Source organism: Cupressus sempervirens, chromosome 4, assembly GCF_028749045.1.
Source record: "Cupressus sempervirens isolate cs-2001-9-10 chromosome 4, ASM2874904v1, whole genome shotgun sequence".
Lineage (NCBI taxonomy): Eukaryota > Viridiplantae > Streptophyta > Pinopsida > Cupressales > Cupressaceae > Cupressus > Cupressus sempervirens.
The window spans coordinates 347,690,096-347,762,184 of record NC_143121.1 but is presented as its reverse complement, the minus strand read 5'-3'; the positions used below and the strand labels follow the sequence as shown (position 1 = coordinate 347,762,184).

The 72,089-nt window shown below is 33.2% G+C and overlaps 1 protein-coding gene across 1 annotated transcript; it reads right to left on the bottom strand.

Annotated features, from left to right (window-relative positions):
- Positions 1–37,745: 37,745 nt before the first annotated feature.
- Positions 37,746–38,604, bottom strand: LOC149561459 (uncharacterized). Its single transcript, XM_089823792.1, has 2 exons — positions 38,473–38,604; positions 37,746–38,372 (listed from the first exon to the last, which is right to left on the bottom strand). The coding sequence occupies exons 1-2, from the start codon at positions 38,537–38,539 to the stop codon at positions 38,002–38,004; spliced, it is 438 nt and encodes a 145-aa protein (XP_089679918.1). The 5' UTR covers positions 38,540–38,604; the 3' UTR covers positions 37,746–38,001.
- Between the last annotated feature and the right edge of the window lie 33,485 nt (positions 38,605–72,089).

Below are 72,089 nucleotides of genomic sequence, written 5' to 3'. Positions count from 1 at the left end.
TTTAGTTATGGAAGATGCAAATGGATGACTATATTTATTAGAAGGATTTATGGAAGCCATTGGAAGGAAAAACTTAGAACAAGGGAACTATGACAAATGAGGATTGGGAGATTTTAGGAAGAAAGGCACTTGGAAGCATTTGATTATGCTTGGCACCATTAGTGAAATTTAACACTACAAAAGCAAAGACAATAGAAGAGTTGATGGTAACCCTAGCAAAATTGTATGAAAAGCCCTACACTTCAAATAAGGTATTTCTCATGGAGCATTAATTTAACACAAAAATGACAGAAGGTGGATCTATTGCAAATCATTTAAATAAGTTTAATACTATTACTAGTTAGTTATCTTCTATGGTTATTAATTTTGAGGAAAAAATTAGGGCTCTCTTGATTTTTTGTTCTTTGCCTGAAAGTTGAAATAACTTGGTAATGGATGTGAGTAATTTTGTTTCTAGATCTAATACCCTAAAATATGATGATATGATTGTTGTTATTTTTAGTGAGGAAACTCATAAGAAAACCTCAAGTGGATCTACATCAGGAAGTGCTTTGAACACACAAAGTAGAGGCAGAATAAATAAGAGAGGACATAATTTTAGAAATTATGGGAAATCAAGAGAAAAGTCAAAGGGGAAGAGGTCTCAATTAAGAGGACCAAATGATTGATGGTACTGTAGAAAAATAGGGCATAAGAAGAAAGATTGTTGGACACAAAAGAAAAATGAAGGAGATAAACTAGAAGGGAACAAGGATGAAAATGTGGTAAGTAACAAATCTAAAGAGGATGCTTTGCTTCTGTCTATAGAAAGTATTGATTCATGGGTTTTAGATTCTAGTGCTTAATTTCATGCTACACCTCATAAAATTTATTTCATTGATTATCTCCAAGGGGATTTTGGGCTTGTTTATTTAGGGGATAATGAACCCTGCTAGATTTTTGGATAGGAAAAGTTAAGATTAAGTAGTAGAATGGGAATTATTGGCTACTACATTATGTAAGACATGTTCCTATGCTGAGTAGGAATTTAATTTTAGTAGGGCAACTTGGTGATGAGGGTTGTGTAGTTACTTTTAATGATAAAAATTGGAAGGTTCCAAAAGGTTCCCTTGTAGTAGCAAAAGGTGTGAAAGTAGGCACCTTATATCTTTATACAGGTCACACTGTTCCTTCTACTTTGATTGCTTTAGAAAAAATTAATGTTCAGGAATAGTTGTTGTAGTTGAGTAGGGAGAACAATTAGCTACTGTAGATTTTGATATAGTGGTGTGGCACAACACACTTAGGCACATGAGTAAGAAAGGTATGAAAGTACTTCATTCAAAGAAAGTTTTTCCAAGTTTGAAATGTGTTAATATGGGTTTTTGTGAAAGTTGTGTGCATGGAAAAAAAAATAGAGTGAGTTTTGTGAAGACTAGGAAGGAAAATAAAAGTGAGAAATTAGAGCATGTGCATATAGATTTATAGAGCCTAGCTTAGGTATCTTTCTTTGGTGGCTCTCATTATTATGTTACATTTATTGATGATGCAACTAGAAAAGTATGAATTTATTTCCATAGACAAATCTGATGTATTTCAAACATTTAAGAAATATAAATGCTTGGTTGAAAATAAGACTGGTAAGAAATTAAAATGTCTCAAATCTAATAATGGTGGTGAGCATTGTAGTCATGAATTTGAAGATTATTGCTCCACCAATGGTATTAGTAGACATAAAATTGTTCCAAGGACTCCATAGGAAAATGGAGTGGCTGAACACATGAACAAGACAATAATGGAGTGTGCAAGGAGCATGAGGTTACATGTAGGGTTTCCCTTAAAGATGTGGGCAAATGTTGTCAATACTACTATTTATTTGATTAATAGAGGTCCATCTACTACTTTGGGCTATGGTATTCTAAAGTAAACATGGACTTGTAAAAAGGTGAGTTATTCTTTTTTCAAAACCTTCAATTGTGAAGCATTTGCTCATATAGATTCTAAAAATAGAACCAAGCTAAAAGCTAAGTCAAAGAAATGTATATTTGTTGGCTATGACATTGATGAATTTGGTTATAGGCTTTGGGGTTTTGCAAATTATAAAATTGTAAGAATCAGGGATGTCATATTTAATGAGAAAGTGTTGTACAAAGATCTATTGTAGCAACATGAGAAGAGAAAAGATGATTATATAGTGCTAGATGATACTCCAAAAGATGATGTTCCAACAATTCTTCATGATGTGAAACAACTACAACAACAAATACCACACACTAGTGAATGTTAGATGGTCAACAAGGCTAAGTAGACCTTCAAAAATATTTTCTCCCTCTTTGTATTATATTTTACTTACTGATGCTAGTGAACCAAAATGTTATGATGAAGCTTTGTAGGTGGATACTAAGATTTAGTGGGAGTCTACAATGTCAGATGAAATGGACTCCTTGCTGAAAAATAAGACTTGGGATTTATACAAGTTGCCTATAGGTAAATGGGATTTATAGAATAAATGGGTTTATAGGTTGAAAGAAGAGGATGGAGGTAAGAAAAGATTTAAAGCTAGGTTAGTTGTAAAAATATTTGCACAAAAAAAGGGCATTGATTTTTATGAGATATTCTCTCCTGTTGTTAAGATTACTTCTATCTGTACTATTTAAGTCTTGTAGCTATTGAAGATTTTCATTTGAAGCAGCTTTATGTTAAAATAACCTTCCTTCATGGTGATTTGGATGAAGAGATATATATAGCACAACCATACGTTCTTGATATCAAGGCTAAGGAGAACTTAGTGTGTAGATTGGAAATTTTTTTATATAGCTTGAAGCAAGCACCTCGACAATGGTATCTAAAATTTGACAATTTATGCATAGGCATGGATATAGTAGGTGTCATTTAGATCATTTTGTTTATTTTAAGAGGTTGGATGATGAAAATTACAATATTTTATGTTTAAATGTTGATGATATGCTTGTAGCTGGGTCTAACATGGATCACATTAAGGGGCTAAAACACCAGTTAGCACATGCATTTGCTATGAAGGATTTTGTTTAGCAAAACAAATCCTTGGTATAAACATTTGTAGAGATAGGAAGAACATGAAATTAACATTATCTCAGGTTGATTATATTGTGAAGGTGTTGCAATGTTTCTCTATGGAGAATGCTAAAGTTGTCAGCACCCCTTTACCTAGTCATTTGAAGTTGACTAAGGAGATGCATCCAAAGACATAAGAAGAGGAGGATGAGATGTCCAAGGTACCTCATGATTTAGCCATAAGAAGCTTGATGTATGCTATAGTATGTACATGCTAGATATTGCACATGTAGTGGGATTCATTAGCATGTATATGAGTCATCCAAGGCTTGAGCATTGGAATGCAGTCAAATAGATTCTCATATATTTGAGAGGAATATCCACCAAGTGTTTATGTTTTGAGGGATCTACTATTGATTTATAGGGATATGCTAACTCAACTTTGGTAGAGGATATTGGTACTAGGCAGAGTGCTATAGGTTATGTATTTACTATTAGTGGGGCAATAGTGAGCTAGGTTTCTAGATTACTGAAAGTGAATACTTTATCCACTACAGAGGTAGTTTGTTGCTTCTACCAGGGCAGCCAGGGAGATGATGTGGATTTAGTTATTCTTGGAAGAATTGGGATGCCCTTAGAAGGATACTTATTTGTTTATAGATAGTCAAAGTGTCATTCATCTTGTAAAGAATGCAACTCTACATTCAAAGACAAAACACATTCAGTTGTGGTACCATTTCATTTGTTTAGTTTTGGATGATGGATAGTTAAAGTTGGACAAGATACATATAGATGACAATCCAATAGATATGTTTACAAAGGTAGAGACAAGGCTAAGCAAAACTCCTCTTCAACTTCTGTTGGTCTTCTAGACTGAACAAAATAAAAGCAAAGTAGAGTCTCTAGGGTGGTTTGATCCAGTGGGAGCCTCATGGAGTAGCGACACATCTATAGGATTAGTCTCCAAGTGGGAGATTGTTGTTTAGTGTGGAGCTTGATTAGTCCCCAAGTGGGACATTATTACTTAGTGGTGATTGATCAAGAAAATACTATACATACTATTTTTTGGGGCTATTTTATTAACGTTTCATGGCTGACATGTTGTAACTAATTTTAACCCTAAAGCAGAAAAATACTTGTATAAAATGGCTTAGGGTTAGGGATTGTCTTATTGTGGGTGATGCAAAAATTGCTTCTTGTGGAAGTATTGAGCTATAAGGGATTATGGATTGTAATTAGGTTGTAATCAATGGATCATAGTAATATTGGACTTGTTGTTTGGTGGACATAGCCTAGGGTTTGGGTGGACCATGTTAAATCTTTGTGTCTTGTGTTGTCTTCTATACAATTTATTTGTTTTTGATATTGTTTATATTTGCATATAATTAATATTTCTGTCTGAGGTTAATCCTAACACCAACATTGTACATAAAGACAAATTTACAAGGTAAAATCCTAATTGTGTGTATGTATCTTTATGACTTTCTATATATTACCAACTTGCACCTCAAAAATTTTGGGCTTGATATGGAAAGAGAATTTGAAATTAGAAATCTTAGTCACTTAGTCTAGAAGTATACAAATTAGATCAAGGTATGTTTATCAATTAAATTAGTATGCAGAGGATGAGTTGATAAAATTAAGAATAAATAATTGCAAGGCACTTATTATTCCTATTTGTCTAGGTATCACATTGATTAAAAATGGTCACTATACAACAATAAATTCTACTTAATACAAGCATTTAGTAGGCAACCTAATGTACCTGATAGCAAAAAGGCCAAACATTATGTTTGTCATTAGCCTTATTTCTAGGTTCATGGAATCAATGAAAACAAAAGCTAGGAAAAGAATACTAAGATATATTACAAAAACAATATAACATGACATCATGTATATAGGGTATGAAGCTAACCAGATAGTTGGAATCATAGATAATGACTTTGCTAGAAGCCTTGATGAAGAAAGGGGAACATAGGTTATACAGTTTTTTGGCTATACGTATAGTCTCTTGGGTATGTGTAGAATCATGGTCTGCCAAAAAGTGGAGATGTGAAAAAAATAGAGTTTGAAAATGTCTAAAAGTGCTTCAAAATCCACTCTAACTTTTTTTCACCTATCCAAGTACCAAACTTGGAAAGTAAGGCCCAACCCTTATCAGATATTCAATTTGATATTGGATACCCGATAATGAGTACTTAAAAATATATAGTATGAAGTATATATAAAGTAATATGAAATAATAAATTAGTTATTACATTATATAATTATAAAATAATAAATATATATTATATTATTTATGAAGATTAATATTTTTATATTTCAAAAATCACTCACAAATATTAATATGAGTAAAGTATAATATAATACATTACTAATATAATAATATAATATAATATAATAATATTATATTATAAAAGTATAATATATTAGATAATATTATATTATATAATAGTATAATATATTATACTATAATATAATATTATTATTATATAATAATAATAATTATACTATTATATAATAATAATATTATTATATTATAATAGTATAATATATTATATAATATTATACTATTATAGTATAATATAATATAATACATTACCTAATATGTTGACCTGTGTGGTGTTTCAAAAAAGGCAACTTGCAGGTTGACATGTCCATTATCGGATATCTGATATTATATTAGATATCCGAAATAATATTGGATATCCAATATCTATAAGTGTTTATAAAAATAAAAAAAAAGACAACCTGCAGGTTGTTTTCACAAGCGTATTTAGCGTTTAGCAGCTCAGATATTGGGTTTAAAATCGGATACATGGTATAAGGTTAAAAAATTATTTTTTAAATCAATTTTAATATAAATTTAATAGATTTTATCAAGAATTTGTTAGTTTTAGTTGAATTTAGGGTTTTTTTGATAGAAATTGTTAAAATTAAGGTTTTTTAAAAATATATATTATGTTTTGCAAACTAATAGGAATGGCTGATCAAAATGATGACATTGAGGCAAGGAATAATATTCCTCATAACCCCTCACCAAACGATCCAGTACCCCCACAAAATTGTCCACCAAGTGATCCTTTACCCCCTCAAAATGCTCCTCAAATCGAGGATTTGATAATTGAAAATCTCACCCAATTGAGGACTTTGCAATGAACATATAATAATGTACTCACATTGGCTCCTATGTTATCCACGTTAAACACCATAGTGGATAACATTAAAACCCCTACCAACCAAAAAAAATGCCACTCTTTGTTGGCATGATGAAATGCATGAGATGTTTGATGATGGCTTGGAGTATGATGAGGTTGCAGCCCTCAATGTAACCAAAGAGGATTTGGCTAGCCTTTTTGTAAACCCAAAAATTGGTATACCAATTGACAAAAAGAAAATGCAAACTATCAATTAAATGGTGCACAAATGATGCCATACATGCAAAATTTTGGGATTGTTAGTGGATGGTTTTTGATATCCCTCCACATAGCAATTTAGAGGTGCCATTTTATTTCCTTAGAAAATTATATGTAGAATTTGTGTTGAAACTCAAAGTGAACTATTGGAGCATGAAGCCCAGCATGGGTGTAGGACTAGGAGCTCCTTAGTATAGACCTTCTTCCTAGTGGAAGAAAGTTGGCACTTTTTTCCCCCCTATTGATATCTCCCCCCCCTCCTTGAGTGTAGCATCTTGATATTATGGAAGAGGCTATCTCTTAGACCTTCAGAGCCGTTCATAGGCTAAGTAGCCTATTGATATCTCAGGCTAGGTCATTCTTGCCTCCTCATGTTGATAATGCTAGTGCCAGTTCATCATTGGCTAGCTCATCACACATTTGTGTGCGTCACACTTGCATTACGTTCAAGAATATTTGCCTAGGTCAAATAGGTGATCTTCCTGAGTATCATTTTTTATTAGACGAGGATACACCAGACACACGTGTAGAGGCTACAGACCCTAATGTGAGAGAGGATTGGAATGTAGAGGCATGGACTCCTTGTATGTCAGTACATGTATACATTTTTTTGTTATGACATGCGATTTAAAGTTAATTTTTATAATAGAGTAATTTTAATTTTTAAGCCATACTGACTTATACATGTACATGATCTTCATTCATGTTTAGTTGATGATCGAGGAGGAGCTTAGACAGATTGATGATACCACACTCTCGACCATTTCATTTGGCCTTGAGACATCTATGGTACATTATGTTGTGTTCTCATTATTTTTTCTATTTGATATTGTAACATATATGGTTGCTAATCTTTCTTTTATCTTGTAGGTACCACCTGTCTCGGGGGGGACAAAGTGCAGGGGATAAGCTAGCACCCATTGACAAAGGAAAGGTAATTAGGTGCTTTCTATTTGATTAAATATTGATTCTTTCTTGTAAAATGTTTGTGGTAATAAAATTTAATTACATTCTTTATTGTCTATAGGGCATGGCTATTGGCAATGAGCCTGTATAGATTCTACATCGTAGATGCTCAAGCATTTCCATTTGCATCGAGAGCCTCACTGTATGTATAGGTATCATTTATTTTTTATTTTCCTTATCTTCATAAATAAATTCAAAACTGATTTCCATGATATTAACAACTACTATTTTGTATCTCATAGGAAACTCCTAGTGCACATGAGGTTTGATGGGAGAGTTATGTAGATTTGATGATGTAGCCACTATATCTTGAGGAGGAGCCTACACTAGTAAGTCGTAGTTTGAATTAATGATTAAATATGTTATAAATTTAGCATGCTATGAATTATAATGTTATAGTTTAAGTTATAGATTCATTTGACAAACATATTTGAACATACATAGCCCACAATCAGCAAGGTATGAGCATTTCCTAAGGCATATGAGAGGACTCCTCACTGGTACAGGAGGTCAATGAGAGAGGTATCTATTATGGAAGTTTAATAGTATAAATCTTCATTAAAAAAAATATCATTATGCATTTGAGAAATTCAATGTTAGATACAAAGAATCATATAAATTTAATAGTCTAACTTTGAGTTTTCCTTTTTTGTTTATGTAGGAGGCATCTGATCCACCTAGTGTAGTGAAGAGGTTGTATTTTGATCATCCACTAGCACCCTAAGATAGTATAGTTGTCATAGGATGCATCATGAGACATTTTGAGATGGCATATGCCACATTGTTTACAGAAACATTGATATTATACACATTTTGATGGCATGATCAGCCATATTTTGTATATGGATCTATATGTTTTGATATATATTTGTGTACTTTGTCTATGGATACATGATATTTGATATATATTTGCAAAATTTTTCTATGGATACATGTATTTTGATATATATTTTTGTCATTTATGTGCACAATGATATACATATTAATTTGGTATCTAGTATTGTTTAATTTATCATGGATCATGTGTATCATTCATCTTTATGGAATATCACTAATTTTGATCATGTTTGTTATATTTGATTCAAATGCAATAATTTATGAATAACATTTTAACAACTTTTATTATCAAATTTGGATGCAATGTTTAATTTGAAGTGCTAACATGACATAAAGACACTTGTTAACCTCATACACAAGGTTCACATAACCCATACTGATCCACTTAACAAAACTAGCTTATTAATGCATGTTTTAATTTCACACCTTATATACATGTTTCCAAACTTGTACAATCATGCTCAAATCCCTAACTGACTCTTTGAACTCATTTTCACTTTGCAAGAAAAAGTTGTAAAAGTTGCAAAATTGCAATTTTGAACAAATTTTGATGTAACTTTAAATTCTTAATTAGATAAGTTCACCAAACTTGGTAAGGGGTTATTGATAGCCCTCACGAGCTATGAGTTACAACCCTCAAAAGATCAACCTCGAAATGCACTTAGAGCACCTTGGAGACTCCTTGATACAAGGTGGTTGCAAATGATGGAGGGTCTCTATGACCAGAACAAGGGTATCACTAGGGTTCAACCACTCATATAAAGCTAATGACACTAGCAATTCAATGCCAAGATCAGCAGTTTCAAAGTTACATTGTGGTGCACCTATGAACTGAGGCACACTATGTGTTTTGGCATCGAGTGAGATCACTGTGCTAAATCCAAAAAGAATATGATCTCTCAAAAATGAAATAGATTATTTTAGGCTTTGACATCACCATCCTGTAGAATTTGACATTTCATTGATAGCCCTCACGAGCTTCAAGTTACGACCCTCGAAAGATTGACCTCAAAATGCACTTAGAGCACCTTGGAGAATACTTAGTATGGGGTGGCTACGGACAATGGAGGGCCTTCATGGCTAGAAAAAGAGTGTCATTAGGGTTCACCCACCCATCTAGAGCTAATGGCACTGATAATTCAATGCCAAGATCAGCGGTTTCAAAGTTATGCTATGGTGCACCTATGAACTAAGGCACACTATGAGTTTTGGCATCGAGCGAGATTGTTGTACTGAATCCAAGTAGAATGTGATCTCTCAAAAATGAGATAGGTTATTTTAGGCCTCAGCATCACCATCTTGTAGAATTTTATGTTTCATTGATAGCCCTCATGAGATCCAAGTTACAACCCTCGGAAGATCGACCTCAAAATGCACTTAGAGCATCTTGCAGACTACTTGGTACAGGCTGCTCGCAAATGATGGAGGGTCTCCATGAATGGAACAAGGATGTCACTAGGGTTCACCTTTCCATCTAGAGCTAATGGCACTAACAATTTGATGCCAAGATCAGTGGTTTCAAAGTTACGCTGAGGTGCACCTATGAACTAAGGCATACTACGAGTTTTGGCATCAAGCAAGATCGTTGTGCTAAATCCAAATAGAATGTGATCTCTTGAAAATGAGATAGGTTATTTTAGACCTTGGCATCATCATCTTGTAAAATTTGACATTTTGTTGATAGCCATGATGAGCTTTTAATTACGACCCTCAGAAGGTCGACCTTGAAATATTGCACTTAGAGCACATTGGAGATTACTCAGTATAGGTTGCCCACAGATGATGGAGGGTCTTCATGGTTGGAAAAAGTGTGTCACTAGGGTTCACCCACCCATTCAGAGCTAATGGCACTAACGATTCGATGCCAAGATCAATGGTTTCAAAGTTATTCTGTGGTGCACATATGAACTGAGGCACATTGTGAGTTTTGGCATCGAGCGAGATTGACCTCAAAATGCACTTAGAGCACCTTGGAGACTACTCAGTATGGGCTGCTCATGGATGATGGATGGTCTTTGTGGCCAAAAAAAGGGTGTCACTAGGGTTCACCTACCCATCTAGAGCTAACAGTGCTGATGATTCAATGCCAAGATTAGTGGTTTCAAAGTTACACTGTGGTGCACCTATGAACTGAGGCACACTGCAAGTTTTGGCATCGAGTGAGATCGCTATGCCAAATCTAAATGGAATGTGATATCTCAAAAATGAGATAGTTTATTTTAGACCTTGGCATTACTATTCAAAATTTCATTGATAGCCCTCATGAGCTCTGAGTTATGACCCTTGGAAGATCGACCTCGAAATGCACTTAGAGCACCTTGGAGACTACTCAGTACGGGGTGGCCGTGGATGATGGAGGGTCTCCATGGCCAGAAAAAGGGTCTCACTAGGGTTCACTCACCCATCCAAAGAAAATGGCACTGATAATTTGATGTAAAGATCAACAGTTTCAAAGTTATGTTGTGGTGCACTTATGAACCGAGGCAAACTGCGAGTTTTGGTATCAAGCAAGATCGATGTGCTAAATCCAAATAGAATGTGATCTCTCAAAAATTAGATAGTTTATTTTAGGCCTTGGAATCATTTTCCTATAGAATTCAACATTCTATTGATAGCCCTCACAAGATCTATGTTACGACCCTCAGAAGATCAAGCTCGAAATGCACTTAGAGCAACTTGGAGACTACTTGGTACGTGATGGCTACAGATGATGGAGGGCCTTCATGGCAAGAACAAGGGTGTCACTAGGGTTAACCCACCCATCCAAAGCTAATGGCTCTAACAATTTGATGCCAAGATCAACAGTTTCAAAGTTACATTGTGGTGCACCTATGAACTGAGGCACACTGCTAGTTTTGGCATTGAGCGAGATCCCTATACTAAATCCAAATAGAATTTGATCTCTCATAAATGAGATAGGTTATTTTAGGTCTTGACATCACCGTCCTATAAAATTTTATATTTCATTGATAGCCCTCACGAGCTCTAAGTTACAATCCTCGAAAGATCGACCTCGAACTGCACTTAGAGCACCTTGGAGACTACTCAGTACAGGCTAACCACGGATGGTGGAGGGTCTCTGTGGCTAGAACAAGGGTGTCACTAGGGTTCACCCACACATCTAGAGCTAATGGCACTGACAATTTGATCCGAAGATTAGTATTTTCGAAGTTACACTATGGTGCACCTATGAATTGAGGCACATTGAGAGTTTTGGCATCGAGCGAGATCATTGTGCCGAGTCCAAACACAATGTGATCTCTCAAAAGTGAGATAGGATTTTTTAGGTGTTGGCATCACCGTCCTATAGAATTTGACATTTTATTGATAGCTCTCATAAGATTTGAATTATGATCCTCAAAAGATCGACCCTGAAATGCACTTAGAGCACCTTGAACACTACTCGGTATGGGGTGGCCGCAGATGATGGAGGGTCTTCATCGCTAGAAAAAGGGTGTCACTAGGGTTCACCCACCATCTAGAGCTAATGGTGCTGATGATTTAATGCCAAGATAAAATATATGAATGAGATGGTAGCTAACCAAAGCTTAGAAGATTATTTTTATAGTATTGTAAAAGTTTTTTGTGAGAACCTTGCTACTGAAAATTTAGAGTATATGCATTTTTCCTAATGATTCTAAGCATGAATGCAAGATGGATCCATTTCTCAAGAGCATTTAGCATGTTGATAGTTGTTATGAACTTTGAGCTACCTTAACAAAAGGAGGGGACTCCTTGACCATGGAGGAAGAGTTGGCATGGTTGTAATAATGCATGGTAACCATGATGAACCAACAAAAAGGAGAAACACTATAAAATCTAGCAAATCAAGCTTAAAGTTTGTGCTTTCAAGAGGCTATGCAATTGGGTATTTTTCCCAGATGAAGTCAAGGGAGGAGTCACCATTCAAATTAGCACTTGAACATGAAGATGATTATGGAGAGGATCAAATGCAACATGTTGATTCAGTCCCAAACATTGATAATTTCAATCAACAATGTGAATTAAGTCACACCATTTTAATTCCTCAATAGATGTTGCATCAAACGATTTAATATTATTCATTTATCCATATTTTGGTATTTTCCTTTAAGCATTTTAATCATCGAACTTTTAAGAATAAAGTTAACTATTTTAGCCAACCAGTGAATGAATTTATTTAGCATTTGTCTTGTTACTGGTTAGGGTAGAGTAGGTTAGTTTTCAAGCTTGCTACAAGTGTTACCTTTAGATAATAGTTGTCAATTGTGGAGTGTACATTAAGCCTAAATTTGGCTCGTTAATATCTTTCCTTTCTTGTACATAGATTCAATAGAAATTTTGAATTCTAGCTCAACATTTTTGGGTAAGTATGATGATGTGTCACTACCATGTCTCTCTTCTAATAAACCAACATGGAAAAAGGTTGAAAGGTGAAACACTTATTTTAATTTGACATATCTTTAGAGATGTTAATTCACCCCCCTTAGGATCATACAACCAATAGGCTTTACTAGAGTCATAATAACCAATAAAGATTAATTTTTCGATGTTATTATCATAATTCATTGTCTGCTACTTTTGGGATATGTTAACCTAGGTTGACTAAGTCTAGAATAGGTTAACCTAGGTTCAACTGTTCCAAAATAGGATGACCCAGGTTGACCTATTCCCTAGGGACTTTGGGTCCTAGTATAATTTTTTTCTTAGAGTTGTAAATTTGGAATTTGGGTGACTTGTAGGCTTGCTTTGTTTTTTTCCATTGTAGAATTTGATAAATTTAAATTCATGAAACCCTGAAGAACACATGTATGCAAGAACTTGTCATAGATAGTTAAGGAGAAAAAAAGACAAGGGTTTAACTTTGACAATATACAAGATTACACTATTAGAATAAAATAATGAGTAAAATATACAATGGATATATATGGAAAACAATACTTTGAGTTTATACAAATAGATTAGATAAATGTAGCAAAGCACACAAGTGTTTCAATAAGTTTATGTGATTGTTGTCACACAATTAGAGCCTATATAATATATAGAACCCAAAATTTGATTGGAACTATAACAACAAACTTTAATAAAGTGTAACAAAACCACTCTAGCATTCCCAAGATATAGAAAAACATTATCCAAATCAACTATTTCTTCCGCCCATCACTCCTCTTGCACCACGAGTCTTTGTTTATAATAACCTAGAGATGGAAACCTCACACCTTAAAAAAAAATTGAAATGCATTGATAAGACTTGTAGTAAAAGGCTTATACAATATTAGCATCATAAAATCACTTCTTATTTCAATGCCTCATTACGAATGAGTATTCAAACTTATTGACACCTTACCCAAATTATTTTTTAATGTATCAAGTATTCTAATTGTTCATCTATATTTTCTAGATTTGTCTTATTTGATTAGTTTGATAAAAACGGTTTTAATAATCATAATGTCAGCTCTATGTCAAATAAGAAAAAATCCAAAGTTGTAATAAGATATCAGCAAGCAATTATCTTTCATTGTCTCCTTGCTTCAATACTCTTATAGTTATAAATGCTCTTAAAATTGTCCTTAAATCCTTATATCACATGTAAATATGATTTGCAAGAACTTGTTCAATATTTTCCTCTTATAACTCCTTACAAAGAACCTACCAAAATACAAATTAGAATGTCTAACTAATTTAACTTGTCTTTTTCATTATTACAAAAACTATATATAAAAAAACTTCACATTTTACATCATAATACATCATAAATATTAGGAATTCTCCGTAACACCCCCCCACTCTTCATGATGTACCTACATTCCAATATCATATAAAATATTAGTAACTTATTACATTAAACAAGATAATCATCGATTCACTAAATCATTATGAAGAAAATAATATAAGGAGTAAATATACCTAATCAAGTGTTCCAGTAGGGTCCTCTCTCTATTTTAGGGTCTCCAATAGGGCTTCATGATCAGCATTAGTAATAGTAAAAAGTTCTTTTACTTTTGGTCTTCCTTGATGCTTCAACAACTTTACATTTATTGTTATAATAAGATGCGAATATATGAGAATTATTTTGTGCTTCTGATAGTCTTTGAATGCAGGAATTCCATTACTTCTAAGCATGTATGTCTGCAGCCATGTTCTAGTGATAACCACTAAACCATTAGGATATGTGAATCTATCATCATCTGTGATCGGTTGTGCAAGCTTTTGTTTACCTCTTACACAATGTGCTAACCAATAATCAGATTTCTCATCATTCCTCTATAGTGCAATCAATGCAAAGAAATGTCTTGGCTCAAGAAGATCTGATAGATGGTTATGCTCAAGTGAACTTTCCATGTCATCATTTCTGATAGAGGGTATGATAGACAATGGAGTAATATAATTTCGAGCCCATGTGTTCACCCACTCACTCGACTCACAGTGATCCAAATCACACTAAAAAAAACTAGGAAAAAACCAAGCTAGTTGTCATGTCCAAATGGTCCATGTACTAGAATCAGAGCTTTGGAATGAACGCATTTTTGATGAGTCTCTCATTGTAGCACAATCTGATCTATCACCTATGGGCCCTTCCTCAACCAACCAAAAGAACTTGTGTACCACTAAATCAAGAGTCCCCCCCATGATAATGCTAAACTACACCAATCAGCAATGCTACAAGAATCAAGAAGCTCTGCTGCTGAAATATTCAATTTCTTCTTAACTAGAACTCTCTTCACACATGCCCATGCTCCACCATGTTCCCCTTTCCCATGGCTGGACTCAACAAAACTCCAAATATGAGGCACCTCCCTCTCTACATGCATCCTACATAAGAAATAAAACATGTGAGCATTCTTGAATTGACCTATATAGTTATCTGACCAAATGATATGGCTATCCATAGCAATTGCATGCTCTTGTAAGAAATCAAAATAATTCTCAAAACAATGTTGCACAAACTCATGAGAGTGAGATCTATATTCACTCATTTAAAAATGATACTCTCTAACAATCTTTCGATTATCTTCCGCACTATTAGGGGCATGTCTATATGCTATGTGAACAAAAATATCAATCTGAATGGAGTTGTAATATTGAGATTGTGTCTCATTTTGAGGTTGCAATGTGTAGTTTTCAGAAAAATAAACAACTGATATAATAGTGCATTTGGGAAAAGTCTCCTTACACATTCTAAATTGTTGATCCAACCACTAAGACCTATGACTATGTCTTGCATACTTGTATAAAATATTTGCCTTGAAATCTAAAATAAAACTAGCCATACTGATTTCTTTTCCAACCAATTCACATCTAGAGCCCTCACCCCGACTCTTCAATGTGTATTTCACCATTTCATATACCTTTTTTTTACTATTCTCTTTCCAAGATCTTGTTCGCACCCCTCATGGAAATATGTGTCAAACCACATTCTAAAGACTTCTCATTTAAGCAAGCATTTCTATAAAAGAAACAACCATCAAATCTATGACATAAAAATTGATCTAGCAAGTTTCTTGATGATTTTGGAAGCCCACTAGCACACAATTCTCCATCATTTCTTTACTATGCAAAGTAGAATTAATGGAGTGTAATAGTTCATGATGCATAGAAAACTCAACATGTATTTCAAATTTTAAGTGGCACACAATAAAATGGCTTCAAAGATTCAAAAGCCCTTTGTGATATATGAAGACTTGGATGACTCTCTCTAAATTGTTTGAACAACATAATTTGACTTACCTCCAAATAGTGTTTAAGATGTGGCATGTGGTCTATGATGCCAATTCTCAACTTTAACATGTCTTTAGCATTGGATGATACTCATGAGCTAGAGTGTCAACATTGTGTAATTTCTTCCTTCACATCATCAGATAGTTTCTTATCAAAATATGAAAGTCTCCCACCAAATGCCCATGTTTCATTTTGAAGAGGATCATCAATTCTCTCTCATCGACTAAGTGCTCTTCTCAAAGTAGTACGATTTAGGTTCAAATCAATACAAGTTTGTCTCATATATCTACCCTTTCTCAAATGATGAATTACCAAAGAGGTTGTAATAACCCTTCGAGCAACTCTATTATCCTTCTCCCTACTATTTATCCCAATGCTATTGAGAGAAATAAAAAGATTCTTCACAATAATGGCATTTTTTTCCAACTTTTTACTGACACAAATCTTCAATTTGGAAAGCATAGGTCTCATCTTTTGCATATTTAATAAGTACATAAAAAGTTGACATTGCTCCACTACTGTCTTGTTGCCAAAAAACATCTTATATAGTCTTGAAGCCCATAACCAAATGGTTCTTTTTTATTTTTTCCCTTCCAAATTGGTAATAATCATTTAATCAATTTCAATTATCCATTTTAGTATTCTAGAACCTTCATGTCGATTATAATTAGGAGATATGTAAGGTTCCTGTGCATTGTCATGTTCGGCATGGTCAATTATGCAATTTACATTATGATCTGGTAGCATTTCCTCCTCAAATTTTTCATTCTCTAAATTTTCAATTCTGACATTATCATTTTCAATTGGTACATTTTCATTCCCCAACTGCACATATTCATTATTTGACTCTATGATTTCACCTTTGACTAATTCATCGTCAACTTGATTGATATTTAACATACCTTGTCTTTTCCTTCAATGTTCTATTTTGTCCCTTTCCCTATATGTTGCAATGTCTTCATTGGATACCTTCCTTTTGCATTTAGCCTTTCGACGACTATTGCTCCCCATTCAGTTGACAATATCGAACACCTAGGGATATATTATCAAACTTTTTTCAATTGTTTAGGCCCCAAAATGTGATTTTTCCTAAAACCCATGAAAAAGGCCCACAAAAAGTGATGTTGTCGGGTCTGCAGTGACAAGGAATATTTTGGAGAAAAAATGACAGTAAATATCAAGTATCCGATTTTAGATAGGATACCTAATTTCCTATTGGATATCCGATATTGGCTGGCGTCAAAATATTGGAGGAAAAAATCAATTTATAAGTTATGACTAATAAGTTATGAAATATATAAATATATAATTTATATAATATATAAATATATAACATATATTTATATATATATATATATATATATATATGAAATTACATTATATTATATTATTATTATTTAATATAATAACGTAACTATTAATATATAATAATATATTATGTTATTATTATTATTATCTATAAATATAATACATATATATATATATATATATATATATATGATTATTATGTTATATTATTATTATTTTTACTATATTATTATATTTTTACTATATTATTTGTATTTGATTCTATAACAATATATAATAATTGTTTATATGGGTTGAAAGGGGCGATAGGATGACTTATGAACCCCTTCGACACATTTTATTAAAACATATGTCTCTAAGGATCCTAGGACCACTAGGGACATATTATAATTATTTATATGGGTCAAAAGGGGTCATAAGATTACCTATGACCCCTTCCGACACATTCCATGATGACATATGTCTCTAAAGGTCCTAGGACCCCTAAGACATATTAGAATCATTTATATGGGTCAAAATGGGCCATAGGATGACCTATGACCACTTTCGACACATTCCATGATGACATATGTCCCTAGGGGTCCTAGGACCCCTAGGGACATATTATAATCATTTATAGGAGTCAAAAGGGCCCATAGGATGACTTATGACACCTTTTGACACATTCCATCATAACATATGTTGCTACGGGTCCTAGGACCCCTAGGGACATATTACAATCATTTATATGGGTCGAAAGGGGGCACATTTTATAACAACATATGTCTCTAGGGGCTTTAGCACCCCTAGGGATATATTAGAATCATTTATATGGGTTGAAAGGGGTCATAGGAAGAACTATGACCTCTTTTGACACATTTAATTACAACATATATCGCTAGGGGCCCTAAGACCCCTAAGGACATATTCGAATAATTTATATGGGTAGAAAGGGGCCATAAGATGACCTATGACCTCTTTCAACACATTTTATTATAACATATGTCTCTAGGGGTCCTAGGACCCCTAGAGACATATTATAATTATTTATACGAGTTGAAAGGGGTAATAGGACAACCTATGACCTATTTTGACACATTTCATGACAACATAAGTATTTAGGGGTCCTAAGACACCTAGGGACATATTATATTCATTTATATGAGTCAAAAGGGGCAATATGATGAGTTATAACCCATTTCGACAAATTCCATGATGACATATGTCTCTAAGGGTCCTATGACCCCTAGGGACATATTAGAATTATTTATATAGGTCAAAAGGGGCCATATGATGACCTATGACCCCTTTTGACACATTCCATGATGACATATGTCTCTAGGGGTCCTAGGACCCCTAGGGATATATTATAATCATTTATATGGGTCAAAAGGGACCATAGGATGACCTATGACCCGTTTCAACACATTCCATGATAACATGTCTCTAGGAGTCCTAGAACCCCGAGGGACATATTACAATCATTTATATGGGTCGAAAGGGGTCATAGGACAACACATTCTATTACAACATATGTCTCTAGGGTCCTTAGGACCCCTAGGGACATATTTGAATTATTTATATGGATCAAAAGGGGCCATAGGATGACGTATGAATACTTTTGACACATTCCATGATGACGTCTATCTTTAAGGGTCCTAGGACCCTAGGGACATATTAGAATCATTTATATGAGTTGAAATGGGCCATAGGATGACCTATGGCCCCTTTCGACACATTTTATTACAATATATGTTTTTAGGGGCCCTAGGACACCAAAGAACATATTAGAATTATTTATATGGGTCAAAAGGGGCCATAGGATGACCTATGACCCCTTTCGACACATTCTATGGTGACATATGTCTCTAGGGGTCTGAGGACCCCTAGGGACATATTATAATAATTTATATGGGTCAAAAGGGGCCATACGATGACCTATGACCACTTTCAACAAATTTCATGATGACATATGTCACTAGGGGTCCTAGCAAATATATTAAAAGCATTTATATGGGTCAAAAGGGGCCATAAGATGACCTATGACCCCTTTCGTCACATTCCATGACTACATATGTCGGTAGGGGTCCTAGGACCCCTACGGACATATTAGAATTGTTTATATCCCTTTTGACACATTCTATAATGACATATGTCTCCATGGGTCTTAGGACACCTAGGGACATATTAGAATCATTTATATGAGTTAAAAGGGGCCATAGGATGACCTATGACCCCTTTCAACACATCTCATGATGACATATGTCGCTAGGTGTCCTAGGACTCTTAAGGACATATTACAATTGTTTATATGGGTCAAAAGGTGTCATAGGATGAGCTATGACCCCTTTCGATACATTTTATTACAACATATGTCTCTAGGGGCCTTACGACCCCTAAGGACATATTAGAATCATTTATATGGGTTGAAAGGAGCAATAGGATAACCTATGACCCCTTCCAACACATTTTATTACAACATATGTCTCTAGAGGCCTTACAACCCCTAAAGACATATTATAATTGTTTATTTATATTGAAAGGGATCATAGGATGACCTATGACCCCTTTCAACACATTAAATGTTGACATATGTCTCTAGGGGTCTTAAGACCCCTGGGGACATATTAGAATTATTTATATGGGTCGAAATGGGCCATAGAATGACTAATGACCCCTTTTGACACATTTTATTATAACATATGTCTTGAGGGGCCCTAGAACCCAAAGGGACATATTAGAATCATTTATATAGGTCAAAAAGGGCCATAGGGTGACCTATGACCCATTTTGACACATTCTATTATGACATATGTCAGTAGGGGTCTTAGGACCCCTAGGGACATATTATAAATATTTATATGGGTCAAAAGGGGCCATAGAATGACCTAAGACACATTTCGACACATTCCATGATGACAAAAGTCACTAAGGGTCCTAGGACCCCTAGGAACATATTAGAATTGTTTATATGGGTCGAAAGGGTCCATAGGATGACCTATGACCCCTTTCGACACATTCTATGATAACATGTGTCTTTAAGGGTCCTAGGATCCCTAAGAAAATATTAGAATTTTTTATATGGGTCAAAAGGGTTTCAACACATTCCATGATGACATATGTTGCTAGGGGTCCTAAGACCCCTAGGGACATATTATGATCATTTATATGGGTCAAAAGGGGTCATAGGATGACCTATGGCCATTTTCAACACATTTTATTACAACATATGTCACGAGGGGCCCTAGGACCCCTAGGGACATATTAGAATCATTTATATGGGTCCAAAGGGGCCACAGGATGACCTCTGACCCCTTTCGACACATTTCATAATGACATATGTCTTTAGGGGTCCTAGGACCACTAGGGACATATTAGAATCACTTATATGGGTTAAAAGGAGCCAGAGGATGACCTATAACCGCTTTTGACACATTTTATTACGACATATTTCTTGAGGGGCCTTAAGACCCCTAGGGACATATTTGAATCATTTATATGGGTCGAAAGGGTCTATAGGATGACCTATGACCCCTTTCAACACATTCTTTGATGACATATGTCTATAGAGGTCCTAGGACCCCTAGCGAGATATTAGAATCATTTATATGGGTCAAAAGGGGCCATAGGGTGACCTATGACCCCTTTCAACATATTTCATGATGACATATGTCACTAGGGGTTGTAGGACCACTAGGGACATATTAGAGTCATTTGTATTGGTCGAAAGGGGTCATATGATGACCTATGACCCCTTTCAACACATTCCATAATGACATATGTCTTTAGGGGTCCTAGGACCCCTAGGGACATATTAGAATCATTTATTTGAGTTGAAAGGGCCATAGGATGACCTATGACACCTTTCAACACATTCTATGATGACATATGTCTCTAGGGGTCTTAGGACCCCTAGGGACATATTACAACCATTTATATGGGTCGAAAGGGGTTATAGGATGACCTATGTGTCATGTCCAAACTACGAGTGCCAAAACACACACAAATATTTTATTTTTTTAAAATTAATAATTATTATAATGCTCAAGTTGATAAGTTTGCGATCGCATTACAAGAAAAGATTCACTTTATTACATCATAAGTTTATAAACTCTTGTGGAGGAATACATTGTTTAAACTGAAGATCTCGATATAACAATAATATCGACGTTTCCTTCCTTTCATATTAATCTTAAAACAATAAATTTAAAGCTTACTCTATAACATTATAATTAAGATAGATTTAACATTTATTACATAGCATCTTTTATCTCATATAAAGTTAACATTATAAGAAAGAAATTTTAATCAAGTTCAACTAGATCAAGTTCAATTACAAATCTCATAGACAATTATCGATTTACAATTTAATCGATATTGAAAAGTCGCTAAGAAAAACAATTAACTAGAATTAAAACATATTATATATATATATATATATATATATATATATATATATATATATATATATATATATATATATATATATATATATATATATATATATATATATATATATATATATATATATATATATATATATATATATATATATATATATATATATATATATATATATATATATATATATATATATATATATATATATATATAATTTATTAACTTTAAATATTTTGACTGCTTTAACATAATAAAAATTAACTATCAAACTCTTACCAATTTTAAAATTTAAACAACTAACCACTAACTCAATTCTAACTAATCATGAAATTAAAATTTTCTAAAATAAGTAACCAACTAAGTTAATTAAAACTAAACTAGCAAACCAATACCTACCAACTAAAAACTTTTATTAAATTAAAACTAATGTTACAAAAATTTAACATAAATATATAATCTAACTAAAATTAACTCCTAATACTATAAATCAAAAACTAACTTAAACTAATCACAAATAATAACAATAAATAAATAAATAAAAACAAACTAAACTATTTAATAACTAACCTAAACTATATTACTTTTACTATAAATTTGACAATAAACTAACTTAATTTGATAACTAAATAATTAATACTAATACTAACAAACATATCCTAACTAAACACAATAAAACTAACAACTAAAACTTATTAATAAAAAAAAAACAAAAGAAAACTAAATTAAACTAACATATACTAAACTTAACAACAACTAACCTACTCACTAAATAACGTAACCCATATAGCACCTACACTAACACTCCTCACACCCTACCCTACTCCCCCCAACATGTCACATCGACCCATCAAAGCCCATGTGCTTTCCAAGCGCTGACCTCTACAAAGGATATGGGCAACCAAAAGGAAAGAGGGTAGATAGTGCTAAATTGAAACAAGACCACTTGCAACTACCTACGTCACATCAGCTCCCAACCTGCAAGCAAAAGCTATGAAAGGACAGGTCGACCCAAGGAAGATGCGTCTGACACAACAAAAAGGAGAGGGTGACGCCCAAGACAAAAGGTCATACATCAAAATGCATTCAAGCACAAAACAAGAAAATTCAGTGCACTCTCCAAGGGAGAGAATTGACCCTTGCACAAAGTCAAGAGGTGATGTACAGGTGACATCATCCTAGACTGACATTTTTTACCATGCAAAAGGCTAAACATAACCTTCTTAAGAGCTGGTGTCAAGTGGATGCAAGAAATAAATGCATAAAGTTAATATGGTAAGAAAATACATTAGTAGCTTGGATATTAAGATTTTTATAAAGTATTGGTTTTTGTTTCATTGAGAGTCTATTATTTTATTAGTCTGTAATAGCATCAACTAAATTTTTTGTTTTCCATACAATTTACAGAATGATAATGTGCTACTATAGGCCTTTTTACATGCATTTTGAAACTCTCTTGATTGGTTTGAGTCTTTACTATGGAGTCTTAAAGGGTTGGTGTTCTATTGGTTAATGATATTAACTAATCATCTTATTTTACAACATACTCAGCAAAACAACTATTGCAAGATCATCAAAATCTACTTAAACCTCTTATGATTTCCTGGTTAATAATTTTCATGAACCTTAGATGCTATGTATTTCAATGATACCCACATTACAAGGAACAATCATCTACATATTCATTTAACTATCTATTATAACTGATGGAGCACAAATTAAATAACATAGTGACTAAACTAATCTTAATGAAATTGAGAAAATAAGGAGATTAGGATGATGATGTTCTATTCATTTGAAGGGAGTCTCTAACACACGAAGTTCTTGCAAATTTACTTCCAGCACAATCAATCATGAACTAAATCATATCAAATTCAAAGGAGATACCATACATTTTCAAATTGAAAGCTTGCATAATTGAACATCCTCATTTCATCTTTTCTTTGATATACATTCATATGATGAAATAAAATATGAAAACTTCAAGAGAAGCAAAAATTACTCAATCACTTATTTTATTATCAACCTGATTCAAGGGCTCAGCCGGGAAAGAACCAGGAAGAAAACCCGGCATCATGGCCACTACAACAAAATTGAAATACAATAATCATAGGATTCCAATCTCCAAATTTTCAACAATCCAAAATAAGTTTCCTTCATGGCCCTTATCAAGGGGTATTTATCTTTTTCTGCATCACATTTCTGAGAATCGTGGAGGGAACACAATCTGATCAGGTAACAACCAAGCATAACCAAGAGACAATCAAACATACATATTCATACATGGTTTACACAATAGGATTCACCATGAATCAAAACTAGGGAAAGGTGGATTCTTCCAACCAGGAGAAGTCAAGCACAACACCAAACAGATGCCCAATCGGGGCTATAAACCAAGAACTTCCATTCTTCCATTTCAACATGCCATAATCATACAAGGTTTGTGCTGATAGGTAGGGGCCCATAACACCCTACCCTTTCTCCCTCTTCTCATCCTAAGAAGAGACTCTACACTGGTTGGAGTCCGACTAAACAGACCTTTCCCAAAATTGGTCACTTCTGCCCTATTCCAAGGGTGAGTAATACCAAAACTCCCATGCAAGAAAATCTCAAAATTTTCAAACATAAACATGAAAAGAAATCATCCAAAAATAACATGGTTTTCAAAGCTTCCCAACATACCCACAAACATACAGATATTCAAACAACATCAAGGTAGCATAAGCATGAAACAAGAATGAAATCTAAACAAGTTACATGAGAATTCCAACCTTCACAAAGAGGTAATGGCAATGAATAATTTTGAGTAGAGTTTCCTTCTCCTTGCTTCAATCTTCAAGAACTCCTCTCTAAATGGAGAGATTGGGTAACAACCTCTACTAGTCCAAGAAGGGCCTCTAAATAGGCCTCCAACTCAACCACCCAAGGGCTCAATAACTACCCCACCCACTTGCAATTCTAGAAACTCCTAACTCAACCTACACTATGGTTAAACCCTAAGTGGAGATGAGGTGAGGTAACTTAAGATAACCATGGTCAATTTTCGCACAAAGGCAAAAAGGGACTTTTTGAGTGACCTCAAAAGTCAAAAAAAGGGGCTTAGGGTTTGGAAAAGACCCCTAACCCATACCCATACCCTTTGGGTATAATAATTTCATGATATAAAGCATTAGGAATAGGTTAGAGCCAAACAAAAGCTAGGAAATAATTAGGACCAAATAATAACTCTAAAATGCAAATTAAGCACTAATCCGGATTAGGGATGACTAACCCCGATTAAGAACTCAATTAGCAAACTGACACTAACTTAAACCAACTTAGGTTGAAAGGCTACACAACTAACCCTAATTAGCACACTGAAGAACATAAACAATTCACAAGTGTCAAGCGACACTAAAAGAACATAGTTACGAACACTAACATTCACTGAACACTGAAAGATACATACATACATCTCACAATACAATACGTGAATTACGAACAACAAGGTTTCCAAAATTAGCACAAAGAGATCAGTTATGTTCCTCCGTAGGGTTCCTCAGCTAAATATCTCCACACTCGTTGCACACATCAATAGTCTCGTAAAATCACCTGTACATAAATGTATACGTATCAGAAATTCTCATAAATTAAAACATACATCAAGGGTTTCTTCATCCTGCTTAATTCTTAATCATTTAAAATCTCTTAAATTAGAGTCTCAATCCTACATTTACTGATTTCATCGACATACATATACATGAAACATTAAATGACAAACATCAAATATATCTGAATGTAACATCACATAACATGAAATAATATAATATGTTCTATGTATCAGATAATGTCTCGAAATCTCGAGTCATGAGTGTCAAAAAGATAAAATAACAACTAAAGCTATGAAGGGTCAGAGCAAGGCCTCACATCTGAATGTAACATCACATAACATGAAATAATATAATATGTTCTATGTATCAGATAATGTCTCGACATCTCGAGTCGTGAGTGTCAAAAAGATAAAATAACAACTAAGGCTATGAAGGGTCGGGGCGAGGCCTCACACTATGACCCCTTTCAACACATTTTATTACAACATATATCTATACGGACCCTAGAACCCCTAGGGACATATTAGAATCATTTATATTGGTTGAAAGGGGTCATAGGGTGACCTATGACCCCTTTCGACAAATTTTATTACAACATATATCTCGAGGGGCCCTAGGACCCTTAAGGACATATTAGAATTTTTTATATGAGTCAAAAGAGGGTCATAGGATGACCTATGACCCCTTTCGACACATTCCATGATGACATATGTCTCTAGGGGTCCTAGGACCCATAGGCACATATTATAATTATTTATATGGGTTGAAAGGGGCTATAGGATGACCTATGACCCCTTTCGACACATTCCATGAAGACATATGTCTCTAGGGGTCCTAGGACCCCTAGGGACATATTAGAATAATTTATATGGGTGAAAAGGGGCCATAGGATAACCTATGACCCCTTTCTACACATTTCATGATGACATATATCTCTAGGGGTCTTAGGACCCCTAGGGACATATTAGAATCATTTATATGTGTTGAAAGGGGCCATAGGATGACCTATGACCCCTTTCGACACATTCAATCATGACATATTTCTTTAGGGGTCCTAGGACCCCTAAGGACATATTACAATCATTTAAATGGGTCAAAAGGGGTCATCAGATGACCTATGACCCCTTTCGAAACATTTAATTACAACATCTGTCTCTAGGGGCCCTAGGACCCCTAGGGATATATTAGAATCATTTATTAGGGTCAAAAGGGGCCATAGGATGACCTATGACCCCTTTCAACACATTCCATAATGAGATATGTCTCTAGGGGTCCTAGGACCCCTAGAGACATATTAGAATCACTTATATGGGTCGAATGATGCCATAGGATGACCTATGACCCCTTTCGACACATTCCATGATGACATATGTCTCTAGGGGTCCTAAGACCCCTAGGGACATATTATAATATTTTATATGGGTTGAAAGCTGTCATAGAATGACCTATGACCCCTTTCGACACATTTTATTAGAACATATGTCTATAGGGGCTCTATGACCCCTAGCATTATATTATAATGGTTTATATGGGTCAAAATAGGTCATAAGATGACCCATGACCCATTTCAACACATTCCATGATGACATAAGTCTCTAGGGGTGCTAGGACCCCTAAGGACATATTATAATCATTTATATGGTTTGAAAGTGGCCATAGGATGACTTGTGACCCCTCTTTATGTATTTCATCACAACCTATGTCCCTATGGGTCGTAGGACTCCTAGGGATGCATTTGGTTGGTTCCAATATGTCGAGAGGGGTCATAGGTTAACCTATGACCCCTCTTGTCACATTTCATGACAATGTATATCCCTAGGACCCCTAGGAACCCATTGAGAATGTGTCAAAAGGGGGTCACTAGGGGTCCTAGGGACATATGTTGTCATGAAATGCTTCAAAATGGGTCATAGGTTAACCTTTGACCCCTTTTGACACATTTTATGACAATATTATATTTAATAATAATATAATATTTTATATTTTAATATAATGATAATTTATTATTAGATTATATAATAATAATAATCATATATGTTACTAGATTATAGATTTAATATTAATAATAACCATATATATTACTATATATAATAATAGTCATATAATATTACTAAAGATATTTAATAATAATAATATTTATCATATATATTACTATATTATATTTAATAATAATAATCATACATATTACTATAATATATTAATAGTTATAATCATATATAATAATAATAGTTAATAATAATATCAATGTCCACACTTTCCCCAAATAAATTTCCCTCTAAAACACTCTATAGTTTCCCTCTTAAATTTATTTCCTCTCAAATTACCCTCCCTCCAAATTTAACATTGGAAAATCTCTCATCTCAAATTTCCCTCCAAATTTCTATTGAAAAATCTTGGACCTAATTGGATACCCGATTTCAAATCGGGTATCTGATTTGAAATTGGATACTTGAGTTGAATTCAAATATTCGATTAGCCTTGGTATTTACCAAGCCTATTCGATGAACCCAAAAAACGTGTTTGAGAAGGGTCTCATTGACACTCAGACTTCGGGTAGGCATCTGACAATGCTATTTTCATTGAAATTGAATGAAGTGAAAAGGGTTTTTTTATAACACTCTCGAGATTCCATGGATATTATTGTTGTCAAATTCTAAGTTCGATAAGTATTTATTAGTTAATTTTGAATGAAGATGATTGTAAAGTGTTGATTGACATACTAATTGAAAAATAGCTCTAACTTTCAAACTGTATAACATTTTTTAAATCCAAAAGTTGCAAAACATTCTATGCTTCGCCTAGTATAAGAAAAAGAAAAAAAAAATTGTAAATTTTTCTACTAGCTAAGGTGGTCAGACACTAGAGTTTTTTTTTCCAAAAAGTTTTAGTAGAAAATTCATATTTAATTATTTATTTGGAATAAAAATACTCAAAAATATGCATCACATCCAGGCATGAGTCTACTTTTTATATCTATAATTATATTAAAAAAATATTATCATTTGATTTTGATTAAGGTGATCAGACATACACCTACTTTTAATTTTCGCTCTGAAATTTTTGTAGTACTGCATTAAAATCCAAACTTTTTACCAATCAATTATTTTTTTCTCAAGATAAGGCCTAGTAGTTTAGAAACTACATTTAATTTCTTATAGATTATTTTGTTACAATTTTTTGATATAAAGTGTAGAACCACTTTAAAATTATGTGTCAAGTTGACATAACTCTGATTTGTTAGTTTTTCATTGCCAATTAAGGCCATAGTTTGGTTGACCGTGATCCTACACATACCCTCATGGGCATGCAAGAATCATCCTATAGTCACCATTTCATTTGTAGAGGTAGTATGCATAGTAGCTACATCAATAGTATATCAAGCACTATGGATATAAGATTAAGTAATCTTGATCCAAGAATAGAGAAGAGCCCAATAACTATATTTTGTGACACCAACTTAGCAATAGCATTTTCTAAAAAATAGTAGGTTGTTACAAACCTTTAGGGTGTTTTGGAGACATTTTCATCAAAGATAAAGCATATAGGTACTTGTTATCACTTCATTAGAAATCTAGTCAGTAATGAAAAAATAAGTTTAAATTATTGCAAATTAAAGAATCAATTGACTGTCATATTTACAAAGTGTATTAACAAATGTAAATTTCAAAGTTTAAAATCAACAATTAAGAATTATTAGTGGTAAAGATATTGCAATCTATGGAGTCAAAATTAAGGGTACTATAGATGTAATTTGTGACAAATGTGAGGAAGCAAAGGTGCATGGAATTGCTTCTTACACTAATCTTTGAGAGAACGATTATGCAAATTTAACTAACTATTACAAAGATCTCAAGAAATGCATAATAACATAATCAAAATAACAATGAACTTATAACACAATGATTATTGTGTGGAAACCCTTCTAGGAGAAAACCCCACCCTCCAAAACTTGCACAATGTATTCTCAAATCTGGAAGATTACAATACAATTGCAATGCAAGTTCTTACAAGAGTGCATCGCCACAACTTGAACTTGGACTCAGACTTAGAGAGACTCCTTCTAGCACCAGTCTTACAAACAAAACTTGATGATTCAAACACCTCCCCAAGCCCTCCATTTATAGTGATTTGCCACTTGGAAACCATTTGTTGTTTTACTAAACCATGGTCCAAAACCATGGGCAAAACAACCATGCCACATGTTATTCACTTGTAATATGTAACTCCAAGAATATCATTATCGTCCATAATTTTGTTCTCTAATTTAGACCCCCATAAAAGTCATATAATGTGTTGTTTACACTCTAAAAATAGCCCTTCTACATTGGTCTAGAGGCTAGAAACATTTTTAACAACTCATACACCTTTTTCCAACTCATAAACACGTGGAAAACTACTACAAAAAAATTCTAGAATTTGCTAAAAAAATTCTAGAGTTTTCCAACTAAAATTTTCTAAAGTTTTCTAGAAAGAGCTTGCAAGGTTGAGACACAATTGTAAACATTCTCCTGCTTGTCAAACACCTTGCAAGAGTTAGGGGATCTAGAGCGTCATGGACTTAATTGTAAGGGGTTGAGAGGCCCATAGACTCTAAACACCATTTGAACTTCTCTATACTCACAAACTTAGTTAATGTATCAACAACATTCACCAACGTCTCCACCTTTTCCAGCTTCACCTTGTCATCCTTGACCATATCTCTCACAAAATGATATTTTACATCAATGTGCTTGGTCTTAGCATGAAATGTTAGATTCTCCACTAGGCAGATTGCACTCTGACTATCACTATAAATTATCACTATAAACTATTTAAATTCTATATCTAAACATAGTCTCTTTAGCCATATAGCTTCCTTGCAGGCATGAATAGCTACCATATACTCTACTTCTGTAGTAAACAAAGCAACAACAACTTGTCACTTTTTCATCCAACTAATTTTACCATCAAATAATGTAAACACATATGCACTGATGGATCTTCTACTATCATGATCACTAGCCTAGTCTGAATGCACATAGCCTTGAATATCCAAGGAATGCTCATATCTTATTCCATGAAAACATATAGAGTACTCTAAGGTACCTTGCAAGTATCTAAAAACTCTTTTTACTACATCCCAATTGGATTAGACATATAATGGGAAAGTACTCCCATTTCTTGGGAAATGTCTGGTCTTGTACATACCACAACATACATCAAACTTCAAACAACACTCTGATATGGTAGTTGACTCATCTCTTCCATCTCCAATGGGGATGTAGGACATTATGAGATAGAAAGCTTTGTTCCCATAGTAATAGGAACACTAAATGGTTGGAATCCTGCATATTGAATCTTCTCAAAATAGTACCAACATACTTACTTTGTCATAGACAAAGCTTTCTATTTGGTTTATCTCTTATAATCTCTATTCCTAGAATGTACCTTGCTGCACCAAGATCTTTTATTTCAAACTTTGCTAAGAGCTGAGATTTTAATTTTGCAATCAAACCTTTTTCTTTGCCAATAAACAACATGTCATCAACATATAAGACAATAACCAAGAAATAATCACCATCAGACTTGTAGTATATATAGTAATTAGATTTGGATCACACAAATCCCAAACTCAATACATATATATCAAACTTCTGGTACCACATCATAGGACTTTGTTTTAGACCATACAAGGATTTCTTCAATTTAAAAACCAAATGACTTTTTCCTTTCACCACAAAGTGCTCTAGCTGTGTCATATAAATTTCTTGCTCCAAATCTCCATGAAGGAAATTTGTCTTCACATCCATCTGCTCAACTTCTAGATCATAACCTACTACAATAGAAAGTAAAAATCAAATGGATGTCATTTTTTCTATAGGAGAATAAATTTCACCATAATCAATTCCTATAACCTGGGAGTAACCTTTTGCAACCAAACATGCTTTATACTTCTCAATGCTTCCATCTGAACATGTCTTCCTTTTGAACACCCATTTACAACCAACAAGTTTCTGTCCTTCAGGAAATGGTACAAGGTCCCATGTGACATTCCTCTTAAGAGCTTCCATCTCTTCTTCCATGGCTATCTTCCAGGACTCTAAACCATTCATACCAAGAGCCTCTTCTACAAATTTCAATTCATCAATATTAGCATTCAAAGAAAATATACACCTCCAATCATTAGGAGAATATCCATACCTTTCTAGTTCTTTCCTCTATCTACCTGACCTTCAAACAAGATCTGATTCAAGTTCAAGTTCAAGTTCATGATCAGGTTCTTCCTATTCCTTTGATGATTTAGAACTCGTAGAGCTCTCTTCAACAACTTGTCTTTCTAAGGGCCTCAATTTAACTTTCTCAAGTGCAACAATAAGTTGAATCACATCTTTCTTTTCTTTTATCTATTATGGTTGCATGATAATAGAAGAAGGCTCAGTTTCTCTAAAAATAACACTTCTAGAGTAAAATACCTTTTGTGCAATAGGATCCCAAAGCTTGTATCCTTTCACAACATAACTATATCCAATGAAGATCCATTTAACAACTTTTTTGTCCAATTTTTTCCACTTCTCCTTTGGCACATGAGCATATGACTCACAACCAAAAACTCTGAGATGTCTAAGTGAAGGCTTGTAGCCTGACCACGCTTCCATTGACATCTTATCAACAAGAGTTGATGTAGGAGACCTATTTATTAGGTAGTAGGTAGTGGCTATAGCTTCGTCCCAAAAAATTTGTTCCAGTCTAGCTCCACTCAACATACTCCTAGCCTTCTCCATCAAGGTCCTGTTCATTCTTTCTACAACTCCATTCTACTGTGGAGAATACAGAGTTGTCTTCTCTCTTTTAATACCACAATATTTACAAAATGTGTCAAAATCATTGGAGAAATATTCACCACCAGTATCAATTTTCAAATGCTTTATCTTTTGTCTAATCTACAACTCAACCACTACTTTAAATTCTTTGAAATGACTAAAAACTTCAGCTTTACTTCTAAGAAAATAAACCCATGTTCTTCTACTAAAATTATCAATGAAAGTAACATAATAAAATGATCTACCAATAGAAGGAACATCAATTGGTCCAAATACAACTGAATGGATTAGATCCAAAATTCATGAGGAATTATGAGAACTTGAGTAAAACTAAATGTGGTTTTGTTTACCATAGTTACAATGCTCACAAAAATCAAAATCAAGATTGCAGTCATTCAACCCATCAACAAGGTTTTTGTTCTTTGAAGTTTGTATACCTTTCTCACCTATGTGGCTGAGTCTTTAGTGCCATAACATAGTCTTCTCTAGAGGCAACTTTGATTTAGTAGATACAACACCCTTTGGTACCCAAAAACCATGACCATCTATTGAAAGATAAACCCTCTCTTTCTTTAACAAAGTAGTCCTCTTCATAGTCTTATCAAAAGTAATATTGCACTCAACCATGTATACATCAAGTTGGTACAATGTACCCAATCTACTTCCTCTTGCTATTACCATAGCACCTCTCACCATTTTCCCACTTGCTTCAAAAAACTATACATGGACACCTGCATCTATTAGTTTACTAACAGATATAAAAAATCCTCTCTAGTCCTGGGATATGCAAGACACCATCAAATCTTCTAATTCTACTATCAAATTATTTTTCTTGAATACTTCCATGACCAACAATATCAAGAACTAAGTTATCACCCAAATACACCTTACCACCATCAAAATTTTCATATTTACTAAACCAATTTCTATTAGGAGTCATGTGAAAAGATGCACCTGAGTCTATCAACCTGCATGAGTGGCCAAGGATATGATGAAAGCATCTCCATCTTCCTTCTCAGACTCAAAATCAAAATCTTTCTTGTTCTTCTTTTTCTTTTCCTCTTTGCAATTCTTTCAAAAGTGTCTACGTTTTCTATAATTCTAGTAGATTGCCTTGGACTTACTAAGAGATTTTGATCTCCCCTTATTCTTGGACTTAGAATTGCCATGCCACTTCTTATTCTTTCCTCTTTCATTTGGTCTTCCTCTAACACTCAAAGCCTCTTTGGCATTCAAAGAGACCTTCCTTCTCATCTCTTTAGAAAGTAGAGAACCAACAACATGGTCTATCTTCAAGACAACTGAAGTACTCCTTATCACCATGACAAGGCTGTCCCATGAGTCTAGTAATGAACATAAAAAAATTTGACACCTTTCTTCTTCATCCATCGACACCCCAACTAAGGTCAACTAAGTCACCGACATGTCAAAACTTTCAAGATGCTCAGAAATTTGTCGACCTTCTTCCATTCTCAGGGAATACAACTTCTTCCTCAAGACAATCTTGTTCACAAGTGATTTCACTTGATAGATCTCACTTAGCTTCTTCCAAAGCTTCTTCGTGGTAGGTTCTACATGGACATTAATCAGTATAGGGTGTATAAGACATAATCTAATAAGACTTTTAACTTTTTTGTCTCTCACATCATACTCTGTAGCTAAAATTGTATTTGTGGGCCTCAACTTCTTTTCATTGACTGCATCTGATAGATCTTGATCAATCAATAGATATTCCATCTTTAGCTTCCACATTTCAAAGTTTGTGCCTGAAAACTTCTCTACATCAATCCTCCCTGATGTGCTTTCCATCTTTGCAATCCTGCAACATAAAAATAAAAACTTCTACACAAGGTCACACTCAAACCTTGATTAGCTCAAAAAACCCTGTACCCAACAAATAGAACCAAAATTGGTTAGGCTTTGATACCACTTGTAAGGAAGCAAAGGCATGCGAAATAGCTTCCTACACTATTCTTTGAGAGGATAATTATGAAAATTCAACTAACTACTGTAGAGATCTCAAGAAATGCATAATGACATAATCAAAATAACAATGAACTCATAACAAAATGATTACCATGGGGAAACCCTTTTGAGAGAAAAACCCTACCCTCCAAAACCTACACAATGTATTCTGAAATCTAAAAGATTACAATACACTTGCAATGCAATTTCTTATAGGAGCCAATCACCATAACTCAATCTCAAACTTGGACTTAGAGAGACTCCTTCTAGCACCAATCTTGCAAACTAAACTTGATGATTCAAACACCTCCCCAAGCCCTCCTATTATAGTGATTTTCCACTTGGAAACCATTTGTGGTTTTACAAAACCATGGGCCAAAACCATGTGCAAAATAACTATGACCCCTATTACCCACTTCTAAACTCCAAGAATAGCATTTTCGTCCATAATCTTGTCCTCTAGTTTAGAGCGCCATAAAATTTATATAATGAGTTGTTTACACTCTAAAAATAGCCATTCTACATTGTTCTAGAGGCTAGACACATTTTTAACAAATCATACACCATTTTCCAACTCATAAACATGTGAAAAACTACCACAAACAAATTCTAGAATTTTCTAAAATTTCCTAGAGTTTTTTGGCTAACATTTTCTAAAGCTTTCTAGAAAGAGCTTGCAAGGTTGGGATACAATTCTCAACAAAAAATGTTGAATTAGTCTTAATTAGAATACGTTGATAAATGTCCCATTAAACATATGTTTGAGTTGTTTATCAATACTTGAAGTGTTTATTATGAACATTTACCTTTACGAATGTTTTAGTATTTTTCCCTTTCATATTTATTATTTTGTTTTAGTTCTATTATATCTCATTTATAAGTATCTCTTAGATATAGTAGAAGATAAATATAATATAGAAGTATCTCTTAGATATAATAGAAGATGAATATAATATAGAAGTTATATTTTTCTACCTTTGTTTTGCACTGTACCAAAATCTGATAGCAAAGTAGTCTTCGAAGGTCTAATCAATAGATTCAACAAGATTCAACAAGTGCCACATAGTGGTGTACTTGTCTTTATAATTATTATTAATAGAATAAATATGTATTATAATTATAGTTAGTAAAATAAATAAGTATCATATAATTATAGTTAATAGAATAAATATTTATTATATATAGATATAATAAACTACTAAGTTAATAATATTATACTATATCTATTATATTTGTCAAATTGTTTAATTTTATTATATAATAATATCTTAAATCATAAATAAATTAGATTACTTTATTCTTTTATATTAGTTCTAACAAACATGATTTAATATGTTATAAGTATGCAAATTTGTTTTAAACTTATAGAATTTTATGAGAATGCCTATTCAATTTTAGAGTATAATTTTATTATAAAATATTGAACAAAAAGGAATAAACTATCCATTCTGAATGTTACATAGTATTTGTAAAATTCCATGCTTATTAAATTTTGATATGTGTCCATTATGTTCAACCACATTGTTGAATAGGTCAAATGAACTTTGTATTTAAGAAAAATCAATATTTATAACTTGAGATGGTAGAGAAGATGGTAGAGTTTAGGGATATAGATTTAATAATTGTCAATGGAATTTACTCTAAAATATTTTCTTTATAAATTCAATTTCAATAATTTATTATTTTATGCATATGTAATACTATTTTATGACAATGTTTAATCTTTGAAAATATTTCTATAAAATATATAATATGGAGGTAGGTCTGATAAAAAGGGTCCTATAACACCTAATACATATAACATAATTGAAATAACTCATATAAACTTTAGAAATATTTAAATGAGTTAGAAATAATTGAATAGAATTGGATGATCTTTACAAAATTAATTAGCCAATTATGCAAAGTGAATGCAATAGTACTAGCCTATAACAAGTATAATAAACTATGGTGTTAGCTTTGATATATGAATACTAAAACCCATTTTGTTAGTGGACTCTCTTTGATTGATTCTTTGGAATTTTTCTTTTATTTTCCTCATTCATTTTAGTTTATTAAAATTTAATAGCTATAAAAAATAAAATAAATTAATTATTATTTTTATTAAATATAATTTAATTAAGATTTGATTAATATTTAAATAGTGTTAAATGAAACTTTTACATGAAAATTTTAAATATCATTTTTCTAAAGTAAAGTAATATTTTTAAAATAATATTCTAACTTACTTTTAATATTAATTTTCTTAATGTAAGAAATGAACACTAAAGTTTTTATAAACAAGAAGTAATTGTTCATGTCACATTTAAAAATTGATATCACTGAAGTGTCTTTAAATAATTTAATACTTGTAAACAAATTTATATATTATTTAATAAATTTATACTATCAACATGTGAAAAATATTAACAAATTATATGTTATATGAATATATGTAGGTTTATATATAATTTTAATAACTTTTATAGGGAAGAGGTTTTTTTTTTTTTAAATAGTAAGCAAAATTTTTGAATTATATGTTGTATGGATATATATAGATGTATACATAATTTAATATTTATTGCTAAAATATTTATGATTATGAGTTCCCATAACATTGTTTAGACAAATGAAAATAATTTTTTATACATTACAATAAGTAATATTCAAATTATGAGTTTAAATATACACATCTATTCAAATGAGCTCCTATAAGACTCAAATTATATGAACCAATCAAATAAGAAAAATAATTTTATCAATTTTACAAATCAAAATTCTCACATATAAACATTACAAGTTTGAAAACTTTAAATGTAAAATAAAAATACTTGTATATAATTGGTGGAAATTGAAGAGAAAATAATTAATTGTATTTGTATTAATATTATTGAATAAAAATTAACATTTTTATATATTTTTAAATAAATTTAATTTATTACAAGGATAGTCATTTTTAATAATTTAATAGTGAAAAGTAAATTAGGAGATTTATAATTAAGAAATTATAAGTATTATTATAAAATATATTAATTAAATAATTGTAAAAATGCATTTATAAATTTAGACTATGAAATTAATGTCATAAATTGAATAAATAGAATTCCTTTTTGTTGTATAAGTTTTTAATGAAAGTACTTAAATTAATATATTAATAATTTTTTAATAAGAAAATTTAATTAGAATAGTAGCTAATAAACAAAATTTTAGAAAAATGATAAAATAATTATCAAAAGTAAACAATTTGATTATGGTGGATTTATGATCAATTTTCTATAGATTTATTAATCAAACTTAATATAAATAGTGTTATCTTTAATCTTTCATGTTTATATAAATGTTTCTATTTATTTCACTTAAACATATGTAACATAAATATAGAAATTATTTAAAATATAATAATTTTGGCCAAACAAACAGTCATTACACTTAAAAATTATTCAACCTACAACAACAATAATTACACTTGAAACAGACTTCATGGTATTCATTTAAATTAAAAACCTCAAAACCCGATTCAATATCACCAAATTAGATGACTGTTTTCATGTGACAAAATCCAACTCTAATTAGAATACATTAATAAGCCTTATAATTTGCATCAGAAAAACGGAAATACAGTTCTACAAAAATGGGGAACATTATCTTCTAAATCATATAATCATATATCTCCAAAGCTATGCACGGTACAGCAATCTATAGTCAATATCTAAATATATAAATTGCTGACTGCTTCTATATCTATGAGAGAAAATCATGGGCTAAAAGTAACACTAGAATATCTATACAAACCGTAATGTCTAAATCAAGAAGAATTCACTATATATTCGAAACTTCCTCGTTCAGTTAGAGCACTCAACCGAATCTTTCCCACATTTTCTGCAATGTCTAAACCATGATCTCAGCAATCCTCTCCAAAATCATTTTGAACTCCCTATTTGCTTGCTATTTCCAATTCAACAATTCTTGCATATCATATAATTCTAAAAAATGACTATATTGTCTCTAAGGTGCAATTATTGCAATTATTGCCTAGCTCATCAATAGATGAATTTATTTACAATTACTAAAGTTGGCAGAAATTGTTTCATATCCATGGATTCTATGAGGACCATCTCCATCCATCTGAATATCTTGTACTACATGCTGTTTGGAAGGTATAGTAAGAGACTTGTAATCTTTCTCATTAATCACAGACACTGTAACTTTTAAGTCTTCTTTCCCCTCCCCAAACCTCAGAACTACTGAAACATCATTTGCATCACATTTATTGCAATTATTTATAACCCAAAACTGGATTGGCACTATCCAAATATCTGGCCCCTCTTGCTTCTTCTCATGTATCTCCTCCTTATAAACGATGTGACCCACCTGGATGTCCCCAAGTTTGCATCCACCTGTTTGCGTGGATTTTTTATCCAAATCTGTGTATCAATTCAATGTACATTGAATATCAGATGCTTATAAATGATTATAAGAAACAAAAGATTATAATCATTATAAATGACTAAAAGATATTCTTACCATCTTGTGCTGAGATTATATGGAGATTGATCACAGTGAGGAAAACCAAGAAAATTGAAGATTTCATTGTTTCTGATTTTGCAATGAGAAATCACTATTGTTGATCCATCCAATTATTAAAGTACGATGAAATATATAGAGAATGCGTTGGAAGATATAGGAATAAAATAAAGATATGTAAGGCTGGCAAGATCTCCATATACCGTAGTCTTCGTTAGTCTCCAACTAGATAAAGATGAAATTCCGTAATTTTATCGTCCCCGACCTTAATTTTAGGGTTTTGTTACTTGTATTTCAAGGGTGTAAGCTAAGCTCCATCAAACTATTATAGAAATAAAAATAATAATATAGGTTTTATCCTTGTTGAGTGCAAGGTTTTCATCATTTAAAAGGGATGATGCTGAGATTGTGCCTAGACAAATTTGGTCGAATAGATACCTATTAGTCCTTGGTTATTAACCAAAGAGACTAGGCTTAAAAGTGGAATCTCCATAAAATAAATAAATATTGTTGTACAAATATCAAAGAAACTTCTATTGTAATTAAATGTTTTAGTATCGTTTTAAATATATATTTATAATATATATATATTTTTCAAAAATATTAAATCTATTTATAATAAAATTCATGACAAAATATAAATGATGTTGTAAAATAAAAATGTAATATTTTTGTTAGATTATCTTTACAAGATTAAAGTTTATGTTTGTTAATATTCATTATAAAACAAATGAATTTTAAATCTTTTTTTATAATTCAAGAGTTTTTATGATGCATGAGCATCCAATGGTGTGAGGACAATCCCATATCACCCAAACATATGCTTAGTGTTAGTTTATATTTAATGTGTTTGTATTTCTAGATATCCATTTTAAGTTTTGTAATTATCAATTATTATGTGTTAAGCAAATTCGAACCCAACACCTCCCACATGAAAGGCTCACAAGTTATCGTTGCATTGCAGGCTCTTACCTATTGCTTACCTATGGTGTTATAGAGCACTTGGAGAGCTTTTAAAAAATGTAAGAAGTTCATCAATTAGAATCTTAGATAGAAAGCTATGTATCCCAAAAGTTGGACTGCCATTTCTTGATTCCTCTAATTTTGCCTTGACTTCTGACATGTCTTCTAGAACCTTATGCTTTGGTAGTGGATGCCAAATGACATATTCTCAAATTTATTCCTATTCCTAAACCTAATTAGGGTTACTTAAGGTCATTTCAAAAGTTTTTATGGAGTTTGGGAGAAGGACTTTAAGAAGGAGTTTTTTTCTCCAAAATATGATAACATTGTAAGTTGATAGGGCATGTATCTATTTTTTTTGTATTGAATGTAATAACATATTATTTTTTATATTCAATTTTTCCTTATCCCATTGTATTTTTTTTCTTAGGTTGTACCCTCATCAAGTGGTATGAGAGCAAGAGTTCCTAACTATGTAGACAGAGCATCGACTATGAGGCAATTTGCACTAGGAATGTGTGGTTGTGGATTTTGATATAGTTAAAAGATGCCCCCACAAAGAGAGCATGGTGGAAGGGTTGAAGGTATTCCCCTTGAGGTTAAAGCCCTCCAAAGACATGTTCATGCATTACAAGAGGAGATCCGTAGAGGGATGAATATTATCGTAATAGATGAAAGTGAGGAGGAGATGTTGTGCAGGAAGGAGAAGAAGAAGAAGTCCTGAACCAGGTGAAGGAGAAGATTTTTAAGGCCATTTCCAGGTTGGTCAAAAGACCTAAACTTGAGGTCGGCATGATTTCGAGAAATATAAACCAAGATGAGTTGATTGACTAGATCAATGAGATGGAGGAATACTTTAAGTATGAAGATATTAAGGAGCTTGATAGGGTTAAGTTTGCAAAGGCCAGACTTAAGTGCCATGCCAAAATCTAGTGGCAAGAGATTTAGTTAGAAAGGAATATAAGGGGAAGGAGAAACATCACAAGATGGGATCACATGGTGGAAAAAATAAAGAAGCAATTCACTCCTATTGGTCCTATGAGCTTGATTTGTTCAAGTCAGTGCAAGTATTGAATACAAGAGGAAAATCTATCTAGGAATAGAAAGATGATTTTTACCGAATCCTTATTAGGATGGAGCATGAGGAATAAAACAAGTAGAAGGCTTCCTATTACCTTAATGGGTTAAGACCTAGCATTCATGAGTAGCTAAGTCTTGTTAAATGACTGACATTGAGGAGGAATACCAATTTTCCTTACGAGTTGAGAAGAAGCTAAACAAAAAATTTGATGGAAGGAAAAGAGGGCATGGTCAAGGACAAAGGTGCATTGGTAGGTCTTTTGGAGGCTAAAATGAGGACCAGAAGAAAAATGAAGATGTGGGCACCAACTAAAACTAGAGCAATGAAGGTTTCAACCATTCCTGTGATCAAAACTTTGGAGACCAAAGATAAAGAGGTAGAGGATGTGGACAAGGTTCAAGAAGAGGAGGCTTTTGTGGTACATATTTTCACTAAAATGAACAAGGTCATCGTGCCTATGAGTTCCCTCAACACAAGGAAGGATCGATAGGAGAGATGATGGTAAGGCAAGGGTAGCTCATGTGGATGATGATGCCAAGTTATTATATTTAGAGGATGCAAAAAGAGAAGAGGTTTTGGTTAATGAAAGGGTCTTGCTAAGAAGTGAGACTAAACCTAGACAAAGGAAGAGTTTGTTTCATACCAAATGCAAGTTTGAGGATAAATGTTTTGATGTGATTATTGATGGTGGGAGAATTGAAAACTTGATATCAAAGGAGATGGTCTCAAAGCTAAAGCTCAAGAGGCAGAAACACCAGCATCCGTATCAAATTGCCTAGGTGTAGGATGATCATAAGGTCTTGGTTAGTAACTAATGTTTGGTAAAGTTCAAGATTGGGAGTTACCATGATGAGGTTCTCTATGACATCATCCTATTGAATGTATGTCATTTATTGTTGGGAAGAACATGGCAATATGAGAGGCATGCTATACATGATGGTTGTGCAAACATCTATTCTGTAAAAAAGGATGGAATTCATCACAAGTTGATAAAGGAGGATAAAAGATATGTAGTACTATTAAGGTATGTCTTGTTGATGGAAGATTTTTTTTGGATGGCATGAAACATTAGCATGTGTTATCCTTTAATTGCTAGAAAGGATAGAAAAGGTAGTAGTGAAGTTCTAGTTGAAGTTTTGGGTCTATTAAGTGAGTATGGAGATATCATATATGATAATGTCCCCAAATCGTTGATGCCAGTAAGGAAAATAATTCATGAAATAGATTTAGTCCCTAGAGCTAGCTTGCCAAACAAGGCTTCTAATAGGATGACTCCTATTGAGACTGGGGAATTGTATAGACAATTTCAAGAGCTATTTATGAAAAATATAATTCGAGATAGCCTAAGTCCATGTGTAGTACCTAAAATATTGTCACCAAAGAAGGATGAAGGGTGGAGGATGTGTATAGACTCTCAAGATATAAACAAGATAGCCATCAAGTACTACCAAGGATGGATGGTCTTATGGACTACTTGAGTGGAGCTTAGTGCTTTACCAAGATAGATCTCAAGAGTGGGTATAATCGGATATGGATAAGAGATGGAGATGAGTGTAACACTATATTCAAGACCAAAGAAGGTCTATATGAGTGGTTAACCATTCACTTTAGATTGACCAATGCACCGAGCATCTTCATGCAACTTATGAATGAGGTACTACAATTTTTTTTGAGAAAATTTGTTATTGTCTATTTGGGTGATATTTTGATTTTCAGTAAGTCTCTAGATGAACATTTGTTGCATATTCATAGTGTCCTAAGAGGTTGAGGGAAGAGAAATTGTTGATTAATTTGAATAAGTGTAGCTTTGTCAATAAGGATTTATTCTATTTAGGTTTTTTTTTTGTATTTTTATTATATCAGGTGAGGGTCTCAAAATGGATCTAGAAAAGGTGAAGTTCATCCTGGAATGGCCTACTCCAAGGTCTACCATTGTAGTGAGAACATTCCATAGTTTGACTTGTTTTAATAGGAAGTTCATTAGGAACTCTAGTAGTATATGTGCACCCCTAACAGAAACAATGAGAGGGGATGGAAAAAAGTTCAAGTGGACTACATGAGTTGCAAGAAGCTTTGAGTTTTTGAACAAGACGAAAGAGTAACTTGTGTTGGCACTTCCTAATTTTAACAAAGTTTCCAAGTGGATTGTGATGTAAGTGGTAGTACTATTGGGGCTTTGTTGAGCCAATAAGGCAAGCATGCTGCCTTTTTTAGTTAAAAATGAATGATGCAAAGAAGAAGTATTATGTTTATGATTTGGAATTCTATGCAATAGTTCAAGCCTTATAGAAATGGAGGCATTATTTATTGCTAAAAGAATTTGTCTTGTATACTGATCATTAAGCATTGTAGTACCTAAATGGCCAAGTTAAATTGAACCAGAGACATTTAAAATGGGTACTGTTCTTGTAGAGGTATACATTTGTATTGAAACATAGAAGTAGAAGATCTAATAGGGTTGCAGATGCATTAAGTAGTAGACAATTATTGTTGATATAAATGAAAGTTGAAGTGGTTGGGTTTGATAAAATAAAGAATTTATAGCCCAAGAATCCTGACTTTGTAGAGGCTTGGAAGGCTTATAAAGAACCCAGGACCAAGTAGTTGGATAACATGATTCAAGATGGTATGTTATTCAAAGGTAGTCAATTATGTATTCCAAGGTGTTCCATGAGGGAGAACTTGATCAATGAGAAAAATAATGGAGGGATGGCATGACACTTTAGTCGAGATAAGACCATTTATATTGTTAGTGAATATTATTTTTGGCCTCAATTGTCATAGGATGTGAAGAAGTTTTTGTAGAGTTCTCGATTATGTCAAACAACCAAAGGAGTCAATAAGAATACTCAACTTTATCATTCATTTCTTGTTCCATCAAAGTCCTAGAGGATGTAATTATATATTTTTTTCTTAGGGCCAAAGAAACAAAGGGGTAATGAGTCAGTATTTGTTGTGGTTGATAGGTTCTCCAAGATGGTACATTTCATTCCACGCCACAAGACTCATGATGTAGTGCATATTTTTTTTTTTTTTTTTTTTAGAGAGGTGGTGAGGCTACATGGTCTCCCAAAAAGTATTATTTATGATAGAGATACTAAATTTGTTGGGTATTTCTAGAGGACTTTGTGGAAGAAGTTGAAGAAAAAATTAAAGTTCACTTCTGCACATCATCCACAAACTAATGGAAAAATAGAAGTGGTGAATACAAGTTTGGGAAATTTGCTAAGGTGTTTAGTAGGAGTTAAGCCTGACGGATGGAATTTGGTTCGATTGCAAGTAGACTTACAATAATTTTTTGAATAGGAGTATTGGTAGATCACCATTCTAAATTGGGTATGGGATTAGTCCAAGGCTTGCACTAAAGTTGAGGAAGATGGAGAAAAGAGAGAGGACTAGTGTTGAGGTAGAAGACTTTGCCAAACTAGTCAATAACCTACATGAGGAGGTACATGCACATATTACCAAGATGAACCTACAATATAAGACTAGAAAAGATTAGTATAGGAGACATAAGGAGTTCCAAATTGGGGATCTAGTTATGGTTTACTTGAAGAAGGAACAATTCACAATAGGAACCTATAATAAGATGAAGATGAAGAAATTTGATCCCTACAACATTTTGAAGAAACATGATTTGAGAAATGCATATGAAGTGAGTTTCCAAATGGGATCCCTAGTTCCCTATTTTCAATATTGTAGACTTGACATAATATCGTGAAGATGAAGTAGAGGAGGATTTGATGTTGGATCCATGCCCCATCCCTACTTTTAAGAAGGAGGAGATAGTAAAAATTCTAGATAGTCGTGTAGGCCAGAGCACCAAAATCATACAATATTAGGAGTGGTTAGTGAAGTGGAAGGGATGACCATTGGAAGATTCAACCCGATTATCCAAGATGGAGGTTTCCTATTTAGGTTTTTCCTCTACTAGCTATAAAGTGACAAGGTCACTTTTCAATTTACCTTAGGTTTTTGATGTAGGAGCATCTAGTGGTGTAAGGACAATCCTGTATCATCCAAAACTATTCTTAGTATTAGTTTCTATTTAATGTGTTTGTATTTATGGATACCCATTTGGGTCAAGTAGAGATTCCTACTTGGATAGTTCCACTATTGGCTTTCTGGGTTACTGCTTTTTAGAACCTCGAGATATGTCCCAGTGTAGAAAATAGGTAATTTTGTAATTGAGACATAATCATGATGAGTTAGAGGGTATAATTTGGATGGATGATTGTACTTGTAATTTAAATTATTCTAGAAAAAGAATCAGGTCAAAAGGCTTTACAGTTTGAAAGCTATTATAGTTTTAAGTTTCTTAGTGACCCCCTAAGCGAAGGATTTGAGCAATACAAATCCACAAAACTTAAAGAACACATGCATGCAAGAACCTATCAGAGAGAAGAAAAAGTATAGAAGAGGTAAGTTTATTTTTTAAAATGCCATTTAATAATTACCAATCAATTATTAAATGGAAATACAAAGTGCTTAAAGTGAAATCTTAAGAAGGGAGTAAAGGTAATTTAATAAATTAAATTAAATTAACACTTTACTCTAAAACCTCCCTTAAGATGAGTAACAATGGAGCTACAAAAAATGTAGAAAAGTAATGACACTACAATGCAATGCTGAAAGAAAACTTGGGTCCCAACAACAATGCTCGATGAGGTACCCAATCACAACCAAATTTCTATGAAATAGAGAAATTGAGAAAACCTAGTGGGAAAAAGCCCTAGTCCAAAAAGAGATAGAAAAGGATGCACAAATGAAATATCCAAAGAGATGCTCTCAAGACCATAAGTACAATAAACCCCCAATGATAGAAGCTTGAGACTTCATAGCCCCCCTAGAATGGCAGAATTCATGTGTCAATGAACATACCAATGTGTCTCCAATATGAAAGAAATAAAGGCAATGAACAATGAGGGTGAAGCATCTAAATGTAAGGGTAAGCTAGAAGTCCTAGTTGGTGCTCAAAGAAGAATGCATCAAAATCCAAAAATGGAATCTCTAATGGAGGTGGAATAACAAGTGCATTGAATCTATCATTTGAGTGGAGATTTTCGTGCTCTGGTATATTCTCAATAACTATAGTAGGTGGCTCGATGATTGGAGCTACAATGGTAGGCAATGCTAAAGAGTAATCCAGTACAATATATGGAATCTAAATAGGAGGTGGGGGTGTAGAAGTCACAACACTAGTCTCAAGAACAGAGAATAAGTTCAAGTGACCACCTCAATAGTCTCTCGTGAAGAAGGAGAGTGAGTCTCTGATAGTGAATATGGTGGACCAAAATGAGAGAAAGAGTATAGTTAGGAAGAGTGATCAACAATCCTTGTAGAAAAAATATTGCATGTCTCATTATCCTTGATGTGCATTGTATCTTATGCAAACTCAACCTTCTTCCTTGTCCCACTATGTGTAATCTTATAAATAGAGAGAAGGTTAGAGGACAAAGATGGAACACAAAGTACATCATGAAATGCACCATCATCAATGCCAATAAACCTGTTCCCACATATAGTCTTAATAGTGTCTCTACCCATCAAAATGTGTAGAGTAGGAGAAGCCTCAAAAGAAGAGAGCAAATCCTAAGAAGTTTCCATATGGTGTGAAGCACCTGAATCTAGTAACCAACTAAAAGAGGGTGGAGTAGTAGTTGCACATAGTGCATGACTTCTTCTTATATCTTTATCATTTGACTGAAATGATGATGATGAAGATGATATGTGAGAAGTAGAAGGAATATTAGTGTTGCTCTTTTGAATAAGATCTATCAAATCATAAACCTATTTAGTATAGCCATCTAACTTCTTCTCATAGCATTGTGACTCATCATGATTAGGCTTATTACAATAATCACACTTCTATCTTTCTAGCTTTGGTTTAGCCCCCTTAGGAGGAGGTGACCTTGATGAACTATGAGTGCTAGAATCAATCTGAGACTCTATAGAATGAGGTTTATGTATCTTCTCCTTTGTCCCTAAAGATGGTTGAGCTACCAATGCATAAGGCTGTGAGCTTGTGAGAGAATCCAACTGAGAGAGCTTAGCCTGTTCTTGAGTCAAATGGTCACAAAAAACCTCAAAGGATGGCATGGTAAATCTATTACCCAAATCACCTTTGGTGGAATAGAAGGTAGAAGAAAAAATCTGAAATTTCCAATGGAGCTTAGATAGAATTAGGTAGATGCACTCAATGTCAGTCTTAGTTTTCTCACAACCCTATAATAAAGATCTCTATTGATTGAAATTCATAAGAAGTACTCTATGGAAGGAAAAGAATCTAGTACAAGAGAGGTAAGCTCTACCTCAATCTGAAGTGCCATGAACTCATTCATTATACCAAACAAGCCTTCAAACTTGGTCCACATAGCTAGAGGGGTCTTGCATCCATCAAGATGAAATTGTAGACTATCAGATACCTATAAAGAAATCTACCCCATTATCTCATCCATCTTGTTCCTATACTACATGACCTCAAAAGACCTCTGTAAAACTAGTTGCACTGCATCTAAATTAGACCACAACCCTTTTGACTAGAGAAGTCATGTTGTCAAGGTCTTCCATGTGTGACAGTTATGGAGGGCCAATTATACTAGACAAGAAGAGGTCTCAACTATTTTTTTTAGAAGGTGTTGGACTTTTTTTGGAAAAATTCTAGTTTACTATTGTAAATAACATAAACAATAATATAAAATACTCCTTACAATACAAAAAACTGAACCCTAGCTACTAGAAGGAATGTGTAAACAAGAAGAGAGAAAAAATGCTTCAGTTGAAAAACACATGTACCTTTGAGAAATACTGATGAAAATAATAGACAATTTGGATAGGGCTTGAGAAAATCTTTCTGACACTTCTTTTAAATCAAAAAATAGAGCTAAAATGAGCAAGTTGCACCCCTAGAAGATAAAAATGATCATGTGGCTTCGAACAAAAAATAGGTAGCCAGCACCTCAGGATCTATGCCAAAATACATTGATTTTTGTGTAAAAGTACCTCAATTTGCATGCTAGAAAATATCAATTTATGGGCCATAGGATCTTGATTTATGTGCCAAAAAATTTCAATGCATGTGCCAAATATCAATTTATGTGCCAAAAAAATCTCGATCCACATGCCAAAAAGTCTTAATTTTGAACTATAGGTTTTGATATGCAAGCCTAAAATTCTTGATTTTTGAGCCAGAAAACCTCAATTTCCATGCTGAAAAATAGAAAATTGTCAACTTGAGAAATGTGCCCAATCTGGAAGCAATATTTTTTTGCCTCAAGTTCCAATTGTGTCCAAATTGGACAAATTTTATATGAAAATAGGGGTTTTGACATCTTCTGAATCTAACTATGAGGTCTGTTTGGCATCAAAGTGCTTCAAATTTTAGAGATGTCACTATTTTCATAGAAAATACCCAAAAAATACTAGATTTTTTTTGTCAAACCATCATTCTTCTTTTTCTCCAAATACTAAACAAGCTACAATAGATCTGCCTTTGATACCATGAAGGATTTGAGCAACACAAATCTTTAAAAAACCCAAAGAACACCTTCATGCAAGAACCTATTATAAAGAAGAAAAAACAAAGAAGAGGCAAGAGTTTTTCCTGAAAATATGAGAAGTATATTATCTAACTGAAAAGATGAGAGATAATTACAAAAGATCAATCCTTATAGAAGGAAATCAAAAATATAAAAGGGAAAACCTAAGAGGTAAATGAAATTTAGTAATTACTACTTAATTATTAAATGGAAATTCAAAGTGCATAAAGTGAAATCTTAGAAAAGGAGTAAAGGTACTTTAATAAATAAAATAAAATTAGTGGTTTACTCTAACACTAAGAACACTTCAAAGTCAGATTTGAGGCACTAAATGACCTTGCCTATGCCTAAAAAATGAGGGAATAACAAAGCTTGTGTATAGGGTTATAGAGAACTTGGAGAGATTTTCAAAAATATAAATGATTTGTCAATTAGGGTCTCTGATCAAAAGTTATACTTTAATAAATAAAATAAAATTAGTGGTTTACTCTAACACTAAGAACACTTCAAACTCAAATTTGAGGCACTAAACGACCTTGCCTATGCCTAAAAAATGGGGAACTAGCAAAGCTTGTGTATAGGGTTATAGAGAAATTGGAGAGATTTTCAAAAATATAAATGATTTTTCAATTAGGGTCTCTGATCAGAAGTTATACTTTCTGAAAGTTGGACTACAATTTTTGGATTCTTCTTTTTTTCAATGACTTTTGAATTGTCTTCTACAACCTTATTCTTTTTTGGTGGATGATAAATGAGATATTCTAAAATGTGTTCCTATAACTAAAAAAAATTCAGATTACTTAAGGTCATTTATTGCATTGTAAAGGCAATTTTTGTGGAGTTTGGGAGAAGGTACTATGAGAAGGATTTTTCTCCAAAATCTAATAACATTATAAACCCATAGGCTATGTAGTTAAGTCTATTTTCCATGTATATAATGTAATAGCATATAATATTTTATAATAATAAAATTCCTTTTCCTTTTATGCTCATTTTGTCTTGAGTTATTCCCCCATCATTTTGTCCTCATAACTTATAACTCACCAAAAGGTTTAAAGTATTATAATAAATAGTGAGCAAAAAATATTGAAGTTCAAATACATCTCTTGTTTTGTAATATTTAGGAAGAGTTTCTATCGTCATGAATTATAAGTCACCATAAGAATTAAAGTATTATAATAAATAATGAATAAAAAGTTTTGAAGTTCAAATACATCTATTGTGTTAGAGTATTCATGAAGCCATCCTCAATCCCAAGAAACAAGTTTCAAATATTATAATTCAAGTTTCAAAGTATAATAGTAAAGACGAGAAAAATTGTTAACTGTAGCTAGGTTTCTACCTTCTTGTAGAATAGCTACTCCTCTCTTGAGGACAAGGAACATATGAAAGAATTTTCTTGATTTTTTTTTATCATGGAATGTACAAGGTCTTATAGACCTCTCCAAAAACTACTATGTCTGAGACACTCGTCATAGACTTGGAAATTTAGATTTTCTTTATATGCAAGAAGTTAAGATTTCTAGTTTCATGCTTTCTTCTACATGTAACATCATTTGGCCAAATGGCATTATGTTTTCCTCTCAACACAAAGCTAGCAGAGGTGGTGTAGTTACTCTCTTATCACCTCGTCTTCATTCTGCTATTATTTTGCACAGTTATGACCCCATGCATAGAATTATTTGGCTATTGCTTGTTATTAAGAATCATTATTTTGGAGTCATTAATGTTTATGCTTCCAATGATGTTGTAGAAAGATCTCAGATGTGGGGCTGGCTGGCTAACAACTTGCCTTCAACTACTTGGATTATGTGTGGTGACTTCAATATGGTTGAAGTGGCCTCTGACAAAGATGACATTTTTCCCTTTCACTAGATAGTTGGGGAAAGGGAAGCTTGATACTACATGTGCAATAAATTGGGCCTTTTTTTATCCCAATACTAACTGCCACCAACATAGTGGGGTTTGGCACACTTGGTCCTACTTTCAAGCTGGCTACATTTTAAAGCATCTTGATTGTGCCATGATTACTGCACAATATTATTTCTCCTTTATTGAGGATCATGATTTACATGTCATTCCCCTACTAGATGTGACTTATTTGACCACTATCCCATTTAGTTTTTCATTTCATGGCAAACACCTGTCTAGAAAGTTGTCAAGTCACAATTCTTCCTCAACATGTCTGTGTTGATGCATTGTTCCACCATTGCTCATGTATCCTATGTGTTTGGAATTTGGAGCCACATCTACATTCCTAGCTAGGGTGAATCCAATGGTGTAATGATGTCATTACCAGAACTACTCACTTTTCTATGCATCTATGGGCAATATTGGCAGTTTTCAGAAAGTGGTCTTATGACTCCACTTCTTCTGAGCTCAAAAAAGCTTATGAGACTCTCACCCTTAATACATTTGATGTGAATTTGCAAATCCATCTTGCCAAACTTCACCATGATAAATAGGTTGCTAACAATTATGCTTCTTGAGGAGCACAAATCAAAGCTCATCTTCATTGTTTGGAGGTTGGTGATAAGGCTTCGAAGGAGTTCTTCTAGGCTCTTCAAGTCCATCATACCAATCTTGGGATTAAAAAAATCAAACAAGGCACTTCTATTCTCTCCAGTCTCCCTAACATCCTATAAGTATTTTTTCGTCGCTATGAGAATGTTTTTTCTTCGTAGGGAAATTCGGTTGCTCAGGAGGAAGCTCTCAGAAAGTGTATCTCAGTTACTCCAAATTGCCTAGCTATTGAGCAACGTGCTTTCTATGAGCAACTTCTTACCCTTTGAGACCTTAAGGAGGTGATTCACTCCATGGCTAATGACAAATCCCCTAGGTGTGATGGTTTTCCTTGTGAATTTTAAAAACACCTCTGGGAGCATATTGGTCCTAATCTGCACAAAGTTTATCTTGAAGCCTATCATTCTAAAAGCTTAGGAGTCATTATAAATAAAGGAAATATTAAATTCATAATTAAAGTTGGATATCTTGAGGTTATTTGCAATTGGAGACCCATTTCCCTTTTGAATGTGTCTTATAAGATTATTGCCAAGGCAATTTCTCTCAAAATCTACCACCTTCTGCCTTTAATTGTGTGGCTTGAGCAAACTGGTTTTATCAAGTCTAGATATATTCTTGACAATATTATTGTTGTCTAGGAAGTAATGGAGTGGGCTGACAAGTCCAAGTAGCCAACTATTTTTTTGAAGATTGATTTTACTAAATCCTATGATCACATTGAATGGCCTTTTATTTTGGCTATGCTCCAAGCTCTTGGTTTTAGTACCAATTTCATGTAGTCTATGGAAATGCTCTTTGGTGATGCTAATGCCTACATTACCATCAATAATTCCTAATATGATGCCTTTGGGCTTTTTTGTTCCATCAGGCAAGGTTGTTCTCTAGATCCAATGCTTTATGTTCTTGTTGTTGAAGGGTTTGGCTAATTGTTAGCCCACTCTATGTCTTCAGAACTGGTTCATGGCATTTCTTTGCCAAAATCATCTTCCCAGTTGGTCAATGGTCATTTTGTTGATAATTTCTTTATCACTCTTTTGGAGGATGAAGAAAACATCAAAAATGCCTTAATTTTCCTTGACACTTTTTGTGAAGCCTTTGAATCTTCTAGTTAATGGCATAAAATGCTCTGCTACTACTAATCTTTCTTGCCAGTGTCACCTTGGCTTAGCCAGTTTGAATTGAAATGGGTCACTCATAGGAAGATCTTTTGCTTTTTTGGCATTCTATTTGCTTTTCAGGCTTCACCTATTGATCTATGGAATGCAGTGCTTGCCAAAATCACCAAGAAGCTAGATTTTTGGCTTACAAAATTGCTTTCTCTTGCAAGCAAATTCTAGATTTGCTCAAAAGTTGTTGCAGCTACTCATGTCTATTATTATTCTTGTTGGGCTCCTTCTAAATCTTCCTATCAGAAATCGAAAAGATTGCTTTGTGATTTTCTTTGGGCTTCTAGTTCCGATCATCATGGCTTTCACAAAGTTGCTTAGGATTTTTGTTGTCTCCCAAAAGAATATGGAGGCCTTGGCTTGCTTTCCATATAGAGGAAAGGCCTTTTTCTATGTGCCAAATGGATTATTTGTGCCATCACTGGTGATGAAGCCTAAAAGATTTTGGTTTGACATTCCATTTCTTTCAGATTTTCCATGAATAGGCCTACATGGAAAGGGATTGGCTTTCACACCCTTCTCATCATCTAGGAGCCATTGATCATACATGGCTCTTTTGTTATCAAGAGCATATGGAAATCTTGGGAAGCTATTAAGCCTTGGCTTTGCTGGTCTGGTGATGCATTCCACAATGGACTCTCTTTGAATCAGTAGAACATTTTGTGGTCTTATTGAGTTGTCATTTTGCATGATGCTTAATGGTAGGAATCCTTTTGAACTCCTCTCTTGAAAAGTCAATCTTGTGAATCAACTCCAAGGTTCTGGGTGATCTTGTGACCTGCTGGAATCTGCTCAGTTGAAGATAAATGTTTTTTTTTTATGGGGATGCCTTTGCTGGTTTGTTTGATTTTGGATGAGATGTAGAACCTATTCACAATTTCAAAATTAAACACACAAAAGAACTATGTTTTTGTATTTTTCTATTTTTCAATGAATGAAATCTAATGATGCAACTAATATGAATTCCTTAATTTAACAAGGGGTTAGTAAAGAAAATAACATAAAATTATAATCCTAATGGACATAAGCTATAGAAAACAACACATTTGCAAGTTAAGCTTTCAAAGAAATTGGTAGGTAACCAATGAAAAAAAGAGCAACGCTTCCTTGATTCCACTAATGCAATCGTCGATGGGAAAATTTAATAATCATATGATGTTTTTCTCTTCATCAAATTGCAAGGCCATGGAAAGTGCACTCATGTGATACAAAGAGCTATGTAGGCACAATTTGGTGATTTCTTCTCGAGCTAGATATGTCAACGAAATTCATCAAACCATAGCAAACACTAGAACTAAAAGATCACACAACCATAAACAAAGCAATAAACTTTTGGCTCAATTGCAATTCCATGAACATAAATTCACAAAAATATGACACATTTAGGCAAGAATCACTACACTCCAAATGCAAGCACCATAAGTATAATTTTATTGCAAAATAATAGTAGCCTAGAATACATATTACAATCTAGTATTTATAAGAAATTGTCTCCTTAATTTGTGTTGAGAGTGAGAGATATATTCATGCAATAATATGTTTTTAACTTAATAAAATAAACTAATTATATACAAACTAACAATCTAACCAATGCTTAGTAGGACTCCATCCATTTTATATCATTAATTGGATGCATGAGCCTTTACATGTCATAAAATAAAGAAATTATGAGAGAACAAGAAAAAGAGAACTATGAGTTGATGTAGAAGTGTCTGGAAGTGTCAAAAATAAAAGCTCAACCTTTACTAGCCAACTGTCAAAGCTAAACTATTGTCATAATGATTTCCCATGCATGGAAAGCTCTAATTTTAGAACTAATAGTTAACTATCAGCACACTTTAGAAAAAGTGCACCTCAAAAAGAAGTGCACCTTAGACTTCTTCAAAACTTTTCAAAAAGCACACCAGAGCACCTAGCGCAGAAACGTACCTCAGAAAGAAGTGTACCTACACACCAGTGCACCTCAAAAGAAGCACATTTTCTCAAAATAGCACACCAGTGCATCAACGCACCTGTTCACCTTGATGAAATTTGTGCAAGGTGCTCAATTTGCTAAAAAATCAAAGTTCTTGGTTTTTAAAATAGTTTATGGGTTTTGTTCAAATGGGGTTTTAGATCACTTTTGTGTACTTACTTTGACTGTTTTGATGATTTATACCCTCTTTATAGCCAAAAGCTTTCATAGACCTAAACTCCTTCTACTTCTAAAATCTCAAGGGCACTTGTGTTGAATCTTGTCATTAATAGTTGCATAAGATGAAGAACCCATTCTAGTTTAGATGTCTAACCTCTGTATCTTTGATCTTTTCTTCTCTCCAACTATCTGATCCTTTCGAGTTAGAGACCAAGTGATCCAAATTTTCCAAAATGATCAAATGTTTGGAAATTTTTCATACTTTTTTACAAGTTTTTCTAGGTCCTTTTAACTGGCTTTTTTGGAGGTCTTTTGCTTAGAATTTCAAGTGAAAACTTTCACTGGTCCCTAAAACTAGATAGTCGAAGGCTCTCTATTTTAGGGACTAAAATTAGATTTCTAGCTTCTCTTTCCAATGGTGTAAAAGGTTTTGAGTTTCGAGCTCTAGGTCAAAATTTATGACCTTGACAAGTTGAGGATGCCTTTTTTATCTACATAAAGAAGAAAACATTAGTCTAAAAAGTTGAAAATCAAACCCATTAATATCAACCCTAAAAATAACACAAACATAACCCAAAAACCATAAGATTGAGACACCTAAAACCTAATTTTGCAACCCTTATAAGCAAAAAAGGTACACCTGGCACACCTCAGAGGTGCACTAGGTGTGTCTAACTCTACCATTGAAAAGTGTGTGGTGCGCTAATGCGCACCCTCTAAATCTTATGTGGAAAGTGTTGAGAACTTATTAGGGTGTGTAGTAGAACACCTAATTAGGTGCACTACTACACACCTTAATAAGAGGTTTTGCTTTTTTTTTAAGGTTTTGCATAGAAAAATGCCTCCCATTTTACTATTTTTAGCACACTAGTACACCTGAGGAGGTGCGCTAGGTGCACATTTTTCTTTACAAAAGATGACTTAGCCTCTCAAATGATGATTTCTAGAATCTAGGTTTTCAAACTTAGACCTATATTTGACCAAAAATACTAGACAAAATCCTAAAAAAAACTTGGACCCTAGACTAGGAATCCAGAAAGCCAAAAAATAAAATAGGGGGTCCCCATTTGTAGGCAAAATGGGGTGTGTGTTGTGAACCCACAACAAGTCTCCCCTGTTTTCCATCCAAGGTACTCCCCTTGCCAAGACTCAAGGTGCTAGTGCTCTGCATTTTTTCAAATGAGGCATCAAGACTCCTAAAGATCTTTTCTCTAGGGTTTCCATGAGTTTTTGATCTTAGGAAGATATGCAAGTCCAGTACCATCTTGCCCATTCAAATCGGTAGACTTTTGACTTATTGGTCTCTTCAATTCCAATGCACTTAATCCATAAAGTGGGTATTAAATTAGTTAGACCTTGGTGGCATGATTGGAAGTGGTATCCTACCACTCCTTTCACTAGTTACAAACCAAGTCTAGGTTATAGATGGCTTTCTCCCCATTTGCCGATGGTGGACATGCTCAACCAAAGATGGCATTTGCAATCTTCTTTCTCAATGGAGAAAGCACTTTGACACTATTTGGAATGCTATTATAGAACCCAAGATTTCCCATTTTTCTTGGTGCCTAACTTTTCAAGGTCTTCCCCTAGGGCCTCAACTCAAGAATATTGGGGTTCTATATCCTAGATGCCCTTTCTGTGGACAACCAGAGTCTTTCTTGCATATTTTCTAGTTTTGTAGACGTGCTCAAAATCACTAGCACTAGATTCATGACTTCTTTAAGCCATTCAAGCCTCAATCCTTTTCTTGGCACATGGTTATTTTGGGTGATTCCCCTAGAATCCCTCAAAAATTTACCCAAATTTAGCATACCTTCAGGATGGATATTTTATTCACTATATGGAAAGATAGAAATGTTGTTCTTTCCACTCACAGTTTTCTAGATATTAATATTGCTATGTACACTAAGACGTGCATTTGTAATAATGTAACTATGCAGATTCAAGTTCAAGCAAATAAAGTGGCCTTGGAGGTGACTCACCTAGAAGAGCTACTTAACCACTGGGGCAATGCCCCTTGCACTATTGCCAGAGTTCCTCCAAATGCCTTGGTTGATACCTTGATGCCTAGAGGTCACCACTCGCACACCTCGTGCTCCCAAGCTTCCTGTCACCACTCTCCTAATAGTGGCGATGGTGGATGGAGGCATCGCTTGGCTTCTCTGCCCTATGGTGGCACTAGCTAGTCCCTGGCTCCTCCTCCTGATGCTCGACGGGCGCTCTTTGGGAAATGGCCTTGCCTGGATCTGGCAATTTCACCTCTATGGCCAAAGATAAAAGATGTAGACTAGGCCACTAATCTTGCTACTGCTGATGACGGCTAGATTGTTCCTAGCTCGCCTCCCAATCCAAAGATGATTGAGGTTTTCATGATCGTGATGAGCCACCTCCCTCAGTAGGCACTGCTTTAGCTGTCTAAAGTTACTTTCTATATTATTTTTTGATGAATAGTTTATGATTCCGACTTCGGCCGTATGAACTCTCACAGGGTGATCCTATATCCCCTGACCCTTTTTTGTGAATTGTAATCTTAGTATATTAATTATTAATAGAAAATAACTATTCATCAATAATATACGCATCTATTCAAATGAGCTCCTATAAGACTCAAATTATATGAACCAATCAAGTAAAGAAAAATAATTTTATCAATTTTAGAAATTAAAATTCTCACAAATAAATATTACAAATTTGAAAACTTTAAATGTAAAATAAAAATTACTTGTATCTAATTGGTAGAAATTGAAGAGGAAATAATTAATTGTATTTGTATTAATATTATTAAATAAAAATTGATATTTTTATATATTTTTAAATAAATTTAATTTATTACAAGGATAGTCGTTCTTAATAATTTAATAGTGAAAAGTAAAATAGAAGATTTATAATTAAGAAATCATAAGTAATATTATAAAATATATAAATAAAATAATTGTAAAAATAATACTCTGTTAGACTATGAAATTAATGTCATAAATTGAATAAATAGAACTCCTTTTTTGTTGTATAAGTTTTTAATGAAAATACTTAAATTAATATATTAATTTATTTTTTTAATAAGAAAAATAAATTATTATAGTAGTTAATAAACAAAATTTTAGAAAGATGATAAAATAATTATCAAAATAAACAATTTGATTATGGTGGATTTATGATTTTTTTATATAGATTTATCAATCAAATTTAATATTAATAATCTTATCTTTAATCTTTCATGTTTATATAAATGTTTTTTTTAATTTTTGTTAAACATATGTAACATAAATATTGAAATTATTTATAAATATAATAATTTTAGACAAACTAACAATCATTACACTTATAAAGAATTCAACCTACAACAATACAATATTTACACTTGAAAAAGAATTCATGGTATTCATTTAAATAAAAAACCTCAAAAAACGATTCAATAACACCAAATTAGATGACTGTTTTCATGAGACAAAATCTAATTCTAGTTAGAATACATTAATAAGCCTTAGAATTTGCATCAGAAAAACAGAAATACAGTTCTACGAAAATGCGGAACAAAATCTTCTAAATCATATAATCATATATCTCCAAAACTACACACGGTACACCAATATATGGTCAAGATCTAAATATATAAATCGCTGACTGCTTCTACAGCTATGAGAGAAAATCATGGGCTAAAAGTGACACCAAAATATCTATACAAACCGTAATGTCTAAATCAAGAAGAGAATGCGTTGGAAGATATAAGGAATAAAATAAAGATATGTAAGGCTGGCAAGATTTCCATATACCGTAGTCTTCGTTAGTCTCCAACTAGATAAAGATGAAACTCCGTAATTTGTTCGGCCCCGACCTTAATTTTAGGGTTTTGTTACTTGTATTTCGAGGGTGAAAGCTAAGCTCCACCAAACTATTATAGAAATAAAAATAATAATATAGATCTTTTTTATTGTTGAGTGTAAGGTCGACATCTAAAAGGAATCAGGTTGGGATTGTGCCTCGTCAAATTTGGTGGAACGGATATCCATTAGTCCTTGGTTCTTAACCAAAGAAACTAGGCTAAAAAGCCGAATCTCCATAAAATAAATAAATATTGTTGTACAAATATCAAAGAAATTCTATTGTAATTAAATGTTTTAGTATCATTCTAAATATATAATTTTCAAAAAATATTAATCTATTTATAATAAAATTCATGTCAAAATGTAAATGAAGTTGTTAAATAAATATGTAATATTTTTGTTAGATTATATTTACAAGATTAAAGTTTATGTTTGTTAATATTCATTATAAAACAAATGAATTTTAAATCTATTTTTTATAATTGAAGAGTTTTTGTGATGCATGAGCATCCAGTGGTCTAAGGAAAATCTTATATCACCCAAACATATGCTTAGTGTTAGTTTATGTTTAACGTGTTTGTATTTCTGGATATCCATTTGAGCCAAATATAGATTCAAACTCTCATAGTTAAGTGCTTTTGAGCGTGTTCGGATATCTACCAGTATAAAAAAAATGCTATTTTGTAACTGAAACATAATTATGACGAGTTAAAGGGTGTAAGTTGGAGAGATGATTGTACTTGTAATTTAAATTATTCAAGAAAAAGAATCAGGTCAAACAACTTTACGATTTGAAAGTTATTGCATCTTTAAGTTGCCTAGAGAACCCCTAAGAACACTTCAAAGTAAGATTTGAGGTACTGAATGGACTCATATAGGCTCAAATAATAAGGGACGAGGACTAGTTATCTATGGTGTTATAGAGCACTTGGAGAGCTTTTTAAAAATGTAAAAAGTTCATCAATTAGAGTCTCAGATAGAAAGTTATGTCTCCCAAAAGTTGGACTGCCATTTCTTGATTCTTCTAATTTTGCCCTGACTTCTTATGTGTCTTCTAGAACATTATGCTTCGGCAGTGGATGCCAAATGACATATTCTAAAATTTATTGCTATTCCTAAACCTAATTAGGGTTACTTAAGGTCATTTCTTGCATTATAAAGAAAGTTTTTATGGAGTTTGGGAGGAGTTTTTTCCAAAATATGATAACATTGTAAGCCCATAGGGCATGTTGTTGAGTTTATTTTTGTTGTATTCAATGTAATAACATATTTTTTTTATAATCAATTTTTCCTTTTCCCATTTTTGTTGTATTCAATGTAATAACATATTTTTTTTATAATCAATTTTTCCTTTTCCCATTGTGTTTTCTTTTCTTAGGTTGTACCCTCGTCAAGTGGTATCAGAGCAAGAGTTCTTAAGTGTGTAGACAGAGTGTCATCTATGAGGTAATTTGCACCATGAATGTGTGGTTGTGGATTTTGAGATAGTGAAAAGATGCCTCCACAAAGAGAGCATGGTGGAAGGGTTAGAGGTGTTCCCTCTAAGGTCAAAGCCCTCTAGAGACAAGTTCATGCATTACAAGAGGAGATCTATAAAGGGATGAAAGTGAGGAGGAGATGTTGTGTGGGAAGGAGAAGAAGAAGGAGAAGTCTTGAACCAGGGGAAGGAGAGGATTTTTAGGGCCATTGCCAAGTTGGGCAAAAGACATAAACTTGAGGTTGACATGTTTTTGAGAAATATAAACCAAGATGAGTTGATTGACTAGATCAATGAGATGGAGGAATACTTCAAGTATGAAGATATTTAGGAGCTTGATAGGGTTAACTTTGTAAAGGCTAGACTAAAGTGCCATGCCAAAATCTGGTGGCAAGAGATTCAATTACAAAGGAATAGAAGGGGAAGGAGAAACATCACAAACTGGGATCACATGGTGGAAAAACTAATGGATCACATGGTGGAAAAACTAAAGAAGCAATTCATTCCTATTGACTATGAACTTGATTTGTCCAAGTAGGTGCAAGGATTAAATACAGGAGGAAAATGTGACTAGGAATATAAAGATTATTTTTACTAAATCCTTATTAGGATGGGGCATGAGGTAGAAAACAAGTAGAAGGCTTCCCATTACCTTAATGGGTTAAGACCTTGCATTCATGAGGAGCTAAGTCTTGTTAGAATGACTGACATTGAAGAGGAATACTAGTCTGCCTTGCAAGTTGAAGAGAAGCTAAACAAAAATTTTGATAGAAGGAAAGGAGGGCATGGTCAAGGACAAAGGGGTAGTGGTAGGTCTTTTGGAGGCTAAAATGAGGACCAGAAGAAAAATAAAGATGTGGGCACCAACTAAAACTAGAGCAATGAAGCTTTCAACCATTCTTGTGATCAAAACTTAAGAGACAAAAGAGAAAGAGGTAGAGGATGTCGACAAGGTTCAAGAAGAGGAGGATTTTGTGGTACATGTTTTCACTGCAATGAACAAGGTCATTGAACCTATGAGTTCCCTCAACATTAAGGACAAATCGATAAGAGAGACGATGGTCAAGTAAGGGTAGCTCACATGGACAATGATGCCAAATCATTATATTCAAAGGATGTAGAAAGAGGAAAGGTTTTGGTTAATGAAAGGGTCTTGCTAAGTAGTGAGACTAAACCTAGACAAAGGAGGAGTTTGTTCCATATTAGATGCAAGTGTGAGGATAAATATTGTGATGTGATTATTGATGGTGGGAGAATTGACAACTTGATGTTAGAGAAGATGGTCTCAAATCTAAAACTCAAGAGGGAGAAACACCAACATCCATATCAAATTTCCTAGGTGTAGGATGATCATAAGGCCCTGGTTAGTAACCAATGTTTGGAAAAGTTCAAGATTGGGAGTTAGCATGACAAGGTTCTCTGTGACATCATCTCATTGGATGTATGCCATTTATTTTTGGTAAGACCATGGCAATATGAGAGTCATGCTATACATGATGGTTGTGCAAACATCTATTCTCTGACAAAGGATGGAGTTCATCACATGTTGATAAAGGAGGATAAAAAGGTGTGTAATACTATTAGGGTATGTCTTGTTAATGGAAGAAATTTTTTGGATGGCATGAAACATTATCATGTGTTATGCTTTAGTTGCTAGAAAGGATGAAAAAGGTAGTAGTGAAGTTCTAGTTGAAGTTTTGGGTCTCTTAAGTGAGTATGGAGATATCATATATGATAATGTCCCAAAAGGGTTGATGTCAATAAGGCAAATCGGTCATGAAATAGATTTAGTCCCTAGAGCTAGCTTGCCAAACAAGGCTTCTCATAGGATGACTCCTATTGAAACTAAGGAGTTGTATAGACAATTTTAGGAGCTGTTAAGGAAAAATATAATTTGAGAGAGCCTAAGTCCATGTGTAGTACCTACAATATTGGTACTAAAGAAGGATGTAGGGTGGAGGATGTGTATAGACTCTCAAGATATAAACAAGATAACCATCAAGTACTGCCAAGGATGGATGGTCTTATGGACTACTTGACTGGAGCTTAGTGCTTCACCAAGATAGACCTCAAGAGTGGGTATCACTAGATATGGATAAGAGAGGGAGATGAGTGTAAGACTATATTCAAGACCAAGGAAGCTCTATATGAGTGGTTAGTCATTTCCTTTAGATTGACCAATGCCACCAGCATCTTTATGGGACTTATGAATGAGGTACTCAAGATTTTTTTGAGAAAATTTATTATTGTCTTTTTGGGTGATATTTTAATTTTCAATTTGTCTATAGATGAACATTTTTTGCATATTTGTAGTGTCATGAGAGGTTGAGGGAAGAGAAATTGTTGATTAATTTGAAGAATTGTAGCATTTTCAAAAAGGATTTATTCTATTTAGTTTTTTTATTTTAGTTTTTTTTTAATGTTTCAAGTGAGGGTCTCAAAATGAATCTAGAGTAGGTGAAGGTCATCTTGGAATGGCCTACTCCAAGGTCTACTATTGCAATGAGGACATTCCATAGTTTGACTAGTTTTAATAGGAAGTTCATCTGGAACTCTAGTAGTATATGTGCACCCCTAATTGAAACAATGAGAGGGGATGGAAAAAAGGTCAAGTGGACTACATGAGCTACAAGGAGTTTCGAGTTTTTGAAGAAGATGATAGAGTAACTTGTATTGGCACTTCCTAATTTTAACAAAGTGTTCCAAGTGGATTGTGATCTTAGTGGTAGTACTATTGGGGCTTTGTAAAAATGGAGGCATTATTTATTACTAAAAGAATTTGTCATGTATACTGATCATTAAGCATTACAGTACCTAAATAGCCAAGTTAAATTGAATTAGAGACATTTAAAATGGGTAGAGTTCTTATAGAGCTATACATTTGTATTGAAAAATAAAGTAGAAGATCTAATAGGATTGCAAATGCATTAAGTAGGAGACAATTATTGTTGATATAAATGAAGGTTGAAGTGGTTGGATTTGATAAAATAAAGAATTTATACCCTGAGGATCCTAACTTTGTAGAAGCTTGGAAGGCTTGTAACAAACCAAGGACTAGGTGGTTGGATAACATGATTCAAGATGGTATGTTATTCAAAGGTAGTCAACTATGTATTCTAAGGTGTTCTATAAGGGAGAACCTTATCAATGACAAACATAGTGGAGGGATGGTAGGACACTTTGGTCAAGATAAGACCATTTCTATTGTTAGTGAATATTATTTTTGGCCTCAATTGTCACAAGATGTGAAGAAGTTTGTGTAGAGTTCTTGAGTATGTCAAATAGCCAAAGGAGTCAATAAGAATACTTGACTTTATCAATCATTTCCTATTCCATCAAAGTCCTAGAGCACATAATTATGTATTTTTTCTTGGGCCCAAAGAAACAAAGGGGTAATGAGTCAGTATTTATTATGGTTGATAGGTTCTCTAAGATGGTACATTTCATTCCATGCCACAAGACTCATGATGTAGTGCATATTGTATTTTTTTTTTCAAAGAGGTGGTGAGGCTACATGGTCTCCCAAGAAAGTATTGTTTCTAATAGAGATACTAAATTTGTTGGGTATTTCTAGAGGACTTTGTGGAAGAAGTTGAAGATAAAATTGAAGTTCACTTCTGCACATCATCCACAGAATGATGGACAAATAGAAGTGGTGAATATAAGTTTGGGAAATTTGCTAAGGTGTTTAGTAGGAGCTAAGCCCAAGGGATGGGATTTGATTCTATTGCAAGTAGACCTTAATTACAATAATTTTGTGAATAGGAGTATTGGTAGATCACAATTCTAAATTGGGTATCAGATTAGTCCAAGGCTTGCACTAGAGTTGAGGAAGATGGAGCAAGGAGAGAGGAGTACTACTGAGGCAAAAGGTTTTGCTAAATATGTCAATAACCTACATGAGGAGGTACATACACATATTACCAAGATGGACCTACAATATAAGGCTAGAGAAAATTAGTATAGGAGACATAAGGAGTTCCAAGTTGGGGATCTAGCTATGATGTACTTGAGGAAGGAACAATTCACAATAGTAACCTATAATAATATGAAGATGAAGAAATTTGATCCCTAAAATATTTTAAAGAAACATGATTCAAGAAATGCATATGAAGTGGAGTTTCCAAATGGGATCTATATTTCCCCTATTTTCAATATTGTAGAATTAACATAATATCGTGAAGATGATGTAGAGGAGAATTTGATATTGGATCCATGCCCCATCCCTACTTATAAGGAGGAGATAGAAAAAATTCTGGATAGTCATGTAGGCCAGAGTACCAAAAACATACAATATGAGGAGAGGCTAGTGAAGTGGAAGGGACAACCATTGGAAGATTCAACCTGGTTATCCAAGATGGAGGTTTTTTGTTTGGGTTTTTCCTCTACTAGCTATAAAGTGATAGGGTTAGTTTTCAATTTACCTTAGGTTTTTGATGCAGGAGCATCTACTGGTGTAAGAACAATCTCGTATCATTCAAAACTATGCTTAGTATTAGTTTCCATTTAATGTGTTTACATTTATAGATACCCATTTGGGTCAAATAGAGATTCCAAGTCTCATAGTTCCACTATTGGTTTTCTAGGTTAGTATTTTTTAGTACCTTGAGATATGTGCCAGTGTAGAAAATAGGTAATTTTTTAATTGAGACATAATCATGATGAGTTGGAGGGTATAATTTGGATGGATGATTGTACTTGTAATTTAAATTATTTCAAAAAAAAAATCAAGTCAAAAGGCTTTACGGTTTGAAAGTTATTATAGTTTAAAGTTTCTTAGAGATCCTTTAAGGGAAGGATTTGAGAAATACAAATCTACAAATCCTAAAGAACACATGCATGCAAGATCGTATCACAGAGAAGAAAAATTAAAGAAGAGGTAAGGGTTTTTTTTTCAAAATATGAGAACTATATTATTAGACTAAAAGGATGAGAGATCATTACAAAAGATCAATCCTTATAGAAGGAGATTGAAAACCTAAGAGTGAAACACTAAGAGGTAAATGGAATTTAATAATTACTAATCAATTATTAAATGGAAAAAAAAAGTGCATAAATTTAAATCTTAAGAAGAGAGTAAAGGTAATTTAATAAATAAAATTAAATTAACGCTTTGCTCTAAAAAACCCCTTAAGATGAGTAACAATGGAACTACAAAAAATGTAGAAAAGTAAGGAAACTACAATGCAATGCTGAAAGAAAACTTGGGTCCCAACAAAAACCCCCAATGAGGTACCCAATCACAACCAAATATCTAAGAAATAGAGAAATTGAGAAAACTTAGTGGGAAAAGGCCTAATCCAAAAAGAGATAGAAAAGGATGCACAAATGAAATATCTCAAGAGATGCTCTCAAGACCATAAGTACAATAAAACCTCCAATGATAGAAGCTTGAGACTTCATAGACCCCCCATGAATGGAAAAATTCCCATGTCAATGAACATACCAATTTGTCTCCAATATAAAAGAAAAAAAGGTAATGAATAATAAGGTTGAAACACCTAAATGTAAGGGGAAGCTAGAAATCCTAGTTGATGCTCAAAGAAGAATGCATCAGAATTCAAAAATGGAATCTCTAATGGAGGTGGGATAAAAAGTGCATTGAATCTATCATCTGAGAGGAGATTTGTGTCCTCTAATATATCCTCAATAACTATAGTAGGTGGCTCAATGATTGGAGCTACAATGGTAGGAATTGCTAAAGAGTAATCCTGTATAATATATGGAATCTAAATAGGAGGTGGGGGTGTAGAAGTCACAACACTAGTATCAAGAACAAAGAATAAGTTCAAGTGACCACCTCAATTCTCTCATGACAAAGGAGAGTGAGTCTTCAATAGTGTACAGTGGACCAAAATGAGAGAAAGATAATAGTCAAGAAGAGTGATCAACAATCCCTGTAGCAACAATATTGCATGTCTCACTATCACTAATGTGCACTAAATCTTGTGCAAACTCAACTATCTTCCATGTCCCACTATGTGTAATCTTATAAAGAGAGAGAAGGTTAAAGGACAAAGATGGGAAAAAAAGTACATCATGAAATGTACCATCATCAATGCCAATAAAATTGTTCCCACATACAGTCATAATAGTGTTGTTCCCTATCAATCAAAATGTGTGCAGTAGGAGAAGCCTCAAAAGAAGAGAACAAATCCTAAGAAGATTTCATATGGTGTGAAGCACCTAAATCTAGTAACCAACTAAAAGAGGGTGGAGTAGTAGTTGCACATAGTGCATGACCCTTTCCTATATCTTTTTCATTTGCCTGAAATGATGATGATGAAGATGATCTATGAGAAGTAGAAGGAATATTAGTGTTGCTCTTTTGAATGAGAGCTATCAAATCAGAAACCTATTTGGTATAGCCATCTAGCTTCTTCTCATAGCAATGTGACTCATCATGATTTGGCTTATTACAATAAGCAGATTTCTATCTTTCTAGCTTTGGTTTAGCTCCCTTAGGAGGAGGTGACCCTGATGAACTATGAGTGCTAGAATCAATCTAAGACTCTATAGAATGAGATTTATGTATATTTTCCTTCATCCTTGAAGATGGTTGAGCTAGCAATGTATAAATCTGTGAGCTTGTGAGAGAATCCAACTAAGAGAGCTTAGCCTACTCTTCAGTCAAATGATCATAAAAAACTTCAAAGGATGGCATGGTAAATCTATTACCCAAAGAATCTTTGGTGGAATAGAAGGTAGAAGAAAAAATCTGAAATTTTCCATGAAGCTTAAAAAGAATCAGGTAGATGCACTCAATGTCAATCTTGGTTTTCTCACAACCCTATAATAAAGATCTCTATTAATTGAAATTCAGAAGAAGTCCTCAATGGAAGGAAAAGGATTTGATACAAAAGAGGTAAGCTTTGCTTCAATTTGAAGTTCCATGAACTTATTCACTGTACCAAACAAGCCTTCAAACTTGGTCCACATAGCTAGAGGGGTATTGCACCCATAAAGATGAAACTATAGACAATTAGATACCTGTAAAGAAATCAACCCCATTGCCTCAGCCATTTTTTTCTTATACTACATGACCTCAAAAGACCTCTATAAAACTAGTTGCACTACATCTAAATTATACCACAACCCTTTTGACCAGAGAAGTCATGTCATCATGGTCTTCCATGTGTGATAGTTATGAGGGGTCAATTGTACTGGATAAGAAGAGGTCTTGGCTATTGTTTTAGAAGATGTTGGACTATTTTATTTTTTAAATTCTAGTTTATTGATAGAAATAACATAAACAATAATATAAAATACTCCATACAATATATAAAACCAAACCCCAACTACTAGAAGGAATGCGTAAACAAGAAGAGAGCAAAAATGCTTTAGTTGAGAAACACATGTACCTTTAAGAAAAACTAATGAAAATAATAGACAATCTAGATAGAGCTCAATAAGATCTTTTCAACACTTCTTTCAGATCAAAAAATAGAGATAAAATGAGCAAGTTACGCCCCCAAAAGATAAACAGGATCATTTGGCTTCAAAAAAAAAAAGGCACCAAGTGCCTCAGGGTCCATGCCAAAATGTATTGATTTTTGTGTAAAATTATGTCAATTTGCATGCTAGAAAATATCAATTTACGGGCCATAAAATCTTGATTTATGTGCCAAAAAATGTCAATGCATGTGCCAAATATCAATTTGCATGCCAAAAATTCTTGATTTATGTGCCAAAAAATCTCGATCTACGTGCCAAAAAATCTCAATTTTTGAACTATAGGTTTTTATATGTGAGCCTAAAATTCTTGATTTTTGAGCTAAAAATCCTCAATTTCTATGTTGAAAAATAGAAAATTGTCACCTTGGGAAATATTCCCAATCTAGAATTAATATTGTTATTTTGCCTCATGTTCCAATTGTGTCCAAATTGGAAAAATTTTATATGAAAATAGGGGTTTTGACATCTTATGAATCTAACCATGAGATCTTTTTGGCCTCATAGTGCTTCAAATTTTAGATATGCCACTATTTTCATAGAAAATACCCCAAAAATACCAGATGTTTTCTGTCAAACCCTTGTTCTTCTTTTTCTCCAAATATTGAACAAGCTACAACAGATCCACTTTTGATACCATGAATTTTGAGAAATATAAATCCTCAAAACCTAAAGAACACCTTCATACAAGAACCTGTTACAAAGAAGAAAAAGAAAAGAGTCAAGGGTTTTCTCTGAAAATTTGTGAATTATATTATCTGACTAAAAAGATGAGAGATAATTACAAAAGAACAATCTTTATAGAAGGAGATCAAAAACCTAAAAGGGAAAACCTAAGAGGTAAATGATACTTACTAATTACTACTTAATTATTAAATGGAAATTCAAAGTGCATAAAGTGCAATCTTAGGAAGGGAGTAAAGGTACTTTAATAAATAAAATAAAATTAGTGCTTTACTCTAACACTAAGAACACTTCAAATTCATATTTGAGGCACTAAATGACCTTGTTTATGCTTGAAAAATGGGAAATATTATGCATAGGATTATAGAGAACTTGGAGAGATTTTTGAAAATATAAACGATTTGTCAATCAAGGTCTTGGATCAGAAGTCATGCTTCCCAAAAGTTGGACTACAATTTTTGGATTCCTTTTTTTTTTTCAATGACTTTTTAAATTGTCTTCTAGAACCTTATTATTTTCTGATGGATGCCAAATGACATATTCTAAAATATATTCCTAACCCTGAACCCAATTTAGATTACTTAAGGTCATTTCTTGCATTGTAAAAGTAGTTTTTGTGGAGTTTGGGAGAAGGTACGATGAGAAGGGTTTTTCTCCAAAATCTAATAACATTACAAGCTCATAGGGTATGTAGTTGAGTCTATTTTCCATGTATATAATATAATAGTGTATAATATTTTATAATAAAATTTTCCTTTTCCTTTTGTATTCATTTTGTCTTGGGTTACAATGCCCCAATCATTTTGTCCTCATAACTTATAACTCACCAAAAGGTTTAAAGTATTATAATAAATAGTGAATAAAAAGTATTGAAGTTCAAATACATCTCTTGTTTTGGAATATTTAGGAAGAGTTTCTATCCTCATGAATTATAACTCACCACAAGAATTATACTATTATAATAAATATTGAATAAAAATTTTTTAAATTAAAATACATCTATTGTGTTAGAGTATTCATGAATCCATCCTCAATCCCAAGAAACAAGTTTTAAATTTTATAATTCAACACAAGTGTCAAAGTATAATAGTAAAGAGTAAAAAAGTTGTTAGTTGTCTTATAGATGACCCAACAACTAAATATATTAAAATATTAAGGTGAATATTTTCAACAACCTCATTTCCCTCTTAAAGATAATATTTAAAATATTGACGATATTATTTTTCTAAAATAGAATATGCATTTTTAATTTTTTCAACTAGATAATATAGATATATTAAAGTTGAATATGATAGTATACAAATATAAATAAATCTTCTATAATGTTATTTATATTATTGTAAACATATATTTTCATGGCTTGTTGAATATTTAGAAATATGTGTTGGCATGTGTCAATGTCTCTTGTGGGATTCATGACATCGCTTGATTGCATCATCTGCATTCAATAAGTCTATTGGTTTTATCAAGAATTTATTTTATTTTTTTTGGTGCACAACTCTAACTTCTAAAAAGTGGCACTAGAGCTTTTCCATGGGTTCAAATCTATGTAGGTCACTATGAGTGATGTTGGGAGGGAGATTGTTGGAAATGCAACAAAATCACTCCCAAAATTGTATTGGGCATGTTGGATCTTGATTTGACAAGATTTAAACTACCTCTTAATATGCAAAGGAATATGAGTTAGCCAAGAGAAACCATAGTGGTTTTTCAAATAAATAAACCAAAATGACCAACTAACAAGATTGTTTAGGTCTTCATCTCTTTGACCTTTGCAAGATTCATGTGGGTGCACCTAGGAATTTATGGCTCTTTATAGTCCAAATTTTATGATATAAATTCTCATTTAGTAGATGAATATTCCCCTTCTTCTTCTAGTTCAAGAATTTAAGAAAAGAAAATGAGAGATAGGTAATTCTCATTACTTCTAAAACTTTGAATTAAGTGTCAGCCTGTACATTTAACTCATAGTACTAAAAGTAAAAGAATTTGATTGATTGATTTTTTACTATATAACTTTCTCCATAGGATCCATTAGCTTCTAAACTCTGAACAATGCCTTATCTATTCACTATTTCTCATATGAAATTGACATAATTGACTAGATATATCCTATTGCTATGTAGATCCCATTCTTACAAAAATCCTTTTTAGATAAATTTTAATCCATCCATATTCATATCAAATGTTTACATAACCATTAGATTATCATAAAAATATGAACATGAAAATAACTCAAAAGAATTATATCTAAGAAGCTTAGTAGACATTATCATCAAGTTTCAAAAAATAGAGAGTAACATGAGAAGAGATAAGATTTGAATTGAGTAATTAGATTGCAAATAATTCTCATATTATTTCCTTTGAAAATGTATAATTAGGTGTCAACCTCTACAAGAGTAGACTCAATAGTGACTCATCAATGCAACTTTTTATATTCCATTAATGACTTCTCTAAGACAAAATACATATATAGTTCTCGACCAAAAAAAATGTATGTGTTCATTTACTAATGAAAACAAGGACCATTCTCTAGCCTTGGGAACTCATTTATATATCATGAATTACAACAAGCTTCAGGCTTAGAGGGAAAAGGGCAACAGACCTTTTAATAATAAGGTTACAAAAGAGACAAATGTCACAAATCTTATAGCATGGGAAAGTAAAAGAACATGCGTGGCTTTTTTTATTTGATATCAAAGTAGTTTCTTGATTTTTCATGTAGGTATACCTATTAAAAAATATTTCACCATTTATTGCATCACAAATAACTAATCAGAGATATCTTTCATGGAATAAGTTCTACATTTTTTAGCCATAGTTTTGGGCATCCTTAGGTGAACAAAAAACATAGTGTAATTTCGTGCATCATGGGATCTATATCGAATGATTCTACTATCAAATGAACACATTTTTTTCTCATTCAACATTTGTAGGTCAAAAATTGTGGTGCAGTTCCATTCCTACTTAGGATTGCTAGGTATTTTTGCAGAACGAGTGAGAAAATTGTCCTATCGCTATAGGCTATAGCGATCCTAGTTATTGCTACATGAAAAAAGAAGTGGATATAGTGATGGGAAATGTCAAGGCTTATTGTTATAGAGTATAAAAATCTACAAAAATAGTCAAGTTTAATGGCTTTCACATCCTCACATGCAGTTGAGGTTCACCAAAGATCAGGGTGGCAAGGTTGCAAAAATGCTTAGTTTGCACCATTGCACATGGTTGGAGATAGCTTGAGGTTAAAACTATGAAGCGATGAGGATCCTTCATCACATCATCACAAATTTATGAGCTACAGTGAAATATTAAGTTGTGAATGTGCAAATAGTGACCAAGATAGTTAAGCAAATGCAGTTAAGAGCTACCCCTAGTTTAGGCAATGAAGCTACAAAAGCCTATTGTTTCACCTTCATAGGGTTAAATATGAGTCAGAATTTTCAAATCATGAAGTTGAAATCCAATGCAAATGTTAAATTCTAGTGGTTTCATCATTTCATAGTGGTTAGAGATGGAAAGAAACAAGTGGCTATGACAGAGTGATCAACAGTTGAAGATGTCTTCATAGCTTCGCAGGTCAACATGGTCAATGAATAAATGTAGTTGTGAGGTTGTGATGGCATTAACTCTAGTGGTTATCATGACATTATAGGTGGAAATATAGTTAAGATTTTTTTAATGTTGTGATAGGGTGACAAAGGATAAGATGGAGGCGTCGCATCATCGCATGGTTAAAAAATAGTTAGGTCCTAACCATTGCAAGGGTGCAAAGCAATCCATTTTATGATGTTCACAAGGTCACTATAGTTAGTAGACTAAAATTAAAGAAAGTTATGAAGTGGCAATCAAGCATAATATGAATATTTTACCATTTTGCATGGCTAAACAATTAATAAGGAAAATGAGCTATGAAGTCAAGAACATGAGCAGGCATAGGTCAACATAATAAATAGAAAATTGGATGATATGGTGGAGTTCTTTTAGGGTATAAGGCCACATGGTGAGTTTGATGGTTGAATCTAGTTGACATTATGACATAGCTAATTTGGCATGGTCATGAACATGAAACATCAACTCTTTGATGTGGAATAGGTCCTTTCGATCACCTACAACCACCTTTAGGTGTTCTTTATGCTTGGTAAATGAAAAAGACACTCCATCATTGCCATGATGATCCATCTACACAACTAGAGTATTTTTGGCTACCATTTTTATCTCTTTAGGGCCTGAGTTGTATGCAAAGATCATTTTTTTTAGCATTGGGATGTGCATCTAATCAAATTTCTTTTTTGATTCTCACTTATTGCTCTCCTCTAAAATCCACCTGGTTGGGGTTTGAACTCAATGTAGTATCAGAGTTATGCATGAACTCTATAAAAGATAGTTGTAAATATTTGTTAAGGGTTCCTAGTTAAAAGCAAAAATCTATGTCACCTTTTATAAAGAAATAGGATATTACAATGTGATAGTGCAACATTAATGACAAAAAAATGGTACTTGTGTTTAGAGTTTGAAGATGATGTAAACTAATAAAATGTGTAGAATTGGATGAATTTTATGCCTATCATTTTTATTATTTTTTAGAGTAAGAATTTATTCATTTTATTTTATTTTGAAGTCCCTTTTTTAACTGTAAAAAATATAGGGTGTAGTTCCTGTCAAAAAAGTATATGAAAATAATATTTTTTTGTTCTGATTTAAAAATATCTTCTAGATGACATGTATAGCTAGGGAAAAAAAAAGAATCCAACAATTTTTTCCTCCCATCAAAACTTCCC

Bases quoted from the DNA above. Each gene is read 5' to 3' on its own strand.
- LOC149561459 (XM_089823792.1), bottom strand. From the start codon at position 38,539: ATGAAATCTTCAATTTTCTTGGTTTTCCTCACTGTGATCAATCTCCAT. The intron at 38,373-38,472 runs GTAAGAATATCT...ATTGATACACAG, and splicing joins TATAATCTCAGCACAAGATG to ATTTGGATAAAAAATCCACG.